The sequence below is a fragment of the Solanum verrucosum genome, unplaced genomic scaffold (genome assembly GCF_900185275.1).
Source record: "Solanum verrucosum unplaced genomic scaffold, falcon-dt-bn FXZP01000287.1, whole genome shotgun sequence".
NCBI classification, from domain to species: Eukaryota; Viridiplantae; Streptophyta; class Magnoliopsida; order Solanales; family Solanaceae; genus Solanum; species Solanum verrucosum.
The window spans coordinates 2,940,041-3,012,129 of record NW_026020292.1 but is presented as its reverse complement, the minus strand read 5'-3'; the positions used below and the strand labels follow the sequence as shown (position 1 = coordinate 3,012,129).

At 33.0% G+C, this 72,089-nt stretch overlaps 2 protein-coding genes across 2 annotated transcripts; one reads left to right on the top strand and one right to left on the bottom strand.

Annotated features, from left to right (window-relative positions):
* Positions 1-34,217: 34,217 nt before the first annotated feature.
* Positions 34,218-36,279, bottom strand: LOC125834602 (plant intracellular Ras-group-related LRR protein 4-like). Its single transcript, XM_049513739.1, has 3 exons — positions 35,613-36,279; positions 34,563-35,476; positions 34,218-34,455 (listed from the first exon to the last, which is right to left on the bottom strand). Exons 1-3 carry the CDS (start codon positions 36,256-36,258, stop codon positions 34,306-34,308), a joined length of 1,710 nt encoding a protein of 569 aa, XP_049369696.1. The 5' UTR covers positions 36,259-36,279; the 3' UTR covers positions 34,218-34,305.
* A 19,395-nt stretch (positions 36,280-55,674) lies between these two features.
* On the top strand, positions 55,675-65,650 carry LOC125834533 (uncharacterized). The gene is made up of 4 exons (XM_049513662.1): positions 55,675-56,405; positions 56,880-56,949; positions 57,052-57,325; positions 65,391-65,650. The coding sequence occupies exons 1-4, from the start codon at positions 55,675-55,677 to the stop codon at positions 65,648-65,650; spliced, it is 1,335 nt and encodes a 444-aa protein (XP_049369619.1).
* Positions 65,651-72,089: the final 6,439 nt, after the last annotated feature.

The following is a 72,089-nucleotide window of genomic DNA, read 5'->3' as shown; positions in this document are numbered from 1 at the left end:
CACCACTTAGCAGTGTGTGTTTCTTATGCCAATAAGTAACCGTTTAGACGCTTAGCTATGAAACTCAAATCTCAATAGTTTAATTAGGTATGAACTAAAAAATAAATAATAGTTTAGTTTTTTTTTATAGGCTTATCTCAAAATAAAATGACAAGAGTGAAAATTAGTGTTACAAATTTAATTAATATTGGGGTAGAGGGAGTGTATTAGGCGAAGGGATGGAGTAATTGTGTGTCCTTTTTTATGTACTTTGGGAAGTGAAGTGGCTGCTTTGTCAAATGAAGAGTCACATCCATAAATATTACTCCCTCTGTCCCAATTTATGTGACACATTTCGTTTTTTGAGAGTCAAACAGTTTAAGTTTGAACGAGAATTTGCTCGTGAAATCTTCAAATTTTTTAAAATGAAATTCATATATTTGTAAACTACATAAAAAAAAACTATAAGTCACAATAATTGATAATTCAAAATATTTAAAAGATATATGAAAAATTTACGGTCAAAGATAGACTTGTTTGAATCTCAAAATCCAAAATGTGTCACATAAATTGGGACAGAGGGAGTAGTACTATTCAACAGTTAAAGTTAATTGAGACGATGCTTGAAAGACTATGAGACTACTAGTAGTAGTATATATGTCTTACAATAAACATTGAAAGGAAAAGACAGTGTGATGGCGGAGCAACACCAGTCCCCAAAAGCCTAATATTCACCTCAGCAAACAGAGGCAGAGGTAGAAGCTGGAATTGATTGGATTAGTGCGTTGCCAGACTCTCATTTTCTTCAAATTATTTCTATGCTTCCCATGATCGATGCCTGCACAACAACTATTCTCTCTAAACGTTGGCAATGCCTCAGGACCTGTATCCATAACCTCAATTGTTATCGCTCAAAAACTAGTTGGTCTGATGAAAAGTTTATTTCATTAATGGACAATGCACTACCTCTTCTTACCTCATCTAACATTAAAAAGTTCACTCTACAGTTCATATCTGAACTTGCTCTATCAAATTATACTTCAAAACTTGACAAATGGATTCAAATTGCATTGAAGAAAAAAGTGGAGCATCTTGACATAGATGTATGGCATTCCAATAATATCTTTGGCTTTGTTAAGATCGTGCATTGGTATTTGATAAGTTAATACAACTAGGACTTGAGGATTTGTGAATGGTTAGCTAGCTTATAATTTCAGTTAGTTAGTTTGTTATTTTTTTCCTAGTTAGTTAGATTTACAACGTGTATAAATGTTGAGCTCAATGATAATTCAGTTTTCATTTGCACAAATTCAGTTACACCTCTGATTCTTCTCTCTCAAAGCTCAGAGCTCCTCCCATAGAGTTCTTGCTCAATATTCAACAGGAGATCAAGATTTTTACATGGTATCAGAGCTGAAGGATTCTACTTCCGCATTGAATCAATTTTCCTTTCTTCGATTCTCGATTTGCAATCTCGCAATTGATTTTCCCTTTCAATTCTCAATCTGTAATTTCGCGATCTGCGATCTCACCCTTCATCCCTCAAATTTTTTTGTGTTTCTTATTGTAATCACTCGTTGTTGATTTATGGAACTTGACACAGATCAGTCGACCTTGACTACTGAGACCCAACAAACACAGATTCAGCAGGATTTCAACAATACCTTGTATGTGCATCCTTCGGAGAGTGCTGGGTCGTCAATCACTCCAGTTGTTTTTTATGGAACAGGGTATCGTTCATGGCGCCGAGGCATTCTCAGAGCACTTTCTGTGAAAAACAAGACAGGTTTCATCAATGGCAAAATTGAGAAGCCAGATCTCGCTTCACCTATGTACTCTTAATGGGAACGTTGTGATAATATGGTAACCTCCTGGATCCTTAATTCTCTGTCGAAGGACTTAGCCGATAGCCTACAATATGCAAACAACGCAAAGAAATTGTGGAGGAATTAGAAGATAGATATGACCAGGCAAATGGTGCAAAGTTGTATCAGATTCAACAGAAACTTAACAATCTCACTCAAGGTAACCTTGATATCACAGGATATTATACTAACATCAAGAGGTTATGGGAAGAATTGACCTATTTGGATACCACCACACAATGTGTTGGGATATATACTATTAACCACGTGTTTAGATATAGTATTTATTATAGAATAATTATTTATTTATTTTTATAGATCATATATTCGTTTATGGTGCTTGTTTACTTATATAGTAGATGATTTAGTGTATAAAGTTTAAGCTTATACACAGAGGATTAAATCATCGGTTCTTATAAGTATAAAAAAAATTTGTTCACAATCTAAGATGAAAATTGGACATGCCATCGGTACGATTGTAGCACAAGATTATATGTAGTTTATCTTGATTATGGGAATGATATAGTTCCAACTTCTTGTGCTAGTGCATTTTGTATGTATTGAACGGGACCGAGTAGAGATAGTTGCTTTAGACTAACTGACAAAAGCAATTCTCTAAACTATTAAATGTACTTATATTCTTAATCCTGATACAACTATTATGATCTGTATATGTTAATCATCGTTTTGATTTATTAAAAGGTGAGATTCTAAGATGGGTCAATATTCTTGGTAGATTGGATGATGATAATATATATTGGTGAAATAATAAGTTAGTTAATGGAATCCATGTCTCGACATAGAGATTGATGATATGCCTTTTTGAGAAGCTTAAAAGTTTTCATCGTGTCAAACCTTGCAAGTGGATTTAAGAATCCGACACATGAAATAAGTTAAGCAATGCTCTAAAGGAAATTGATCATTGAATTAAGTTCCTCAGTAATATAATTTATTGATTGGTATCTGTAATCTTAACATGGGGAATTACATATGTGTCTAATGGGGAATTTCAAAATATAAATAGAGGAGTGCAATTACGAATTTCTAGTAGAATGATTTGTAATTTATTATGGTAAAAATAATTCAAATTTATTATTTAGAATTATTTTCATAATAGGAAGCCTCGGTAATTAATTCGGTGGTCCCTACCGTGCCCATATTTATCTAGAACTCAGAATTTATTGTAAAGGAAAAAAGGAGAAGTATGTGTCTTTCTCTATTCTAAGGAAAGGGAGAAGTATGTATCTTTCTATGTTCTAAGGCAAGGGAGAAGTAGATCACTTTTTCTATTCTAAGGAAAGGAAGAAGGACATGACTTTTTCTTTTCTAAGGAAAGGGAAATGTACATGTCTTTCTATTCTAAGGAAAGACATGGTATTCCTTTTCCTTGGACTAAGAAGAAATCTCTATAAATAGGGATTCTTCTAACCCTTGAAAAAAAAAATCCATAAAATACTTGTCCACCCAAGTATTGAGAGGGTTTGGAAGTGAACTTGGGATCACTGTAGAAGACCGTAGAACTGTGGTCTAGTTTGTGGACTAGCTTTGAATTTGCTTGAAGTTTCTAGCATGTCCACTAGCTTGTGGATTCACTTGAAGGTATCGGCTCACGCTTCAAGAGGTAATTCTGAAATTAAATTCAGAAAGTTTATATGCCCTAACATGATTTTACTTGTTCTAGTATAAACAATGTGTTGTCTATTATTCATGTAAGTTGTATGATTATGGTATGCTTCCGCTGTGCATATAGTTTTCAAACAATTGGTATCAAAGCCATACTTACATCTTTATAGATAACATAAAATATATGTATGTGCAAATGTATGTATGATTCATGGTTGGTAAATATATTTTTATCGCGAAAAAAAAATGAATCAGCTGAAACTTAAAGGTTTTTGATTCGTTGACTAAAGTGCATACGCTCTTAAATTTTGAGATGATCAAGAGGGCAAAATGTGTTGGCAACAATTTTTCACTTTCACGTGGGAATGGACAGCAATAGTAAACATTTGTCCTAATGATTATTTGAAGTCCTTTATTTTTTAAATTAATGGAACCCAAATTGAAAAATTTTCATCAGTTAAAAGAAAAGTTAAAGTTCAATGGATTTGTTTTATTTAATAAATGAAAGTACGAACTTCTGCACATGTGATTGATTTTTTTTTTCGGCGACTAGTTGCAATTTTTTTTGGTTTGTTTCTTATTAATCCATCAAATTTGCAAAGCCTGATAAGAAAGGGAATCATAGAGGTTGTTGATGAACAAATTATCATTGAACTGATTGTGAAGTTTTTTTTCAACTTAATAAATTTTGTTCTTGACTAATTGTTGACTCCAAACCTTGTTAAGTGGTGGTGGTAGTCACTCTTCAGGTCAATTGAATTTTTTTTTTTGTTCAATAATTATTTGAGCATGTTATTCATTACATATATATCAATTTGTATAAATTAAGAATTTTTTGGTTAATAAATAGTTATCACTTAAGCGATTTATTTATTTGAAATCGTTGAAAATTCTTTAGACTTTATACATGTGATAATATATTTTGTAATAGATGAATTGAGAATTATGATTAATAAATAGGATTCACTAAAATGATCTATGTATTTGAGTCATTAGAACATCCTCAATTCATCAAGTATAAATTATTCTAAGTGAATATTAGTGGTAAATATTTATTTACGTAAATGTTGATTTACCTTAAAATACTAGTAATGCTTAATTAATTCATGAGAAGAGATATCGAGGTTTTCAGTCAAAAGAGAGAAACATAATATCTTGGATTCTCAAGTATATTAATTTAGAGAATAATTTATTATAAGAAGGTATTGAGTGCCTCAGCCAAAGGAATGACACAACATATGTTTCAAGCTCATGAGATAATTATAAAAAGAGAATGGCAATTTGAATCATGTTATTTTAACTTTTAACTATGGTCTAAAATGACTGTTTTTCAAATTTGGTCATATTTTAGGTGGTCATGAATTTTCTGATCTCTGATTGACTTGAAATTTGATGGTTCCATCAAATATTATTTAGATGGGTTTTAGGTAGTTTGTCAGATTAAAATTTGATCTGAATATGATAAAGGCATATTGTTTTAATTCCTAAAGATACTTAAACATGAATTTGGTCATAGCTTTGGAAATATTTTTTATAGACTCCAATTGACCTGAAATTTGGTAAGTTCATTAGTGATGGATGTAACGACTCGGAAAATGATAGAGTGAAACTAGAGCCTCACATGTGAGTTTGGAGTCGAGAACTTAATGAAATGATTATATTTGAATTTGACCCAAAAGTTCTTAAAAATATGCTTCGGAAGTTACCGGAAACTTGTTTAGCTGTATATAAAAAGATCCGTTTTGTTTTTCGAAAATCTGACTTCATATTCTTGTTTAGGGGGTCAAATTGAGTGGGAAATGGGTCTAACCCAAATTTTAGAGCAACCGTATCACCGAAATTTCCAAGTGAAGCCTTTTTCGAGGGTCTACTTTGGAGGGTCATATCTCCTAGCACACAAATTATTTGGGTGGCCAATAATATATCCATGGAAAGCCCTTTGAGTTAGCTACCTAACTCACTTCGTTTCACCTCATTCGGAGTTCGGACGAAGAAGTTATGCTCATTTTCGTAAAGTCTGTCCGGCAGAAAATGCAAATTCCAGTAGCTGATTTTACTGTTCACCCGCCTAATTTTTTCTAAGTGTTGGACCATTTTTTTCAAAGGACTTATATTATTTCCTAGATACCATAATCCAATTCCCATCCCTAAAAACATTTCCCTCTCTACAATCCTCCATTTAAGAAGAAGAAGAAGTGGGAGCTAGGGCTTTGGATTCAAGGCTTTCTTCATCAATTTTCGTGGGAAATCATAACAAAGGTATGGTGGTCTTGATCCTTGTCTAATTTTCCATTCAAGGAGCCAAATCCAAAGTTATTTCAAAGTATGAAAAATCTAGGTTTTCACTCAATCTCATGGGTTCTTCCACCAAATGGTTTTAAAAGGTTTCTAATGGCACTTTATGGTTATATTGTTGTTGTATTGACGATTTAAGATGAAAATACTCCATGAACCCATGATTTCTCTCTATTCCTAGTTTATGCCTTTATGAAGTGGGTTGCTAGATAATGAATGTATATGAATCAAACTTGTTTAAAGGTCTTTAGATTATTGAAGTATGTCATTACCCATGCTTATTTTATGGTGTATTGTTGGTGTATTGGTATGTGAGGTTTATGGCCTTAAAGGCATAGTATGAGAAATTGGAGTGTTATCATGACATTATATGAATGAGAATTCAATGAAGATAATGTGATCATGTTATGAATGTAAAGGTGTTGTTGTAGGTTGTTCACTGGTTTGGTTGCATAATTACTACCCTAATTTCCATGCTCTTTGATTTCATTACATGCCTTCAAGGTGTTTGACAAAATGTCCAACTATGGAGAATTGATGAATTGATGCTTTAAAGTTTGAGTTATGAGATGTATGGAAATCCAGAGATGTGTTGATGACACTCATGAATGTTGATGATATAATGTGAAGGATTCTTCAATATAAAGTATACCTTGAATTGGTAGGGCTTATGCATCATTTTCTTGTATAAATGATTATATTGTTGATTGTTGAATCCTTGGATCGGTAGGCTTATGGCACCCTTCCACACATGCTTATAATGAACCTTGGATCGGTAGGCTAATGGCACCCTTCCATTAATGATAAGTAATGAACCTTGGATTCGGTAGGCCTATGGCACCTTTCCATAAAGGTTAATGATGAGACTTGAATCGGTAGGCCCATGGCACCCTTTCAAGAGGAGTTAATGAGTTTTCCTAAATGTACCTTGAATCGGTAGGCTTATGGCACCCTTTCATGTGTTAAATAATGTACCTTGAATCGGTAGGCTTATGGCACCCTTTCATGTGTGATGATGTCAAAGTAATGAACTATTCTATGGGAATGTAGGCTAAGCACCGAGCGGATTTGGTTAGATGAAAACTCCCCCGACAGTTAGGCATAAGTTTCAATGATCGTCTACCTTATCCCATAAACTATGTGCCCGCATAGGAAGCTAGTGGATCCATTAAGCTATATATATACCGGTCTTCCTTAGGCAAGTAGACCACCTCTTTTCGGTGTGGGGACTCATGACACCGGATTCCATGACAAGCTCTCATGGTCTATGTCGGTTAAACGCTTACTTCCCATCATGTGAGATTTCATTAAGGTTTCTTGACAGGTTCTACAAAGTGTAGGTAGTAGTATGGGATGCTACCTATACATTGCACGAGTAGGCTTGGAGAGGGTCATAGTGAGTTTCTCTAGATCCTAATGACTGTGACATGAATGTACCCTAAATGAGGTTATTAAAGAATGTTGGCTCTTAAATGCTTAATATGTTATGCATGTTATACTTGGGTTATATTACGAGTTATTTTCCCTTGTCATGTCTTAATTAATGATATACCTCTTATGTATGAATATTGTGCAAAGGTGAAAGAAAGGAATGATAAGTTACTTTATGTGACCTAAATGTGGTGCCTTAGTATGGATGGTGGTATGGGACGCCATCCATACATTGCACGAGGTATAGCATAAGGGTTTCTTGAGGTGAAGGTCCAAGGTAAAGGTTTTCATGTTGATATTGTTTAAAGGTGATATTATGACTTACTTGATGTTATGCTTGTCTTGTATGTCTTTTATGCTATTGTTCATGATATTTCAAAAAGGTGGCATAATGCATGGTTTCTAACTAAAATGTCCCTTTTTAAGCATGTCTTGCATGGTCATCATACTTAGTACATTTTGTGTACTAACCCATATTCTTCATACTTTTACTATAAGTGTAGGTTCCGGCAAGTGATCCCTCCTAGCTAGTTTGAAGTGTTGGATTGCTTTCCTCCAAGACTTGGTATGTCCTCATGGATTCGAGGATAAGACTTTTAAGTTCTTTTGTTCATGTAATAGACTTCTTTTGATTGTAAAGGGCCGTGTCCCTACTTATGTTTTGCGACTGTGTCTAAGATGGCCATGTGAGACTTAGACTTCCGCTGTGTGTTTTTAAAGTTGTTTTAAGAAGTTTAAATGTGTGGATGTAAATAAGTTTTTTTTTATTCCGCACTATTTTCATTATTGAATGCAATGAATGACTATGTGGCTCGTATAAGACCCCTTCGGGGTCGAGTACGCCTTGTTACGACTTGGGGGTGCTCCCGGGTCGTGACAATGGACTAGTAAGAAATACTCATTGCTATGTGGTTATAGTTTTGAGGCCCTTAAAATGGTTTTTAAGTCACTCTTTGGAATTAAAATGTGATAATATAATCCTTTATATCAGTTTTATTTATGTTAAATGTGGTACATGATTACACATGATGAGTTAACATGAATTGATATATGATAAGGATATGGATCTGATTATTTTTCTTAAATCGTTTCAATCTGAATTTGATCATAACTTTGGAGATTAATATTATTTTAAAACTCTAATTGATCTGAAATTCAGTAGATTCATCAGAAACAGTCAAATTAAAAATATTCATAGTTATGAAGTGATTTGGCAATTTGAGGTCGTTTAGATGAAGTTATTTTTTTTTATATATTTTTGTATCTTGAAGATTAATTTAAATGAAAATTACTCGACTATGATACAGAGGTGATAGAGTTTGTTCTCTATGGTCTTCATGACTAAATTTTAGTGAAGTATTAAGTTCATGTGTTGGCTTAGACCTTCCTCCATAACGGATGAAATTAATACAAGTCATTAAAATTTAATCTCTAATTTTGATTATCTGTGTTGACTCTCCTAAACTGAGTAATATTTGATTGGATCAATGGATCTACGGATAATGATATTCACTTGACTTAAAATAACATATACTCTCCATCTGAGCTAGCTTTTGTTCTAATTTTGTTGAAGTGAATATCTGACACCACATATGTATGTTGCATACGTAGTCATTTTTTCATCAAAATTTATTGTTCAAGATGCATTGATATCTATGAGGTGTGTTTTTGAATTTTAATATTCAATGTATACATGCTTTTCTTTTGGAACTTTAGAATTCCGTTCTTTATTCTTAATTCGTGTATCTATTTCACAAAATGATGATATATGATAAGGAATTACTGAGCGGGAAAATCTTAAATTCTACTTTGGCCAAACAATGTTTTCAACCAAATTGATCATAGTATTGGAATTCGAAAAAAAAAAGAACTCTGATTGATCTGGAATTTGGTAGATTCATAAGAACGACCTAGTAAGAAACTATTTTTTTTTTTATCGTTATATGAGTTTTTGATCATATTTGATTAAATAGTAGTGAAGTATTAATTTTATGTGTTGGCTTAGACTTTCCTCCCTATCGGATGAAATTGACATAAGTCACTATGTATTTAATCATCTAGTTTTGATAATCTGTATTAACTCTCCTAAACTGAGTAATATAGGATTGGATCAATGTAACTAGAGGATTTTCACTTGACTTAAACTAACAGTAGACTCTCCATCTGAGTTAGGTCTGTATAAGTTTATGGAATGAATAATCGATCATTGTACATGTGTATTGCATGAGTAGTTCTCCAATCCCATCGATTGGCTATTCAAGATGCATGGATATATATGTATAAATGAGCCCTAATTTTTGTTATTTAGGATTATTCGAAATATTATTATCTATTTAAAGTATTATACCTCATATTCTCAATAGACTTTACACACCCACTTAGTACTACTTAAGCTTTTCTTTTGGTAGAGATAAAGATATTAATTCAAAGAATGCATTGTACATGTACCTTATGTTAGAAGGAATTATTTTCAGTTTCTAACTAGATAAGAGATGAGTATTTAATATTTTTGGTTGTAACTCTCCTATCATTGAGTTTGATGAATATTTTATTTCTTGTGGTATATTGATGTGTGATTCTTTTATTAGTATTATTTCTCATGAATTGAATTATATTAATCTGTCTCATAAGGAAAAATATCTTTTAAATTGAATGAAACTTATCTGTACATTAGTGTCTAAGTCATTTATTCTGAATAGAATTTCGAGGTTGGTTAATGGATGAACATAACGGTTCATTGAAAGTGAAGGCACTACCAACATATGTGTCTTGTTTAGAAGGAAAAATGACTAAGAGACCTTTCCTCTTAGAAAAGGAAAAAGAGGTAGTGATAAGTTATAATTAATCTATTCTGATTTGTGTAATAAATGAGCATTTGGGCAAGCGGTGAATTTGAGTATTCTGAGTTTTCAAGAAGGTTACTCATGATATGGATATATTTTTTGATGTTTTGTAAGTCTAAATGTCTTGATAAACTCAAAATATTTAAGGCACATGAAAATAGCATCATGAAAAAATATATAAAGTCACTGCAATCTAATTGTAGTGACGTAAACCTCTCTGCAGAGCTCATAAGTCAATTATCTTATAGAATAATTGCATTTCAACTGTCTACACCAGACACTCTATAATAGATTGTTGTAGAAGAGAAAAGAAATAGACTCTTATGAAGATGATAAGATTAATTATTGATTTATTATTAGTTATTTTGTTTCTTTTGGGATAGGTTCTAATAACTACATATCACATTCTGAATTTAATTTCTTTCAAATCAGTACCTTGAACAACTATAGAACTAGTTGGATTTGACGTAAGTCTAATCTGTGACATGTTCAAATATAGGATTGTTCAGCACATGTGTTGAGTGGGAGAATAAGAAAATTGGAATTAAGAACAGAATGTGTGTGTTAATTAGATATCCTAAAGAATGAAAGAAGGTTTATTATAGTGTCCTAAAGAAAATAAGACAACTGTTAACACAACTGTCTGATTTCTAGAAAAGGATCATTTAGTAAACCATGTTCCTAGAACTAAACTAGTTTTACAGGAATTGAATAAAGAAATAACATATGAGTCAGTTGTAAATTCAAACACTCAAGAACATCTAACTGGTATGTCAGAATTGACGTTCCATTGCATTTACATAGTGGGAGAAACGTTATTAGACATAACAATACTACTACCTCAAGCAGTGAAAGTGATGTTGGACAAATTAAAGAACACAACATGAAAAGTAGTTAATATTTCATTACCAAAAGGTTTTGAGGAAAATATTAAGACTCAAGAACATGAAAGTGTGACTATTGTAGTAATACTTAGTCGTAGTGGGAGAATCATAACAAAGATTGATTGATTTTGTATATTTAAGAGGACTTTCATGATAAACCTCTGAAGATCTAATACAAAAACGATAAGTTACGACTCAGCATTACTAGACGAAGTTGCATAAAAAAATAACTTTGTAAGATCCTTTTGATAAGAAATATAAAAGGAATATTTGTGAAAGTTGTAAATGCATTGTTAACAGTCTAAGTGGGAGATTGTTAGGGCATATACTATTAATCATGTGTTTAAAAATAGTATTCTAATAATTTTCAAGATCAAATATCTCAGTGGGAGATTGTTAGGGTATATACTATTAACCATGCATTTAGATATAGTACATTATAACAATCGTGATGGTTAAAAGTCTAAGTGGGAGATTGTTGAGATATATACTATTAACCACGTGTTTAGATATAGTATTTATTATAGAATAATTATTTATTTATTTTAATAGATCATATATTCGTTTATGGTGCTTGTTTACTTAGATAGTAGATGATTTAGTGTATAAAGTTTAAGCTTATACACAGAGGATTAACTCATCAGTTCTTATAAGTATAAATTTTTTTTTGTTCACAATCTAAGATGAAAATTGGACATGCCATCGGTACGATTGTAGCACAAGATTATATGTAGTTTATCTTGATTATGGGAATGATATAGTTCCAACTTCTTGTGCTAGTGCATTTTGTATGTATTGAACGGGACCGAGTAAAGATAGTTGCTTTAGACTGACTGACAAAAGCAATTCTCTAAACTATTAAATGTACTTATATTCTTAATCCTTATATAACTATTATGATCTGTATATGTTAATCATCGTTTTGATTTATTAAAAGGTGAGATTCTAAGATGGGTCAATATTCTTGGTAGATTGGATGATGATAATATATATTGGTGAAATAATAAGTTAGTTGATGGAATCCATGTCTCGATATAGAGATTGATGATATGCCTTTTTGAGAATGTTAAAAGTTTCCATCATGTCAAACCTTGCAAGTGGATTTAAGAATCCGACACATGAAATAAGTTAAGCAATGCTCTAAAGGAAATTGATCATTGAATTAAGTTCGTCAGTAATTTAATTTATTGATTAGTATCTGTAATCTTAACATGGGGAATTACATATGTGTCTAATGGGGAATTTCAAAATATAAATAGAGGAGTGCAATTACGAATTTCTAGTAGAATGATTTGTAATTTATTATGGTAAAAATAATTCAAATTTATTATTTGGAATTATTTTCATAATAGGAAGCCTCGGTAATTAATTGTGTGGTCCCTACCATGCCCATATTTATCTAGAACTCAGAATTTATTGTAAAGGAAAAAAGGAGAAGTATGTGTCTTTCTCTATTCTAAGGAAAGGGAGAAGTATGTATCTTTCTATGTTCTAAGGCAAGGGAGAAGTATATCACTTTTTCTATTCTAAGGAAAGGAAGAAGGACATGACTTTTTCTTTTCTAAGGAAAGGGAGATGTACATGTCTTTCTATTCTAAGGAAAGACATGGTATTCCTTTTCCTTGGACTAAGAAGAAATCTCTATAAATAGGGATTCTTCTAACCCTTGAAAAAAATATTTTTTTCCAAAAAATACTTGTCCACCCAAGTATTGAGAGGGTTCAGAAGTGAACTTGGGATCACTGTAGAAGACCGTAGAACTGTGGTCTAGTTTGTGGACTAGCTTATGAATTTGCTTGAAGTTTCTAGCATGTCGACTAGCTTGTGGATTCACTTGAAGGTATCGGCTCACGCTTCAAGAGGTAATTCTGAAATTAAATTCAGAAAGTTTATATGCCCTAACATGATTGTACTTGTTCTAGTATAAACAATGTGTTGTCTATTATTCATGTAAGTTGTATGATTATGGTATGCTTCCGCTGTGCATATAGTTTTCCAACACAATGCACTTGTTCATGCACCTATGGGTGTAAGATTAAACTGCACAAGGCCGAACAAGATCGACGCCTTATTCAATTCTTAATGGGACTGAATGAAGTTTATACAGTCGTTCGAGGAAGCATTTTGATGATGAGTCCTCTACCTACCATGGCCCAGACCTTCTCCATTCTAGTTCAAGAGGAAAAGCAACGAGAAGTCAGGCCTAATGCTCGAGTTCATCTGGATTCCACTTCATTGAGTGTAACAGCAAGCAGCAGCTCAGGTTCCAGAGGACACTCCACTGCAGGAAACAACACCAACACTTTTAGAACTAACTATACTCCACATAGAGGAGGGGGCAAGGATGTGTATAGGTCAAACCCTGCCAACAATTCACCTTCTGGTTACTACACAGGTTCATCTAGTAACTCAGGTTCATCCAGTAACTCAGGATACTCTTTCAGAACATATCCACCAAATCACAACAAGGCACATCTGTTTTATGATTATTGTAAAAAGTCAGGCCATACTGAGGAGAAATGCTATAGACTGCATGGTTTTCCTCAGGATTTCAAGTTTACTAAGGGAAGAAACTCAGGATCAGCAACAAATGTTCATGGAAGTTCTACGAGCTCAATTGCTGAGAGGTGTGAGGGACAAGAGAACAATTTGACTCACAGCCTTACACAAGAATAGTACAATCAGCTGCTCAACTTGTTGGGAAACATTCATGTTCATGGAGAAGTCATAAGTAATGAACACAGAGACCCTGCAGGCAATCTTGCTAATGGACATGGAGCTGTGAACCTTGCAGGTATCTTAGCTTGCCATTCCTCTATAACTGAGCTTGGTAATTTGTCTTGTAAATATGCTACATTACCTGCTACCTCATGGATTATCGATTCAAGGGCCATAAACCACATGAACTATAATAAAACCTTACTTACTAGGATCAGACCTCTAGTTTACCCATTTCTAGTTACATTACCTAATGGATATAAAGTGAAGGTGATGAAAATTGGTGATGCCTATCTAAATCCAACTTTGACTCTATATCAAGTATTAGTTGTACCTAGCTTAAAATTCAATTTGATTTCTGTCCAGTGTTTAGCTTCGCAACTCAAAGTTGTTATTAGTTTTACCAATTCATCGTGTCTTATGCAGGGCCCTTCTCTGAAGAGCCCTATGGAGATTGGTAATGCAAAAGATGGCCTCTACTTCACTTGTTCAAGGTGTTCAAATTGCAGCACTTCATATGGTTGTTCATCATTTGTTTCAACTTCATCTTCCTCTACTTCACATCCTTTATCACATAAGCAATCTTCTGTTAATCCTTGTATTTCTTCTGTGAAAACCATTTTCCCTTGTACTCTTTTTGTAAGATCCTCTCATGGAAATAATAAAGACATTTGTTGGAACTATTAGCATCCTGTTACAAATTTGTGTCCTGCTAATTCTAACATGTCATGTATGTCTTATGGAAATGTGGATCATTTGTGGCATACAAGGCTAGGCCATGTGCCCTTTGGCAAAATGAGGGGTATCTCCACAATACCTTTTCCTTTTGCCCCAAAACTGCCCTTTACTTGTACTATTTGTCCAATGGCAAGACAAACAAGACTTTCTTTTCCCACCAAAACAACAATACAATCCACAAAAAAATTTGAACTGCTCCACATTGATCTATGGGGGCCATATCACACACCAACACATACAAATCAAAAATATTTCCTTACCATGGTTAATGATTTTAGCAGATGAACATCGACTCAATTGCTCAGCTATAAAAGCAATTCACTGCAAACTATTAAAGCATTGATCTGTCTGATAGAAAACCAATTCAAAACCACAGTAAAGTCAATTAGAACTGATAATGGCCTAGAGTTTACAAATAAAGAAACTTCTGATTTTCTCCAAAGTAAAGGAATTATTCATCAAAAAACTTGCCCCTATACACCACAACAGAATGGCATTGTAGAAAGAAAGCACAAGTATTTACTTGAGACTGCTAGAGCCTTGTTATACCACTCAAAACTCCCATTACAGTACTGGGGGAATGTGTTCTTACTGCAATATATTTGATCAATAGACTTCCTTCCACAACCCTGAAAAACAAAACACCTTTTGAGATATTGTACCACAAACAACCTACCTATTCACATCTCAGATCCTTTGGGTGTCTGTGTTTTCCAACCACCCTATAAACACAAGGAAAAATTTGAGCCAAGATCAACACCCCATATCTTTATTGGATATCCCTTCAACACAAAGGGTTACAAGGTCCTAGACTTGGAGTCAAAAAGGGTGCACATTTCTAGAGATGTTACATTTCATGAGAATGTTTTTCCTTTTGCTGATGTCTTTCCTGATCCTAGCTTTATTTCTGTCTTAAGGAAGCTAAGACATAATTCTACAATGTTAAACTCTACAACTAATGTTTTTGATGCTCCCATGATGGATAAGGATATCACCAAAGAAGTCACTAACACTTATGATCCTGTCACTCCACCTTTTGTGCTAGATAATGTTGTTGATAATAACACTCAAACTACCTTTATTTCACCCCTTGCAACACCAACAAACACACACACTGAACTAGCCCTTAGTCCAATACCTATAATGCCAACTGAAACATATAATGAACCAGCCCTTAGGATATCTACTAGAACCCACACTATTCCTAAATATCTAAGTGAATATACCTACAAACTACCACCATCACAGCCTTTTCTTTCAAGTTCAAGTCACACTTCACATATCAGTCATCACAATTCTCATTATGTTTCACTCACCTCCTTTTGTTTGGAGAGTCGGCAGTTAATGCAGCATGTTTCTCATGATATTGAACCATTCTCTTATGAGGAGGCATCTTTGATTCCTGAGTGGCAAGCAGCCATGACATTGGAATTTCAAGCCCTATATGCTAATAACACCTGGGACTTAGTACCATTGCCTACAGGAAAGAAAGCAGTAGGTTGCAGGTGGGTTTATAAGATAAAGCACAGAGCTGATGGAACAGTGGAGAAATTTAAAGCCAGATTGGTTGTCAAAGGCTATACACAGCAATCAGGGGTTGATTATAATGAAACCTTCTCACCTGTGGTGAAAATGACCACTGTCAGGACACTGATTGGTTTGGCTGTGAAGAAGGGCTGGGGTTTATATCAATTGGATGTTAATAATGCTTTTCTTCATGGTGATCTTCATGAAGAAGTCTATATGACACTTCCACAGGGTTTACTGGTTGATGATAAGAGGATGGTGTGTAAGTTGAAAAAGTCTCTATATGGACTAAAACAAGCAAGCAGACAGTGGTATGAAAAGTTGGCCACAACACTTTGTTCAAGAGGGTACTCACACTCTGTCAGTGATTATTCTCTTTTCCATAGGAAAGTTGGGATGTCTACAGTCTTTATAGCAATATATGTAGATGACATTATATTGACAGGAACAGATTTGGCAGAAATTGAGTCCTTAAAGGCACATCTACATGCTCAGTTCAAGATCAAAGATCTAGGAAAACTTCACTATTTTCTAGGCCTAGAAATTTTGTACAAGGATGATGGTGTTTTGATTTCTCAAAAAAAGTTTGCTGCAGATTTAATCAAGGATTTTGACTGTTTAAACTACAACACAACAGCATCACCACTTGATCCTTCTTTGAAGTTAAGCTCAAATGAAGGAACACTACTTACTGATCCAACTTACTACAGAAGACTGGTGGGAAAATTAAATTTTCTCACAATACAAGAATGGACATCACATATAGTGTCCAACACCTCAGCCAATTCCTACAAGCACCTAGAGAACCACATCTTAAAGCAGCCTTTCATGTGTTGAGATACTTGGAGAATGACCTGAGCCAAGGCATTTTCATGACTAAACATACAGACTGTACAATTACTGCCTATTGTGACTCAGACTGGGCAACATGTTCTGATTCTAGGAAGTCAGCAAGTGGATATATATTGTTTTTAGGGGACAGTCTTATTGGTTGGAAATCAAAGAAGCAAACAACAGTGTCATTATCATCAGCAGAAGCGGAATATAGAGCAGTAAGGAAGGTAGTTGGAGAATTACTTTGGTTGGAAAGATTATTGGGTGAGTTAACCGAGTCCTGCAGGTTGCCTATTTCAGTGTTCTGTGATAGCCAGGCAGCAATCCATATTGCAAAGAACCCAATATTCCATGAGCGCACCAAACACATTGAAGTTGATTGTCATTTTGTGAGGAACAAGTTGCAAGAAGGCCTTATTGCTCTCCATCATGTCTCTACTACAGAACAAATGGTTGATATTCTAACCAAAGCTTTGAGTGGACCTAGCCATTCCAACATTTTGCGCAAGTTGTCAGTCACTACATCACTGCCAACTTAAGGGGGGAGGGGGGGGGGGGTAATGTACAGTTACTAGCGGAAATGTATACTAATTTATAATTATCCCAGTTAGGTGTTGAGAGTCATACCTACCTATTACTTATTCAGGCAGTAAATACCTTGGGAGGCTAATATAACCTCCCTATAATCCTGCACTAAAAAAAACGGAGCTCGGCGTTGCAGCTAAACTAACGGAGGAAGGAGGAGGGGAAGGGTGGCGGACATCAAATGGATTAGAGTTTTCAAAAAACTAGAAGAGGAACAGCATGAGACACTTACCAGTTATTCGAATTGGCATTACTCTAACAGCGAAATGCCCCAGAAAGGTCTAGTTGTATGGGGTGGGGTGCTTGTGAAAAGCTGCTTTGGATATGAGTAATTCCTAAAAAAAGGCTTCCAATGTATCTCAGCCTTTCTGCAAGTTCCAATTTAGAAGGCTGAAATTGACCATTAGAAAACAAAACAATGGCCATTAAAAAGAATTCTCCTTTGAAGTTGATTTTAATGAGCATAAAACCAGGCGAAGAGTCTAATTACTGCTTTTTGTTTCACTTTATAGGGCATTCTGATTACAAGGATGGCTTGTTGGAGATGTATAGTTGGATGTATAGTAGAAGTGTCCTTCCTGGGACAGGAGGCGAGAGTATGTATGTTCACATTTATCAAGTAGCATTGATGGATTTCTCTGGCAATCACAAGGATCAAGGCGAACCGCTTGCTGTATTTCCTGCTCTTTAAGCAGTTACGCCTAATCTCGCATATCCAGCTTTGCCCATGCTGCTATCCGCCGCCGAAGCGCTCAAGGGATTCATGCTTGAATGTCGAGATCAGGGGACTCTATCCAATCCATGCGGCAAATCTGTTTGTGGTGGAAATGCTCATTCGCAATTACTACCACAAGAAAGTCGCCCCTATCTCTAAAGGGGCGGGGGGGGGGGGGGGGTGGTGTTAAGATTATGCATTGGTATTTGATAAGTTAATACAACTAGGACTTGAGGATTTGTGAATGGTTAGCTAGCTTATGATTTCAGTTAGTTAGTTTGTTATTTTTTTCCTAGTTAGTTAGATTTACAACGTGAATAAATGTACAGATTGAGCTCAATGATAATTCAGTTTTCATTTGCACAAATTCAGTTACAACTCTGATTCTTCTCTCTCAAAGCTCAAAGCTCCTCCCATGGAGTTCTTACTCAATATTCAACAGGAGATCATGATTTTTACAGGCTTTTATTTGGATAGTGATTCATATAGCTTGCCACAGAAACTTTGCAGCAGTTCATCACTTGTAAAACTAAATTGCAAGGATTGCAGAATACCAGAAGATCGTATACTCAATTGGACATCCCTAAAGAGTTTAACGCTATCATCTATGCTTCTCAGTGAGGAACACATTGAACAAATAACATCAAATTGTCGTCACCTGGAATCATTGAAGCTGTGTGGCTTTTGTGGTTTTCATCGTTTGTATTTAACCTCCCCAAAATGTAAGAGTCTCGAATTGATTGATCACATACATCATGTCTACTATATCAGATGTGATTGTTACTTTGAAATTGTTGCTCCATATGTCCAATATTTAAAGATTTCAGGGGATTTTAATGGTGTGGAAATTAGGCTTGGTGACCTCTCGTCTTTGATCCATGTTGATCTTACTTACCGTAGATTAGATGACATAATTGACAAAAGCATAGTGAAAGATCACTTTACAAGAGTAGCTTGTGCTAATGCGCTAATCATCTCATCCTTGCATATCGAGGTCAGTTTACTCTCCATGTCTTTTTATGCAACCATGAATATATAACTTAAAGAATTTCTTTAATTTAGAGGACACAAGATATTAAAACTAAGTGTTTCTGTTATGAATGGGCCTAGACCAGTATTGGCAAAGCAGTCCAACACCGGATTAAGTGGCTATGTGTGTGATCTGAGTTAATAAACAGAGACTTGTGAGAACAAAATAGGTTTATGTGAATTATGATTATACTTAGGCAAAGACTATGTTTCTCATCCCCAATTCTTTATGGTTACTGTTATTGTTTGTATTTTTCATATTGTAATTGCTCATTTCCGTATGAATCAAAGCTTATTAGTTTGTTCTCTCTATTGTTTATTGTTGAGTTGAGAAAATCACTACAACCATTTTAGTGATTGCTACAATTTCTCACTTTTAGGATATAAGGTAACTCACGGAGTATGTAAAAGCATATAGAATTAAAATAAGAGATTTTACACAATAGTTAAATACATACCATACTATATAGTAAATCACACACTAAATTGCACGAGAGTGAATGTAGAGAAGTGAGATAGTAGTATATATAGTTTAGTATGTTTTTAAGCCTTATAAATTGTTATTCTGATACTCAATATTCTTAAATGGATCTACTTCTATCTTCTGTATAGATGAATTCCATGTTGATGTTGCAAAAAGAAGGGGTTTCGTTACCCTTGTTGGAGTGCAAACGATTGACGTTAAATTCTTTGATGAACAAATATACCTTCCTTGGCATCATCAGACTCTTAAGTTCTACTCTTTGTCTAGAGAATTTGACAATACTTCCTATAGTGGTACGTATTCATGTTTATTTCAACTGATTTAATTCTTCGAGATACTTTTGTTTTGTTTTCACTCATTTTATTCTTTTTCTTCATGTGTCTGTTCCTTTTTGTTAGAGAGAATTGTGTTTGGTATAGTGTTAAGCTTTTATTCCTTGATTAATTATATCCTGTTTTGTGGTTCTTCTGTATCCTTAGGACTGCTATTTCATAAATTAATGGTGTGAAGACATGGATGTGTTGGAAGACAAGTACGAAAACATATCTGTAGGTTTGTTGCAGAATCTGAAAACCTTAAAGGTTATTTTGCAGTGGAGCCCCTTCATAGAGGATGACACAACAGAGCTAACTGAACTGATGAAATGCTTGCTTGAGCATGCAAAAAATCTGGAGAAACTGATTATAATTCGGGAGGACAGTGATTATTCAGAAAGTATTGATAGTTTGTTAGCTCTTCCCAGAGTTTCTAATTGTACTGTTGTTGTTTCCTTAGAATCGGTTGCTGGTGTTGAGTGCTGAGTAGAATTTTCTTATATTCATCTCATTTGTTTCCCAGAATATTTTGTTCAATTATTATGAATTTCTTTAGTAACATTTTAACGAGATACATTATTTATTAATGAATATTTATGGGTATGAATATATTTAATTGTGGATGTCCATTGTTACTCCACAACTTACCAGCAGTTTACGAGTATTCTTACTTTTCCATTCACTTTCCTTTTTATATGCATAATAAGAAACATAAATAAAAAGATAATATTACTAATTCGCTCCTTAAAAAACCTTTTGGGAATTATATAAATAAATGTGAACACTTTCAAAAAGAATTAATTGTAAGGGTAATTTAGAAAAAAATTAATTAATATTTTTTTAATTTGGTAAGGTGATCAAATAATATGTGATGACTATTTTTAGTAAGATAATAACTAATGTGAAACTGAGGGAGTACCAACTAACAAGTAGCTTTGCAAACATGTTATTACAACTAAACTTGTAAGTTACTTATGGTCTTATGATTAAAAAGTTATCATTGATGATTGTCTCATATTGCGTCAATGGTGTATGTGAGTTGCTTCAATGGTGGGAGGAGCGTGAAAATAATGGCGAAGAAAGAGTGAAAGATTACTTTTCTATTTTTGGTAAAACAAGTAAGAATCCTAAACAAACTTGTATAATTAATTTAATGTCCATGTTACCATATAATACTCTTTTTATTATTTTTATTTAAATATCAACAATATGTGAATATATTAAGAAGAAAAAAATAAGTATTTCTTAAAAAATGAGGTGACTATGTAATTTTCTTATCCATCATCGGTGGATAATAGTTAAACTCTAAATATAAACAAGAGGGAGTGTATACCAATAAATATGGCTATCATTTTAAATAGGCGGAATGACCTGAGAGACCCCTTGTATTTGGCTTTGTTTGTAAGTTGGATCCTTGTCCATACGACTTTGTCAATTGAATCCTTAAGCTTATTGAAACACAATATTTTAAACTCCTTTCTCATCCAATGTGTGTGCGTGTATTGCACTCATTTTACACATGAAATTTTATGTCACTTTTTAATGATACATTATTATTATTATTTCAATGACACATCAAAAATAAAATATTTAAAAATAAATAATAATTTTATTATTATTATTGCTTTGTTTTATAATTTTGAAATTTTTAAAATAAAAATATTGTATTCAATTGCTTTAGAAGGCAAACACTTGTCCAACTCAATTATTTTAATTTCACATAAGCTTGATCAATAAGGATTTAAAAAAATAGAGTTATATGGAGGAGCCAAGTAGAGAGTCATGGCATAAGTAAAAGCGAAGGGACGGAGTAATTGGGAATGGTTTTTCAATCAGTTATCTTTGTTTTGCTTTGGTGAGATATTTGAAGTTACTGCTAGAGACACGAAAAATCAAATAGGAGATGAAGTCTGTTTTGTCAAACGATCGAAGAGTCACATCGATAAATGTTACTATTCAACCGTTAAAGTTAAATTGAGACGATGCTTGAAATACTAACTGATTTCCAATGCACCAAGCGCAAGAACCTAGTAAGACTGTGAGACTACTAGTACTAGTTGCAATAAACTTTGAAAGGAAAAAAACAGTGAGATGGCGGAGCAACTCCAATCCCCAAAAACCCAATATGAGACAGAGGTAGAAGCTGGAATTGATTGGATAGTTAGTGCGTGCGTTGCCAGACTCTCTTATTCTTCAAATTCTTTCTAAAATCCCTATTACAGATGCCTGCACATCAACTATACTCTCTAAACGAACGTTGGCAATACCTCTGGACTGGTATCCATAACCTGAATTGATCCATGCTGATCTTACTTACAACTTCCATGGATCTGGTGAAGTAATTGACAAAAGCATAGTGAAAGATCATTTGTCAAGCTTAGCATGTGCTAAAGAGCTAAACATCCCATCCTTGTATATCGAGGTCAGTTTACACTCTAGCCTTTAATGCCTCTTTAGAGGTCAACCTACATTCTTTCTTTAATATATTTTTTTGGAAGTTTTCATGCTACAACAATTTGCATTTACTGATGTCAAGCAGTTGATACAACTCTGGCTTCGTAACTTACCGAAACATATAAACTCATGACCTTGTCAACATAAAATACCTTTGGTTGGATCTTGTTTCTTCTATCTAAGTAAAATTCCTATTAAGGTGTGTTTGATTTCAAATATTTAGCTCCTTTTTGGTTTTCCATCTGTATTGGGGTTCCCACCTCTGGGCCCAACTTATTCAAATTCACGCTACCAATAAAGCAACTTCTATTCCCCTACTCAAACTTGAGACTTATGGTTAAGGATGTAGTAGTGCTCAATACTCTGAAGCTATTGAAAAGTTCAAAGGCTCGTCCGAAGGATGACTATATTTGCAACATACTCTGTGGGGTATGGGGTTTCAAATTGCGACATTCTATGTGGGGTTGTTGGGTTTAAACCTTGTAAATTTGATATTGAGATACTCAATATACTTAGCTAAATCTACTTCTCTCTCCTGTTTAGATGATTTCCATGTTGATATTGCAAGAAGAAGAAGTTTCATTTCCGTTGTTAGAGTGCAAACGATTGACGATACATTCTTGGACTAACAAATATAACTTCCATGGCATCGACAGACTCTTAAGTTCAATTCCTTATCTAGAAAATTTGACAATACATCCTAAAAAGGTATGTATGCATGTTTTCAATTGTACTTTTATTTCGTTTTCACTTATTTTATTCTTTTCCTTCTTGTTTCTGTTCTATTTAGTTAGAGGGAATTATGTATGATATATGGTTCTGTTCTTTAGGTCGTTATACTGAACTTTTGAGTCCATTCTTATACCGAACTTGTTGTCTATCATACCGTGCAATGGATATGTGTGAGCTGCACTCAGGGCTGCTCTTTACAATAAGTACTTAAGTAGTTGGTTGTTAATATTACACGTCCATTGATCTCCTACAACTTCAACTGCAACAATATCCTAGTACGTTACATGCACCTAAATGCTTATCCTAGTTTCACGTGTTCCCTCAACGTATTTCTCATAAAAATGCTACTGAATCTTTTTATGAAAGACCTCATCTATCAATATTTATTTCTGAAAAGTGTTTCAGTTGCTTGTCTATTGTTTTCAGATTGTATTGTGGTTCTTTGTATCTTTATCACTGCACTTTCCAAAATTACTGGCCGTGTGAAGATATGGATGTGTTGAGAAACAAGTATGAAAACATATTTGAAGGTTCATTGCGGAATCTGAAAATCTTAAAGGTTATATTACAGTGGAGTCCCTTCATAGAGGTTGACACGACAGAGTTAACTGAACTGTTGAAGTGTTTGCTTTGAGCATGCGAAAAATCTGGAGAAACTCATTATAGTGCCAGCGCACGGGTATAGTTCAAAAGGTTTAGAGAATTTGTTAGCTTTTCCAAGAGTTTCTAATGCTACCGTTGTTATTGAGTACTGAGTAGAATTTGTTTATATTGATCTTGTTTCTTCACCCGAATATTTTGGTCAATTATTTTCAAACTATTTGCCAGCCATATTGTATCTAGTGGTGTTTCAGTCTTGAATGTGGAAGGTGTGTGTTCACTTAACTGTGTATGACCTAGTTATCTCCTATAACATATACATAGGATTCAATCCCATAGTAGGCCGCTTTTTGTTTATGCGCCATCCAATCGTGACATTCGTCTTTACTGAAATTTCCTGTGGCACCAGAATGCAGATCCGTCCCCGTTGGGTAGCTGATCCATCTTCAGCAGTGAACCCAGTTTCATTCTGACTTTTTCTAGTATTTTTCTTTGATAGAATTCTGTTGATAGTTGTGACAGTGTGATCCAAATAGCTGCATCTAATATCTCATGTAGTCACTCAAAGTCACACAACTTTCTTTTTCAATTATAAAGTCACTCAATTAAGAATTTTTTCATAGAAAATCACTCAACTAAGGTTCTTTAACCTTAAGCTAGCATTTGACCATAAATTTTCAAATATTTTTGGCAAATATTATTTGGGTGAGAATCTCACCTTATGTTTGGCCATAATATTTGGGAAACATATTTAACTTTTTTAATAAATATAATTTATACCTAAGTTATAAAAATTATCTAAATTAACCATAGGTTTGTATTACATAGCAAGATAGAAACGTCGATGTAACACGATTCATGACTTCCGCAACAAGTTAATTGGATCTTCGTTGCAGCAAATAACTAGTAGTGTCCATGACATTAGAGCAATGTGGTAGTTCAGAGTGAGTGCAACAAACATCACTCCATACATCGCGAAGTAGACAAAGCACGTGACTTTATTACCGTAAGCCGATTGTTCGTCATTTTCATCAACAACCATGTCATCACTTTTATATTTACTGAATATTTCATCATTGCTTTGGTGTTCATGTGAAAAATTATGTAATACAACACCAACAACTACTATACAGAGTGTTTTTGTAAAAGGTAAAAGTTTGGTGTAGAATTTGAATTTTAAAAGTTCCCAAATAATGAGATTTGGCCCAAATACTAGTTTTTTCTAGTATTTGGGAATTTGGGTTATTTGCCAAATAATGACAAATTATATGGACAAACACTATTTGCCAAATTTTCCCCCAAATTTTACTTGGGAAATCTATGGTCAAACGGGTCCTAAAGTCACTCAACTTCCTTTTTAACCTTAAAGTCACTCAAATATGAATATTTTACCTACAAAGTACTCAACTATGAATATTTTACACAAACAAGTGTGGGGTCGGATCCTACTTTGGAAGTCGGGTCTTAGATTGGGTGTCAGTGTTGGATCTTAGTTTGAAAGTTGGTTCTCGAGGCCAGGTTCTAAATCAATCGTTAGTGTCAAGTATCGAGGTCGGGTCCCGATTCGGAAGTCGAGCCCTAGATCAGAAGTCCTCATGTCCGATTTGGAAGTTGGGTCCTGGGTTGAGAGTCAGGAGTCGAGACTGAAGAGTTTGGGTTGGGTCCCGCTTCAAAAGTTGGGTCCCACATAGGGTATCAGAGTCGGGTCCTGCTTCGAAAGTCAGGTCCCGATTAGTTGCCGGGTTCCGGGTGAGGGAGTTAGATGTTGTGTCTCATGTCGAGTGTCGGGGTTGGATCCCCATCGATCATCGAGGTCGTCTCTGTATTCAGATGTTGAGGTTAGAGTTTTCATAGAAAACATTTTTCTACATCTAATTTTACTCCTCAATTATTGGTGTGGTGGTGAGTTAAAATATTTCTTTTTAAGTGTATTGTTTATCTTAAAAAATTTACGTTATTGTTTAAATTACAACCTTTAATTTTTAAAAAATCATAAGGGGTGTGTTATAAGTTAATATAAATCAAATAATAAGAAACATATTAGGCCCAATTACCTAAATAATATTTAGGGAAAATTACGTGTATAAGCAAATATATATTAGCTAGTTAATTAGTTAACGTAGATATAATTTGCCTTAATTACAATTCGCTATCTACTTTCAGCTATAATTATGCGGCTCAGCTTTTTTGTATTGTATAATTCGCACGTTTGTATAATTCGGAATTTGTATAACTTTTGTATAATTCGAAATTTGTATAATATAATTTATATAACTGTTTACACTTCTGATGTTTGTAATTGTATAAATTCGTTAATTCGAGATATTACAAAAATAACTAAACTATACAAATGTACCCGTGAATTATACAAACCTACGAATTATACAAATCCGCAAATTATACAAACGAGACAACTTAAATTGTAGCTACAATTCGTAAATATACAAATTATAGCTATGAAGCATAATTAAGTTTATTATAATGGCTATTTGCGAAAGTTTTCATAATATTTATATAAGAGAAAAGACATAAAGTAACACTTGAACTTGTCTCGAATTTTCAAAAAGACACATTAACTATGTGAGCGTCCTATTATCCCACTAGACAATCTTGAACTGATATTATTACATTATTTTTTGTCCACCTTACATAGAGAATGTGTGCAATCTCTCAAAGAGAGTGAGCAACCTAAAATAACTAATATAATTTTATTTTTACAAATATTTTATTATAAATATATTTTCTTATTATTTTATTTTTTTCCTTTTATTTTTCTCTTTCTTTCTTCTTTCTTCTTCAAAAATTTATTGTCATCTCCATCGAAGCTTCTCACTTTCAATGTCACCATTTTTACCACAACTTCACCTTCCTTTTTTTACTACTATTAGTTTTACTCTCTTTAATTTTAAAACTTTATCTAAATATTTTCTTATATTTCGAACAATTTGATAAACCCATTAGATTTCAAGATTATGAGGTATCATATGGTTTTTTTATCCGATTTCAATCAAGTTCTTTCACTTTTCGGGGAATTCATTGATTCTTTTAAAATTATCATTTCTAATTATGAAGTTATATGAAAAAGAGTAATTGATGATGCCTTCAAAATTTTAAATTTTCTTAGAAAAATAATTGGTGGGGGGGGGGGATGAGGGTGGGAGGCGAAGAAAAAGAAAAAAAAATGGAAGGATAGATCAACTTGAAATTGAGGTTGGAAGATGAAGCGAAATTTAATATGAAATCAAAATTAAAATAAATAAAAAATTATAAGAGAGAGAGATAAAGAAAAAAACTTAAAATAAAATTAACACGTGTCATATAATGATTGATGTGTGAACACACTTGCTTCTTAAAATTTGGGACTGATCGAAAAATGATATAATAATATCAATTCATAATTGTTTAGTGGTGTAATAGAACGGTTGCAAAGTTAAGGTGTCTTTTTGAAATTTCAGGACTTCAGTGGTGACTTTATGTCTTTTCTCTTTATATAACATTAATTACAAATTTTAAAAGTACAAATTTCACTTTTATTAGAAATAGTTATATTCTTACTCGAAATAGTAAAAAAAAATGCATCCTTCTTTTTATTTTTCTCTCTCTTCCCCTTCTCTTTTCTTCCGCATTTTCTCTCTCTCCTTCTTCTATTTTCTTCCGTCGGTTTTTCTCTGTCTCCTCCTCTTTTTTCCCCTCATTTTCTCTCTCTCTCTTTCATTTTTAAATTTCAATTATTTTAATATTTAACGATGTTTGGTGAAGTCTGACTTTTTTTAAGATACAAAAATATGAAGATTTTTTTTTTGACATCATTCATAAAAGAAATAAATATAAATTATAATTGTAATATATTTTGAATTCAATACATTATACAATTATAGGTCTTATATAACTAATATAGTTTTAATATAATGATATATCTTAACATCGTTAATAAGAGAAAAAAAATAAAAATAAGTATAATACATTTTGAATTCAATGTATAATATATATTATAGTCATGTTTCAATGCACATGGTAAATATATAACTAAAATATTTTTACTATAAATGTATTATAAGTATTATATGTGAATTTCAAATATTAATTACAATTTAAATTAATTTACTTGTTAGAAATGTATTATATTTGTTGAAATAAGAATAATCGAATTAATAACAATGCATAATATTGAATTCGAATTATATTACAAATATCGTTTATATTAAATACACTTTTAATACAATTGTAATACAACTTTTCAAAGATACACCTTTTCTTCTCTGTTGATTCAACACCACCAAACCACTATTGGATTATCAGTAGCTTATGTTGTCAATCCCAGAACAAATCACCACACAGTCCACCCACAATCATCAAACTTCATTTTCTCTATTTTTTCAGTTCAAACACCACCACCATATATATCTGAATGCTAGAGAGAGTTTTTCGATCAGATTTAAACGTTGATTTTCATTTTGGCTCACCGGAGCAACTAACATCATTGGAGTTATGTTCAAATTTAACAACACCACAATTTTTATGTTCTACACTTCTACTTATAGCAACGAACATAATAATTACAATCTTCTTTGGTTCTAGTAGTTATAAATTGAAAAATAAAATAAAATTAATGTAAAAGAAAAAGGAGAATAGAGACTGGACATTGTCGATTTTTATGGAGCTCGCTAGAGTTTCTAATTATTGGTTGAAATTTGGTGATTTTTCAATTTGATTATTGTGTTGTCTGTTGTTGTTTGGTCTATTTGATAGTGGTTAGTGGTACGTAGGTGAGAACGAAAAATGAGAGTTGGGGTGGTTGTTATTGGTTGTTTTCTTCACCACAAACTTAACCACTATAAAACCAAAATTTAACATCTATATATAATGTAATTTTTCGACGAAGGTATGTCACTTGACACTCCTTAATTAAGGGTGGGTCCGTCCTTGATTAATTGGAGGAGAATGAGAGAGATGAAGGGAACAATAGGTGATTTCAAGGTAAATTCGGCTATAGTTTCTAATTAAAAAAAAACACCAAAAAAAGAGTAATAACTAATCTAAAAGAATCCAAAAAAATAGTAATCACAATTCCTCGAGCAAATTACCTACTTCAGGTGGAGCCTTGCCTGGATGAATCAATCCTCAAATAAATATTCCTAGCTCTAGTGGTCCAAAAAGTAATTACATTTACCTTTCTTATTGTACATGTATATATGTATACTTCTTTAGATTGCTTTTCCCCTTAACTAGCACACATATTCAGAAGTTGGGATCAGCCCTATTGACAAGCAGAGGCGGAGTCACTATTAGGACTTTGGGATTCTAAATTTCTTTCATCTTCCTTATCATTGAGTTGTATATATGGTCTATGGAAAAATTGTTAGGTTCCAAACCCATTAATCCCCACCTAGCTCCGCCCCCATTGACAAGGTACCTCATATCAGGGGCGACTCTATGCTTTGGAAAATAAGGCCTTTGCCTTAGGCTCCTAAATTTCGGGGGGGGCAAATTTTTGTCAAGAATAAATTATGTGTTAAAATTATTATTTATGATAAAAATTATAATTTTTTAAGGGTAAAAAACTTAAATATACAATTTAAGCACCTAAATAACCTCTATATAACAATAGTTTGACTTTACACCAATATAGCAATAGAAGTTTTACAAAATAAAACAAATAAAAATAAATTAACAAAAAGGTAAAAGAAAAATAAGCAACGCATCATTCAATATTAAATAAGATATTAATTCCTTAGTTTACTCCAATTCAGTTACCTTCCACAAATATTCATTACTTAATATTTCTCTCTCATATCTCACAACAACGTATTGTAACCAAAAACAAAATCTTTATCTCCTGTTTAAGGTCGCTTCAATGGTTGAAAGCAAAAACGTGTCCATTTTAATTCAGCACGACAAATATGAGATATCACCGGTATGTATCATTTTTTTTAAATTACTTTCGGTTTATTTTTGTAAGATTATATAGTTTAATTTTTCAAAAGAAAAGAGCAACTGTTTCAGTGGATGAAAAATCTCTTTTTAAGGCTTTTTTGATGTGGTTAATCATGAAAACTTTATTATTTGTAAATTGTTTTGATGAATCATTCATGGAACTAATGTTATTTGTATAATTATTAAAGCGAACATTTCGTATGGTTTGTAGATTATGGTATTATGAATTGTAGAATTGCAAATATAATCAAAACCAAGATTAACACCTAATATAACTCGAATTCTATAAATTTACCACTGTTTAATGACAATATTAATATGGAAATCAATGTTAAATAGTAGTGTACTCACTTTTTAATTAATTTGGTTATCCAAAATAATTTGATAAAATTCTTGGTAAGATCATGGTGTAATATTGGTTTAAAATATGTATTATTATTTATCATATTAAATTATACACCATAATGTACACCATTCCAGTACACTATAATTAATGTGTAAATTTTAAAAAATAGATATTATATGATGGTATTATGCATTTAGTTGATTGTTTAATTAAATTTATTATATAAATAAATTAGTTACTTTTGGTTAGTTTGTGGTGTAAATATTTGGTGTATATCATACATTATATATTAGATTGAAATGTACACCAAATTGTCACCATAATGTATACCTTAATCATATAATCATGGTATTATGCACCGTTGGATTGTAACATATAATCATGTTCAACTTTATCAATCTTCATAAATCAATGTTATATATATATAGTTGGTTACAAGTTGGTGTTCGAATTTCATTATAAGAATAATGAAGTGGACACCAATTTTTAACCATATTATACACCATTTCGTATATAACTTTTTTTTGGTGATGTAAAAAAAATATGATTGTGTATTTCAAATTTGATTGTTATAACGGTTGTTTAGTAGGTTCTTTAATTTTTTTTAAAATGTATTGCATGAAGGTATGTGGATTTCAAGATTGAAGGAGTGATATGTGATGTAAATACCATTTTTAAAATAAAAAAAAAAAAACCAAAACTTGTACCAAATATCCATTTGAGGATTATCATTGCTGAGTTAATTTTTTATTTTTATTTTTATAACACTTTTTTTTCATAATCTAATTGAATGTTATTAGCGGATTTGAATTTTATTGATTGTTTATTAAACATTTTTTCCAGAATCATATTTAATCATATGATGTAATTAGTTCTATTATTTATGTTGGTTTTCCTTGTGATATTAAATGTCATTTGAAAAAAAAAAAAGGCACGAAATATCAACTAAATTTGTATATTATATGGGATAGAATTTAATAATTGTTGGTATATTATATGGAACAATTTTGATATGGGGCAGAATTCAATAATTGTTGGTATATTATATAGTATAAATGTTAGTATTATTATATGGTACATTTTTTATATTATAAATTTTTAATTTTATTCGTAAATAGTGTCATATAGTTTTAATTTAATTTCAAGCTCTATACCACAATGTATACCGTTTTAAAGAATCAAATTATATACTAGTAAAATTGTCTTTACAAATAAAAAAATATATATTGAAATCATATTGTACATCAATTGACACCATAATAAGATTTCATATTTTCCTTTTTTACAATATTACCTAAAAGAATTCTATTATTGGTATAAAAATTAGTATGCATAAATAATTATTGTGGTATGCAAATGGTTATTATTAGGGTATGCAAATGGTTTTTTTATTACTTTGCATACATTGGTACTTATATAATGGAACTTAAATTGATTTTTTTTTTTATAAAAGAATTGAAACGAAAATGGAGAGAGAAGAACAAATTCAAGAGTAATTGTATCAAATAAGGAATGTGTTAAATGGTAGAAATTCTATAATTAGGCAATAAATTCTCCCCCAAAAAATCAGCACTAGAATTGAAAAAATCAACCAAAAAGATGAGGGAAAGAAACGTGCATCCTAAAAAATAGGATCTTTAAGTAAAAAAAATCATATTCAACTATAATTGTATTGAGAATTCCAAAGTAAACACGATATGTCAAAAATTGTAATGTACACCAAATTGTCACCATAATGTATACAATATTAAAAAACTTATATCCAAAAAAACACGTTTATGTCATTCCATATCCTAACTTCCAATATATATATATATATATATATATATATATATATATACCAAGAAAAACAACATGTTTATACTATTCTATTTCATAATTTTACCACCATATATATCAATTTTGCACTTAAATAATATCACGAAAAACAAGAGGTTTATACCATTCTATATCATATATTTTTTTTTATCATTATATTATTCTAAAAGTAAAAAAAAAAAAACGTAATTGAAGAGAAAGAAAAAATATTTTTAGAAGTGTAATTGTATTTTAAGTAAGAAAGAGAAACAAAAAAGGCAAAAATAATGTAACCAATTATAGTTGTGATTGAAAATAAAAAAAGTAAAAATAATAAATTATGAAACACATAAAATCAGCCCACTAAGCTAAAGAATAGGTAAAAAAATCGTATAAAGATATGTATATTTATTAAGTTGTCAGGTTTGTAATTAAAATGATAATGTTGTAAATAAAAAGAGTAAATTAACATTATGTAAATTAAAGTCTTAAATTGAATATTCTAGTAATTTTTCCTTTTTTAAAAAAAAATATTATTTTATCCACTTTAACATCTTTTGTATTTTGTTAAAAATAAGAATTAATAGTGAAAAGTGTTGAACAAAGTGAATTACAAATTCTTTTTTATTTCTTTTTAAATTTTAGTTTCAAGCATTACTATAAGCATATTAAAATGAGGTATACCAAGTCATCAACTTCTTGAGTCAATTTTATAGTTCTAACTTTTATCTTTATTTAATATTTATCAACCTATTACTTATAGCATTATGTTAACAATCCATATAATAATTGCCTCACTTAAATGATGTTTTTCAATGTTGAGTTGATAAAATCTTACATAAGACTAGTAAACAATATTAAGTACTAATAATTTTCATCTAAATAGTGTAAAATAAATAAATTATGAATAAATATGTATGTGAAGTATATTTATGTTTTAGGCCACAAATTGAAATTTCAATTCTAGGCCCCCAATTACGTTAAGTCACCCCTGCTTCATATTGTGACAAAAGTTGGTAGAATTGGCGTTTGGTATTCTATTGATACTTTCTATATCTGTATAATATTATCTTCACACGAAAATATTATCCCTACATAGAAATATATTTGTCATGTCAAAATCATTTAGTGGTGTCTTAGCAGTTCACCATCTCTCTGGTATACTGTTAACATGGGATTTGTCGATCGAGAGCGTTACATATTTATTATTATTATTATTTTATGTTAAATTTTTGGTTGCTTGCAGGGCCTTTTAATAGTTATGAATCCAAAATTTTGTACAAGGCCTTTGGCACAAATTGAAAAAACCAAAACAAATGAAAATTAAGGTAGAATCTAGAAGATCCGACCCAACAATTATCAGCTTCTTTGACTATATATATATTTTTTTTTTGTCCATCCATCACATTTCGTCTTTATGGCAGTTGCCTGTTGCTGGCCTAGCACCAGGCTAATGTTCGGTAGGTTCTACGTGATCATTGATATCATTAGATTATATGTTATTTATATAACTATATAATTTAGTATGATATTATATTGTTATTGAATATCAAAAAATTTAAAATGTATACCATATACCATACAAGTACCATAATACCAAAATCACAGTATTAAAAATTTAAATATAAATAATAATTTGGTATATACCATACCATGTCTACCTCTACCCGTCACTGCTTTTTTTGGTAAAGGGGTTGTGTCCCATGGCTCTCGTGTTTGTTTAGTTGCTTTATATGTCTCTCTGAAAAAGTCGATGGTAAAAAGTTAAAATTTTTGGATTAGTTTAATCTCTTTGTTTAAGCATTATAGCAAGTTGTTAACCAATATAATGACATTTGTCTAACAAATTTGCCAGCCTTTTTAAACAGTTGAGTAATCTTGAGGACCACATGAACAATAATTTAGGATTTAATATTAGAAAACTCCTCCTGATTCGATTATAACACTTGTGAAGATAATGACGATAACAACAGAGTTTCAATCTGAAGTCAACTCATAATAATTCATTAACATTGCGGTGTGATATCAATTTTTACAACTGATTTTAGAACATACATGATAAAATTACAAGCAAATATTACAAAGAGGATGATAAATAGAACCAACTGGTAAAAAGAAACATGTGGTAACAAGAAATTACTGGTAATTCTGTTGGCAGAGTTGGAATTGAAGAGAATGGCAGAGCTCACTTCCAGCACAATCACAGCTCAATTTCACTGAACGAGGGATAACAAAAGCATGTGAGCCATTCCCTTACAACCCAACATTTTATTATTGTAATTAATGCAGCAAACATGTCTCGTGCACCATATACATTTATTAACTCACAAAATCAAAGGACAAGAATTGAGGATAATTAATAAACAACAAATGTGTAAGAGCTAAGAACTATCCAACCAGTCTGCTGGATCAGTGCCATGAATACTGGATCACCAGCTGGATACTGGATACTACCTCCAGTTTCCCCTTAATAAAAGATTTCTTGTTTTCTTTCGCCAACAGACTAATAGCTGGAAGCAGAGGTAGTAAAGAGAACAAACTTACCAGATAAATATAAGGTCAAGAGTTTTTAAGTGTGTCACGCTTGGACGGCATAGTCTATACCATTGCGCTTACGTTTGTTGGATCTTGAAAAGCAGCATATCTGAGCCCATGATTTCTTCTGCTTAACTGGCTGTGGCTTCGCATCCCTCTTTTCAACAAGATCAGCCATATGCTGCACAACAGCCTGATGAGCAAAATAAACGTTCATGAGTCATCTATCAAAACTAAAACAAACAATTAAAAATTCAGAGAGCATAATGATAGTATAGTAAAAATAAAACTCAAACACACCTGTGCTCCCATCTCGATAATGTTTCCTGGTGGCACTTCAAGTGGATTTCCTTCTGTCTTTAGTACACGCAAATGCGAAAGCATCCTAAATGAATCTGGTAGAATTCGTATCTGGTTGTTACTCATATCCAGCTCCTCAAGCATCTCAAGGTTTCCTATGGATCTAGGGAGTGATTGCAGGTCCGCAAAGTTGTTGCTAATGTTCAGTTTTACGAGTGTAGTGGCAAAGCACAAGCTCTCAGGCACTGACTCAAGCTCATTGAAACTAACATTGAGCTCTTTCAAACTTGTTAAGGATGCCATAGTTGTAGGCAATTGCCTGATGTTATTGTACCGCACGGATAGAATCTCCAAAGAACCCATTCGCCCCAAGGCTTCAGGAAGAGCTTTAAGACGGTTATAGTCAGCACGGAGCTCTTTCAGCGAAGTACATTGACCAATAGTGTGAGGAAGTTCCTCTAGGTCATTAGTCTCAACGATCAGTTTTTTGAGACTGACAAGGGATCCCACTGCCTCGGGGAGTACAGATAGCATGTTAGAGCTTAGATCGACTTCCTCAAGGTGAGTTAACCTCGCTAAAGTCAAAGGCAACGTCTTCAGGTTATTGCCATTTAGATCAAGATAGACCAAGTTAAGCAAATCTCCTATTGAATCAGGAAGTTCAACAATTCTATTTCCATGCAAATCTAGTTTTTGCAACGATGAAAGATCCCCGATGGTAGTTGGCAGCACAGCAATTCGATTCTCAGACAAATCCAAAGTCACCAAATTTGATAGCTTCCCAAGTGAATCTGGAATCCATTCTAATTGGTCTGACAGTTTTCTTCGAAGAATTAGCTCCTTGGTTCCTTTTTTGGCTGAAACTTCTATCAAACTAGCAAGCTTTATCAAGCTCATTTTTTCATCATTTTGACCTACAGATAAATGGCTTCTCCATTAAACTAATAATTTTCATATTATAGGAAACAAATTTTATCCAATTAAGCTAACAAAGTATAAAAAAACACATTGGTCACAAACAATATGTTACAGGAAATAGATTAAACTTACCAGTACTACGCTTCAAAGTGGTATCGACAATCTGGGGAGCAGAAGAAGCGTTCCCAGATCGAAGCCCAACACCGATTCCATCCATTTGAAACGCAGTTGTCGGCTTCTTCAAGTAACTGTCGTCTCTTGTAACAAGTTCAGACACTTTAACAGGCTCTTTCTCACTATAAAAGCTCGACGAAGACATAGTCGTAGTAGTTGCCGGAGAATTGAAACTGCTACCGTTGAAGGAAGATGAATTCGCCACAGACAAATTGCTGGAATACCTTGAAGAAGCTGAAGAAGTATTATTAGCTTGAGGATTAGATGACAAGCATTTCGAAGCTCTTTGAATCAATTCATCGAACAGGTAATGAACATTTTCGAGATCTAACAATTTTAATGCCTCTCTCTTCTGTTCTTTACTCTGAAAATAAACTAAATTCCTCTGCATCTCTTGCAATATTTTGAATACCTCTTCTGGTACATCTTTTCTTTTGTTTTGCCGCGCAATTGTCTCTAACTTCATTTGTTCCTCCTTCTCCATATTCATAATTAAAACTTTTGCTGCTTCCACTTCATCTATCCCTGGCCTTATTGGTAGAGATTTGTTAAGCCTCATCATCTCTTCCACAATCTCGTCAACAGACATTGCGGAGGATCCCATTTCACCCCCAATTTCGTCGGAAAAAAAAAACACACACACACAGCTACACACAGAAACCACCCACAGTATCCAGATTTGAATACACTTTTTTTGGGGGTTAGTTTCCAAGAGTCCTAGATAAAAAAAACGAAAAATATTGAGAAAGCCATAATTGAGTTCTTCTTCTGTACAACTTCTAGAAGCGCCAATCAATATTGACAAGAATACAAACGTTAATCCAATCAAATCAAATCAAAATAATAGTAGTTAAGAACAAAACTTTACTTGTTTTTCGTGTTTTATACAGTGAAAAACGAGTGTTTATGGAAACAGGGCAGCATAAAAAAAAAGATGAGAAAAGCAAACCCCACTTAGGACTCAGGAACAGAACTCAGTTATACTATTCACTGACATTTTTTCTTTAACAAGAAACTGGAGCTATAAGAAGAAGAGTTGTGTGAGAGAGAAAATGGAGAGTTTTTGGTTTGATGGAAAATCCAACCATAACCATCGAAGGGGTTACAATTTATTTATACAAAAAAAAAAGTCTCCACAGCTGTTACCTGTTGTTGCTAGAAATGGTAGGTTGGTGTATTATTAGCACTTGCCAGTGTGAGGAATGAATTTATCATAACATAATAAATCCTTTGTTTATATATAATATATAAAATTGTAAATCGCAATTCTTAATATTTATGAAAGTTTACGTAATTTGAATTTTAATAAAATAAAAAATGCAATAGCATAAATTGGGATGATAAATTCATAGAAAAGAAGCAAACAGTGGACTTGATTATGACTTATCGGTTATTAACGACTGTGTCGATCAGTTTGTTTTTATATTTTGATTTTTGGTCCACCATCTAAATGCCAACAACGGAAGAATATTTTTATATATATATGGCATCAAATATTATTATTTTTATTCTATATTAGTTGATCATCAATTAAATATTTTCTGTATTACTCTCGCAATTAATTTTTAGAAAGTATTTATATTTATTTATAAAATTTTCAAGATATTTTGTAAAAGATGAATTGGTAAATTATTTTTTAATTTTGATTTCTTAATATTTTGTAAAAAAACAATCAATTAATATAGGATGGAGGAGTATTATTTTGATAGTTAAAGTTACTAGTATTTTCAATACCGACAAACATTTGAGTGGTATTTAAGTGAAATAATTATTTTCTTACTCATAAATTTTCAACTTCACAAAAAAATATTACCAAGTGATGTTTTATGGAATTAATTTTAGAGAAGTGCTAAATGACCAGAAAATATGGCTAGAATTTGGTCAGAAAATTAAAAAAAAAATTATAATCATTTTTTTATTTTAAATAAACTGATCTTTTTTCCATCTTTTTAGTTAAAATGTATTTAAGTTAAAAGGGTAAAAATATTTAAAAAGTTAAAATAACATAGAAAAAATATCATTCTGACCAAATTTTCTGGCCAAAAAGAATTGATCATGTAATTTATTCACTATAAATAGAAAAAGGTCTGATATTATCTTTTATGGGGAAAAGGATCTCAATTATCATTTTGTTTAATACTACTTTTTAATTGTGTAGTAGATATATGTCACGTGTACAAAATAAATATAAGAGGGTAAAAGTTTTACCTGCTACTTTTATAAAGATTTTTTATTTATTAATTAATTTATTCTTACACTAAATGAATTTTTTGAAATTTAAGTTAAAGTATCTTTAACCTAAATCGTTTTGTTAGTGATTCTTCAAGAATTCTTTTATTTATTTGAACATTGTATTTGTTTCCCTCTTTATTTCTTTATAAATATAGATTTTAGTTGTTGTGTTCTTATTTGAAGTTGTGAATGAAATCAATTTTCAAAATTTGAATATTTCACAATTTTTATTTATGCTTACTTTTTAGAATAATTTAAAATGTTAATTAAAATATAAATAAAACTGAAAGAGTATTATAATACATATAAATATTTTGAATTTGATATTATTTAGTATAAAAATATTATTTTTAAAGAAATAACAAGAAAAATGAGCTTGTATATGTGGTGGCATTTATTTATCATACCAATGAAAAGTAATGAAGATTGGAGGGGATTCTTTTCCCTTTTATTGGATAGAAGTAATTAAACTTTACCAAAAAAAAAAAAACACTCCTAATAAAGACACGTAATTTTACCCACCATAACAATAAAAGCACAAACAACTTTTTTCGAAATTAAACCAACTGAAGTTATCACTAATTCTAACAATAAATACTTCTTTTTAAAAATTTCGACCGAACATTATCCACGCTTATTTAATTGTTTTAAATTTGTATTTGTTTGTAAGGGAGATTATACTTTATACATTGATAAATTACAAAAAAAAATGAAATTATTTGAATCTTAAAATAGTGAGAGTATTAAAATGGGACATGTAGTAATTTGGTCTATTTTTTCTTATTTTCGGATAAATCATTAAGAAGAAGAATATTGTTGATCTCTCTCTCTCTCTCTCTCTCTCTATATATATATATATATATAAACTCTCACCAACAAAGTGATAATTTAGATAGCTATTTTAATTGTTGGAAAGTATTTTTGAGCAAAAAACGTAATGATAAAAATATTTTTGAACAAAAAACATAATGAAGAATCAAACTGATTCATTTTAAATAGTTCAAGATATATTTGACATTTTTCAATAAATAAATAAAAACTCGACATACACATATTTTTGACCAAGTCTAAGATCCTTATCAGAATCACAGGATCTTCAAGTTTACAATAAAGAATCACGAAATGATTCAAAGTCTCTTTCAATATTCATGGGTTCATAACTACCAAAGGCACTTTAAAATGCATATATTTCATGACACATTCTCTACCCATAATACTCACCACATATATAGATATATAGCAAATTACTTTCCACATCTTTTTGTATTTTAAATATTAAATTAGATAGAATTGTTTACTTCTAAATCAGTGGCTTAGAGTAGTGATTGATTGAATTTGTTAATAAGGTTTAAAGACACGCAACTTATATAATGACCAAGTAATAGGAATGTTATTGCTAAATAAGTGATGAATGAAAGCAATAAACAATAAAATAACTACCAACAAGGGTTGTGGTGGAGTGGTAAGTACTCATCAATCCTTAACTAAGAGGTCTCAGATTCGAGCCCCCTTAGGTACGAAGTCGCCTTTGTTAGGGACCGCTTTACCCCCAACGTGGGACTTCCTGGAGATGAAAGTGACTAATATTATTAGTAAACTTGAGAGCTCTAGTTACAAAATAATAATCAATGTGAAATCAAATTGTGATGGGATACAAATGAGAAGACTGGGTATTTAAAACAAAACAAAAAAACAAAAAAATAACTAATGAGATGAAAGTGACTAATATTATTAGTAAACCGGAGAGCTCTAGTTACAAAATAATAATCAATGTGTAATCAAATTGTGATGGGATACAAATGAGAAGACTGGGTATTTAAAACTATTATGGATTAAAAATGGTTTAACGAATATTTTATTTTTATTCTTAAAGACGCAACAATAAGCTACGATTGAAAATTCATTTTCACGTGTAGTAAATCAGAAAAAAGATCTTCATTTTCAACCCATCTTAGACATGTCTTCAACCTCGCTAACTATTTGTACTTTAATTGATACTATTTTTTGGGATCGAAATAATAACATGACATCATGTGAAAACTAACGATTACGAATTTTGGTGGTGATAAATTGAACGATAAAGAAACTATACTAAAAGAACAAGATATTTAACATAATTTGGTCAAGTGGTCTACATACGGAAAAAACTAATATAGAAAGCATAAAACCTATTAGAAGATTAATTTTCCCCTAAACAATACTCAATTCACTACAAGTAGGAGTATATCACAAGAGTGTAATTATTTGGGAAAAGGGTCTAAAAATTATTCTAACTTTGGTCGAAATTGTTGTTACGATACCAAACTTTGGAAAGGACCTTTTACCCCTGTACTATTTAATAGTGTGTTTTAAAGGTATATATGTGTCTGCGTGGACATCATAAATATTGCATCATTTTAAATAGTAATGTGTCCACGTGAGCGCACATATATACCTTCAAAATACACTATTAAATAGTGCATGGGGTAAAAGGTCCTCCATAAAGTTTGGTATCATAACAGCAATTTCGACCAAAGTTGAAGTATTTTTCAGACTCTTTTCCCAATATGCCAGGACGAATATGTCCACTCCCAGCCCACCCCTCTTTATTAAACCCTGCATGGAAATTAATTACTCAAAACAAGTCCTAAAATTTTTTTTGGAAAATTGTGCAACTATTAATTCAAATTAAATGTTATAGCTATAGTTTCATTTAATTCCAATATGCAGCAAACTTCTTGCCATTCGCCTCTCTCCCCTTTCTCTGGAATCTCGCTCGTCATTTCCCTCTTTTTCAGTCATCTCTCCCTCGCATCTCTCACTTTATACAAACATAAATGTATAATTTGTGTTTGTGTTTGTATAAAAAGAGAGAAACCGTATATACAAATACAAATACATATCTCTCTATTCTATACACTTATAATTATACAAATGCAAATCTTCTCCTGCACAGTTATATTTTGCCTTTCTCTCTCGGTTTATACAAATACAAATTATACAAAATACAATGTATAATTTGTATTTGTATAAAAGTGAGAGAGAGATTTGATATACAAATACAAATATTTTAACTCGATTCAACTGTATACGAATTCAAATTTAATGCAGATTTACAAACACAATCATTGATACATATACATAGTAGTTACATATATATAATTATCTAACCGATATACATATACAATTCACCTCTCTCCACTCTCTGTCCTTTCTCGCTCGTCTCTCTTCTCTCTCTCCCAATCTCGCTCACCACTCTAGCCTAACACAGAGAACATATACATATTGAAATACAATTTGCATGGACACAGACGAATTAGCATCTAAATCTGCTATTTGTAAAAACCAGATGTTCCATAGCAAACATAATTTGGCTGTGAAGGGCAAATAACAAAACTGTAGATATAGAGCGCTAATATATATGATTTTTATCTTTGTTATTCCTAAAATTTACTCATTTTTTAACACCAGTAATAAATTAAACATTTCTTCTTCCCCTGTCTATTTTTATTCGTCCACTATATCCAAAAAACAGACATTCATTTTTACTTACTCAATTTCAAAAATTAAGAAATAATTTATCACTTAGTTCTTAATTTATCCTTATTATTAATATAGATTTTTTTTAAAATATTAAATTTATTATATTGAAAAAATTATCATTTTATTTATTACTTCTTTAAAAAGGTATCAAATTAATACATTACAAGTTGAAATGACGGAGGGAGTAGAAAAAAGTATGAACTATGATTATTTATTCAGAAATAAACTAGTAGGTGACAAGTATTTGAGTTTTGACACCCATAATAATAATAGTATCATTATTTTTTAAGGAAAATAAAATACTTTTTCACAAAAATATATTATTATTGTTTTATGGCAAAGGGAAACCAACAGCCGCTATCCTTTGGGTGCGCACATGATAAAATTTCTGCTCGGTCGCTCCTATGCAATAGCTCGCAAACTACATAGGAGAAGTAACTCACACTTGGCATGTCTGGTGCGACTAGCTCGACCCAAACAACAAAGCCCTTACTTTCGCTGGCAAGGGGTTTCGAACTTAAGACCTCCAACATGGAAGTCCCAAGTCCAAACCACTGGGCCACCCCGAAGGATTTTCACGAAAATGTTTTGTTATAAAGGATAGTGTAACACTAGTCATAGAAGTTGTAAGTAACTCCTATGAATTAAAATTTATGGCTCTACTTTGATTTTAATTTAATATATAAGAATAATTGAGTTTACAATTAAATATTTATTGATATTTAGTAGGGTTTTAATGAGGAATTTTTTTAAAAAAAGAAGCTAACATCAGAGACATAATTAGACTCCTTAGCTAATGTTTCTCTAATTATGATCCATAACTACATGTAAGAAGGAGGAGAGAAATGAGCAAAATTGAGAGAGGGGAGGAGAGAGAGAGAGGATAGAGGTGAGAGAGATACAATTGATTTGTATATCTGATCGATAGTTATATCACGAATACAATTGATTTGTATATAAAAAAAAAACTAGTTACTAGAACGAACTGAGATAGGCGAGTGAGATTTGACAGAGAGCTACAATTGTTTTGTGTATATGATCGATAACTGTATCATGGATACAATTGTTTTGTATCAATGAAGACAATTGTCAAAGAATATTGCATCTAATTCAATTATATATATCAAGTATATTAATGAATAAAATTTGTATCCAAATGTTTGCATCAACAAATATAATTGTATCATTGTTTTAATTATTCGGAATAAATTGTATTTGTCTTCATGTGTGTTTGTGTTACGTTCCATTTTTATTTGTATCATTGCCTATTACCACTTGTTTCGTATCACTGACTGTAAACATTTGTATTTGTATTCATATGTTGCTTTATGTATTGTATTTATGTGTTACCAGTTTGTATTTGTATCATTGATTATTATCATTTGTATTGTATCATTGTTACCATTTGTATTTGTATTGCAAAGAAAGAGGGGGAGTAAGAAGCTAGAGAGAACAAAGAGAGAGAGGAGAGAGGTGATTGAGAGTGCAGACAGAGAGGAAGAGAAGAGACCAAAATTTGCTATAAAACTCTAATTATAGCTTGAATCATAATTCTTTTAAACTATGATTGTGTATAACAGATACATGTTACATGTTTGTCTTCTTAATTACGTATTGGAAAAATCACCCACACATCTATTTAAGGAGTAATATTACAAGTTTTAGATCTACTTTAAAATATTACTACTTATAACATTTTAATTGCAAGTTATAACAGATCATTTTTTATTTATAATTCAATTAATTCCACTTCATTAAATAATTATTTTTTTATAATTTTATTTTAATTAATAGGTGAGATAAATAAAATTAATAAGAGAGAATCAATGGTAATTATCTATTACACTTTTTTAGTGATTTTTTTTTACCTTTCACACATAATATTACATCTTTTTAGGGATTCTTTTACTCTTCACGTTCAATCTTTACTCAAATGGTAGATCTTTCTCTCTCACCATCATCATTCTTTTTCTTTGTACATCCAAAAGAAGAAACAATAAATCTTTCTCTCTCATCATCTTCATTCTTCTTCTTTGTACACTCAAAAGAAGGACAAATCTTCTAAACAATACAAAGAATCAAGAGTTTAGGTTGACAAAAAAACATGTTGAAGAATCAAAAACATCAGCATACACTTAGAAAGGTCCGTTCGTTAGAAGGGGTTTCTAATGTTGAAATTGAGGCTTCATCTTTTAACATCTTGACTCAAACGCCGCCGATCAACGGGAATGCGAATCCGACGAACAAGTGTGTTACCACTCCCAAGAAGAAACAAACCCCAGTAAAGTTGTATATGATCAGATTGGGTATATTTTTTACATGAAATTAACATACTATGTAGTTGGTATGATTTTTTTGTATTAATATGTTTGTGTATTGGCATGAAGTTTGTATAAATCTGGTATGACTTTTTCACAGTTGTATTTAAATTATTTTTCGATTGAAGTTGGTGAAATGGGGATAAACATTAATATGAAATTTATATGTATTTCTATCTTTTTATGATTTTTTCTTCAATGTTGTTTCAGTGATTGTGGTATGTACACATGTCTATTTGCTGAATATATTAGCAATGGAGTTTTTGATATGGATCCCATTGATATCAATGCAAAGTATCATCGCCAAAGATACGCCACAATCCTATGATAGTATGGAAGAAGCAGGAATGTTGATGGCGAAATTAGTGAGAGTGAAGTAACTAGACTATTGCTAGCAAATTTGGTGGACCCCGAGAGCAAAAGAACATGCTTCGAATACTATCAATTATCCTACACCAAGACCACGGAAAACATATTTGAGATAGTTGATTGTAGCTTAGACTTTTAATTATTACATGTTTTTAAATTTTTAGATGATGTATATTTGTTTTTGCTTTTTTACAACAATATATACTATGCACTATTTTACATTATTAAATTTATTCTTCCCAGATTTATATCAGTTGGATATCAACTTCATACATTTTTATTTTTAGCCTTTTGTCTTAAATTTTCAAGTCAGCTACCAAGTGTATACAAATTGGATATCAATATTAGCCAGATTTATATTGGATTTTTAGTTTTGAAAAACACATCACAAATATCGTTATAATTAAAATATTTTGATATTACTTTTATAGGACAACTGTATACATGATTACGCTTAAGTTTTCAAGATGGATATTAATTGGATACAATATTAACTAGTTTTAGGTTGGCTAATTTGGTTGAAATCTCAATTACATCTTAGTTTTTTTATTTTTTCAACTGGATACCAGTTGGATACCAAATAGATACCAATTGGATACAACAATAACTAGTTTTATGTTAGCTAATTTGGTTGATATCTCAACTACGTCTTTTTTTTTTTCTATTTTCCAATGGGATATCAGTTGGATACCAATTAGAAATTACATTAACTAGTCTTAAGTTGGCTGATTCGTTTGAAATCTCAATTATTATTATTTTTAAAAATTTCAGTGGGACATCAGTTTGATACCAAGTGTATACCAATTGGATACAATATTAACTAATTTTAGGTTGGCTAATTCGGTTGAAATATCAATTATATGTTTTTTCAATCAGTGGGACTTCAGTTGGATACCAAATGGATACCATTTTCATACTTAAATTTGACTTAATATTAACATCTATCTGAAGTTGCAATGTTATCGCATTTACTAGACCACTATACAGACTGGAAGATTCAAAGATAATCCTCTCCATTTGAAAATCAACATATTTCCATGTTTCATTAAAAGAAATAACAGTCAGTCTTACATAATACAAAGGAATAATAAATATGTTGTATTTATATTCACTTTTCATACCAAGATAATACAAATTTCATCCACAACTTCATTCTTCTCACACAAATTTATACACAATCGTCATTATTTATTCATACCAATATCATTCCAAATAGTCTACCAGAATTCATACCATAAAACACATTTCATAAAAAAATAACAGTTTGTCGTACATAATACAAAGGAATAATAAATATGTTGTATTTATATTCAAATTTCATACCAACCTAATACAAATTTTATCCACAACTTCATTATTATCACACAAATTTATAGACACTCATCATTACAAGGAACCCCAATTACCAACAAAAAAATTTGTTCGTAAATTGATCAAATTGGTTGGCAAATTGAGTTACCAACCAAATGCCAACTTATATTAATCCGTTGCTAAAAGGCTCGTCGGTAAATATTATCCACCGATTTTAATTTGTTTGTAAACTTACGTACCAACCAAAAATCAGTTGGTAAACACCCAAAGATGTTGTTACAAAATTTTGAAAGGCCCTGAAATTTCAGTTGGTAAATTCACCAACTAATTTTTAGTTAGTATATCGTTAGTACCTTTACTAACGAATTGAAAAGAAGTTAGTAAATTTTTTTCTTCATTTTTCGATTCCGTTGGTAATAGGTTGGTAATTATAGTAACAAATGTCTGATAGTAAACTTTTCAAAATACATTGGTAATTGGTTGGCAATTTTAGTAGCAGAAAATTTATGTTGGTATTTTTACCAATAAATTTTAAATACTTTTTTTTGGTTTCACATCCGGTGTACCTTTTTTTTTGGTTTCCCATGCGGTGTCCGATTCCCACATTGGAGCCCGACTAAATCCGAATTCACGCCTGGAAGTCCCACATTGGGGGGTAAAGCGCTCCCTAACAAAGGTGACTCCGTACCCAAGGGTATCCAAACCAAACCTCTTGGTTAAGGATGAAGGAGTACTTACCACTCCACCACAACCCTTGTTGGTAATAAATTTTAAATACATTAGTATGATTATTTATTTTTCAAATAAATTTACTAATTGAGTGTTAGTTTGTTGGTAATATATCATTCAAGTTCATTGTTAGGTTAGTAATTGATTGACAATATGTTCAAAATATTATTAACTGAATGATTATTCAATAGTAAAATATTTATTAATTTATTACATTTAAAAATCTAAGTGCATGAATATAAATCCAAAATATTAATATCAATTTTATAAATCATATTTGACTGAAACAATGCAAAATCTATGATAACAAGTTAAATTAATCTCAATATGACACATATCATTATATCAAAAAAATTAATTTGAGCACGTTTACCAAAAATATTGACCAAATCTAAAATTTGGCCAAAACTTAAAAGTTAAAATGCCTAACAACACAAATTGAAAATGGAAGCCTCAAAACCTGAACCAACCATCCTATTAGATATAAAAATGACCTTTTGAAGCTAATCGCGTTGACGGAATTCTTATCAGAGCACGTTTATGAAAAATGTTAAGCAAAGTCAAATTTTGGCCAAAACTTAAAAGTTAAAACGCCTAACGGTACAAACTGAATATGAAAACCTCAAAATCCAAACCAACCATCCTATATGACGAAAAATGACATTCCAGAGCTAATCGCGTTGACGAAATTCAAATTTGAGCATGTTTCCCAAAAAAATTGACCTAATTCAAATTTTAGCCAAAAGTTAAAAGTCAAAACGCTTAACGACACAAACTGAAAATAAAAGTCTCAAAAACCCGAACCAACCATCCTATGAGACCAAAATTGAACTTATATGGCTAACCGTGGTGACAAAATTTTAATTCGAGCACGATTACCAAAAACATTGACTAAAGTGAAATTTTCTTAAAAATTAAAATGCCTAACGGCACAAACTAAAAACGAAAGCCTCAAACCCGAACCCTCTATCTTATTACATCAAAAATGACCTTTTGCATCTAACTGCACTGACAAAATTCTCGTCTGAGCACGTTTATCAAATATATTGATCGAAGTTAATTTTGACCAAAAATTATAAGTTAAAACACCTAACGGCACACACTAAAAATGAAAGCCTCAAAATCCGAACCAACCATCCTATTAGATAAAAAATGACCTCTGGATTTAATTACGCTGACGAAATTCTCATCTGAGCACGTTCACAAAAATATTGACCAAAGTCAAATTTTGGCCAAAACATAAGATTTAAAACACCTAACGGCACAAGCAAAAAACAGAAGCCTCAAAACTTGAACCAACCTTCCTGTTAGATAAAAAATGATTAATATGTTGGTAAATTTTACCAATGGATTAATGATCGGTTGGTATATTACCAACTATTTTAATGATGTTAGTAATTTACTAACTACAATCTTTATTCGTCGGCAAAATTTCCAACTAATTGGATATTGGTTGGCAAGTTTACCAACAAATTACATTTCATTACTAATTTACCAACACATTTATATTTGGTTGGTAAATTTAGCAACACAATCTTGCCATTGGTAAATGTTTGGTTAATAATTCTTCGGTAATATGTTAATAAATTATATAAATAATTTTTTTGTCATATTTACCAACTGATATAAACTTCGTTGGTAATATTACCAACAAAAGGTGTGCGTTAGTAATATTTCACTTGGTAATCCATTGATAAAAATGTTGCTAAATTTGGCGTCATTTTTTCCCGCCGTATTTACCAACTAAAATACTTAGTAAGATTTGGTTGGTAATCTGTTAGAATTTCGTTGTTAAGTTTTAAAATATAGTTCAGTTAGAAATATGTTGGTAATTTGTTAGTAGAATACTAACCAACTTAAGTTGTTAGTAAAATCTGTTGGCAATTTGGATTTTTTTTGTAGTGAGCTTATTCATACCTATATCATTCCAAACAGTCTATCATAATTCATGCTATAAAACACATTCATACATTTATTTTGTTACACATATTTCATATATTTATAACGATAACATCATCACTATTTCATACACTGTCACGAAACAATATAATCAAATCATTCAAATATAAATGCAAAATCGCCACATCCATGGTGTTTACAATATACAAATTACCAAAACCAGTTTACAAAAAACTCATAACATCATTTATTCAATTTTCACAGCTAGAAATTATTTTGCAATATGAAACAAACGAAGGTTCATACAAAAAAAAATGACAATTTAAATCTATTATACACAACCAAAATCCAAAAATTTCATTTTCAGTTTCATTATTCTTAATTTTTTTTTACTGAAGTTGGAATAAAAATACAAATAATAAATCGCGATGAATACTAACCAGAAGGATCTCATCTACCACCATGTTTTATTAATATCAATAAGAATCCATCCATTACCACCAAAATAAAGATTTTTGAATCAAGAATATTTTGGAATTAGTCGTGAATGACGACAATCACAGAAAAAAATTTCGAGGGACTGAGAAACGTTTGAATAAAAAAAGAAAATATGATTTTTGAATTAATTTTAACTGATTGAGTAAAAAAAGGAAAACAAATTGGCAGAAAAAAATTAGAGGGAGAGAGAAACGTATGAAAAAAAATAAAATATGATTTTTGATTTAATTATAACTAATTGAGTTAAAAAAGGAAGCCAAATATTCCTATTTTGTTTTGAATCCCCTAAATTTATGGCATTATTAATTATCCTTAATGTTATCCGTTTTTTTTATGATATTTAAAAAAAAACGTTTTTTAGTATTATTTTAAAAATCTTTTTTTTAATAAAATGTTATAACCTGAAATTTTTTATTGTTACAACTTGAAAGTTTTATTCTACTGCTATAACTTGAAAATATTAGTCTAATAAATGTCATTTATAAAATTTTCACTTATGTATTTTCCCCTTTTATATATATATCCTTTGATTAAAAGCTACTTGATTTCCGTGAATCCGCACATTTATATTTTTCTCGAATGAGGAAAATATACTCCCCCCATTCCAAAATTATTGCCGCTTTAACAAAAAAAATAATCTTAAACTAAGTATCACTTTAGAAATTCAAGACAACAATTATTTTTAACTATACCCTTGTATTAATGAACTACGTCTTCTTGATAGTACTCAATTCTCAAGAAACATCTAAGAAGTATGATTAACTTAGTAAACTATACCTTCTATTTATTTTTTAATGAGCCTGAAATGAGCTAAAATAACATATAAAGATGAAAAATTAGCAGTTTAGGATGAAATTAAGCAAATCAAAATGGTCAAAATTATCAAATAAGCGAATTATTGTCCGTCCAACTATATGATTTTATTCAGCCTTTCAAGAATTAATTTTTTTTTATAAGCAAAACCACATACCATCTAAAACTAAAAAAAAGGGAAGAATAAACAAAGAGGGTATTCTCGTCATTTTAGCACGACTTAACTTTTACAATTGTACGTATCAAATGTGGGTAAGAAAAATTTATCGGGTCGGGTCCTCTTGGGGAGCAGATTATTAATGAAGTGGGCCAGAGTGACCACGTTTAACAGATGGACACGTGTAAGGAATTTAGTTGGTTGTCCAACTATATCCAGCTTGGCACTCACGCCGTAACCTGTTTTTGGGGCTTCACTTTTTTTGAGGTGTCAAATATTTGTATTCGTTGAATTTATTATGCAAATTTAATTTGTATTCACGAATATAATTTAGGTGTATATAAAGATTAAATGACAAAAAAATACAGGGGATTACATTCGTTCGCTCTTATTTCACTTATATTCATTTGCTCTTACTTTGTCAATTGTTATCAATTTGTATCACTAGTATGCATTCTCTTTAATAGTTGTTTCAACACATGCAAACTTGATGGATATAATCATGATATGTTGCATGCGTTCACTTAATTTTGCTTGAAACATTATAAGACAAAATACAAAAATATACGAGTGTATATAGAGATACAAACGATAAATACATTGCACAATCAAGACAAAAATATAGTGATTGCCGATATATATATATATAAAGAGAGAGAGAGAGAGAGGAGAGTGGCAAAAGAGATTAGGGAGAGGTGAGAAAAATTAAGGAGAGAGATGAGAGATTAATATTTTTTTTAAAATAAAATAAATAAATAAATAAATAAATATATATATATAAATATATAGTAAATACAATGTATATGTTTGTTATACCATGTAAAGTTTTCCTTTTTTTTCTTTTATATTTAGTTGGGCTGGCTGCTCTAATTGGGCCCGGTCGCTATGTTTGTTGTGGACATATACATGAGAGATGCAGGGCAGTATTTGCCTACCAATTGTATTGCCATCTGTAATATTAGTGGTTTATATATGCATTTAAGGTTATACTATTGCCTATTGGTAATGCCGTCAAAATGGGCTTAGCCCATGGGGTTGGAACAACCCAATCCGTTATGGAGATAGCGTTGGGATAGAAAATTTTAAGCCTATTTAAAACTAGTGCTTATAAGCTCAATCCAAATAAGTCCTTGGCCCTTGAGGCTTGATCGGAGCCGGGTCGGGGTCAACCCATGGGTCAAAACTATTTATTTAAGGGTAACTTACATAAATCTTACTAGTGTATGGGTTAATTATTTAGATGCATGCTATGTTGTAATATTACAAATCTTACCAGATTTTGGTACATCCAGATACATGTATCTCAGGATACACAGACTCAAAATTAGGTATAATTTGTTCTAAATATACTCTATCCAAGTGAATTTGCATGTATCTAGGATACAAAGACAAATTTCGTGTCCTCGCCTCTCTCCTATGTCGCTCGCCACTCTGTTATCTCACTCGCATATTTGGAATGCATCACACCAGATATATGTATCTCGCATATTGTATCCTAGATACATGTTAATCACACTAATTTTCTTTGCTAGTGTTATTAAAACAACACCATTGTTTGCCATAATTGATTTGAAAATCTTCTCATTTTCTTAATGTCATAAAATATTAAGTTGGAAAAAAAGAAGAAGAAGGGCTAGCCCGCCCCAGCCCGTGACCCTTCTAGGGTCGGGTTGGGTTGAACATTTTCAAGCCCCCCCCAAATGAAGGGTCTGCCTGTCCTAGCCCATCACATTTCTTAACCCGCGAGGCTTGAACCGGATGGGACTGGACTAAACCTTTTTGACAACTCCACCTATTGGTATGTCCTTGATCTTATAAAAGTGACTCAAATTTGCTCTTCTTATGTTAACCCTATTCTAACTAATAATATAACATGTCAACTTATTACACTAAGTATTTGTCTTTCATCGCTACTCAAAATCATTGACACTTTCACTATATAATATGTACCATCCATTTCTAGGTGACTTTTGAAATATATAAAGAACATGACTCCCTTACTCAATGGAGGTGGAATTATGTAGAATTTTTAATAATTTGCAAATGGTGATTGATATTAGATAGATTTGAAGTTGACGTTTTATTTGGACATGCAAAATACATTTTCTTATGAACATAACTTTTTTTTTTTATAATTTGTGAAAACTATGAAATTTTTCCTAGCATGGTGTACAATCTTACCATATGAGCAAATCATCGTTAATAAACAAGATATGAGAATATCTTAAGGCGTCGAATAAGTAAATCACATATCTCTATATATGTTCCTTTTATAAATAAATATTTGTAATTACACATCATTACAAACTTTCAAATACACATAATTTTATAGAAATTCACATGTCCAATGAATCAACAATATTAGTAGCAAACTACTCTTGGATACAATTCTCTCACAATGTACGTACAATCACTCCATGTCGAACATGATTTTATTTTATTTTTGAAAACTTTAAAATTGTGGATCTTTTTTTTTTTTTTTTGTAAAGTATAAACTTATAAGTGTAAGTTTTATATTTTAAAAGTTGAAATAATTATCAATAACAACATACCCATTGGAGGCCACAAGTGGAGTATAAGAAGGATAGTGTGTACGTAAACCTTATGCATATCTTGGGAGGTAGAAAAACTATTTGTGATAGAACTCCGACTCAAAAAAATAACAAGGTTAAAGAAATCAAGAAAAAAAAAACATCACAAGGCACATGACAAGAATTGGTGGTGGAGCCAGGAATTTCACGAAGAGGATCCAAAAATTAAACAACAAAAGCTCTTTTTAAAAAGGGGAAAAAATTATTGCAAGTGAGATTTGAACACGCAAGCATCAACTCATTAAAGATGTCTAAACACACATTCAAGACATTTGAAACCACTAGGCTATAACAACTTATTATGTCAAGGGTGTCCAAAATATGTTATTTAATTATTTTGTGTATCATTTATTTGTATATGCGGTATTTTTTTCCGATAAAGGGTGTCCAATTATACATGTGTCTACGCCCCTGACAAGAATACAAAAAAAGAAGTAACAATAACTACAACAAAATAGTACGATAATGAATTACAAGGGACAACACATTGAAATAAAAATCAAATGAACAATGACCTACTAGTATGAATGATAAGCGGGACTATCCTCAACTATCTACTAATCTTCTACCCATTCGTATCCTCCATAATCTCCTATCTAAGATTATCTCCTTGATAAGCTAGAGTTGTGTTATATATTGGAGAAATTAAAATTTCACATCCTACTTTTTGGAGAATTTGAGATTCTAAGTAGGGATGGCAATGGGGCGGTGTAGGGCGGGGGCGGTGCGGGTTGAGCTTAACCCGCAAAATTTTTAATCCGCCCTGCCCCGCATAACAACTCTTTTCATTTTCAACCCGCCCCACCCCGCCCCGCATAATTGTTTTAATATTTTCTTTTTCTAGGTATGTTTGATACTAAAAATAAAATTCATAAAAATAAATTCATTTTTTCATTAAGTTGTATTAATTTAATAGGATAGTGACTTAAAATTTTATTTTTTAGAGGTCAATTGGGAAACATGTAAGAAATTGTATTATTTTTTATTGAACCATTTTCATTTATTATCTTGAATAATTTAGTAGCTTTAATGAAATTATGTTAATAACTCTTATAACATGTAAAAAGTTAAAATTAGGTTTGAACCCACATAAAATCACATATATCCGCAATCCGCCCCGCCCCACATTAATTTTTAAAAAATCCACTTCAACCCCCCCCCCCCCCACACACACAACCTTAAACCCGCCCCGCCACACATAGCCTTAAACCCACTCTGCTCCGCATCTACCCCGCCTCATTGCCATCCCTAATTCTAAGTTATGATTTGAAGTTGAAATTTCATAAAATAATAGTGATTTTTTTTAATTTTTTTTAAAAAAAACTTGAAATTAGACTTCCATATCCTATGCCAGGAGGATTTGCTTGGTGACAAAGAATGCTCTAAGCAAGGGTGAATCTATGTATTGTTAGAAAAATGATTCTAATATCTCAAACAGAAGCATTTTATTTTCTATTATATTTAATGGAGAATATTATTTATGTCATAAATATTTCCTCTCCATAAATATTACTCTACTAATGGCACTAATTCTCTATTTCCATTATGTATAAGGGTGGGGTTGTCACGACACCCGAATGCCTTGGTTGAAATTTTGAGTATATATGTATAATACACTATTTAATAGATTAAATTACTCACAAATTTAATTAAATAATCAATTCTTTTAGAGAACTTCTTAACTTATTTCATATGTAAAATTCATAAACTCCTGGTCGGGGGTTTGCCCATAAAAACATATGATCTTCTCACAAAAGGCGTATCATCAATCTTTATATCGTACGAGACTGATTTTTCAAAAAACTTCCCAAGGCCTCTCCCCCAAATCATTCACCTCCCTCAATGCTGTCTCTTCCTATATCCGTGTTCTGTGCTCTATGCTCTATCACACATCTCTCCACAAGGTTAGGAAATTTCATTCACTAGCTTCTTTAGAAATAAAGAATGATGATCTACGTTACAATTTCTTTAGAAAGAAAGGTGTGTTTCCTGGAGTATGAATCATTGTTGGTGGTCTTATTGGATCTCTAGTTATACAATTTAAGTATCATATTTTTAAACAAAATTCAAAAAGTCGTTAGAAAAGTCCAATTGAACCTGTTTAGATTGACTTATTTTAAGTGTCTTTTAGATCAAAATAGTTTTTAAGCACTTTGAAAGTGTTTGGGTAAATTAAAAAAGTGTTTATAAGCTAAAATGGTAAAAATAAGTTAAAAGTCATAAGTTAAAATTTCTAACTTATGACTTACAAATCAAAAACCAAAAGTTAATCCAAACAATCTATTAAATGAAACAAAATTTGAAAAAACTGAATCGAACAGAATTAGGTATTGGGTAGATACTTCTCGATCCATAGTAAAAAAACTAAGAGCATGTTTGATTTATAAGTCAAGAGTCGTAAGTTAGAAGTCATAACTTTTGACTTATTTTTATAAAATTGAAATAGTGTAATATACATCTACGTGGGACATGAAGTATTTGACTATTTGTCTACTTAAGAGCAAAAAAGTTATTTTTACAACATTTTTTTTCAATAAAAATATGTGTTCCTATTTTTTTATTTTTCCCTTTAACCTTTTCCTCCTGTTTCTTTTCTTCTTCCTCTATCATATTTCTTTTTGTAATTTTTGCCTTCAAACTTTACCTTTTTATTTTCTTTTTCCTTCTTAAAACGATCAAGAAAGTTAAGCAAAGTATTTCGCAACACCAAAAGTTAATCGCGTTTAAATATATGTTTGAAATACTTTGAGAGACTAATGAGGCCTATATCAATGTTTAGGGGTGGGTGAGAGTAATAATAATGGAGTAGTTCAATTATTAGATGGACGAATTAAGTCAAGAATTAACAATCAATTATTTTTCTGAGCTTTTATTTTTTGAGTAATAGTAACGAATTTATTAGCTGAATGAAGCAAGTAGACTATCCCTCTTGGCTCTACAAGCAAGTACAAATTTATTAGCTGGATTTTTCATTATTCAGTAACAATTGTTTAATTTATAATGAAAATATCAATTATTGGCGGTTGATTTAATGTCAAGGAACCGGAGTTTATTATCCCTTACAAACGGTGAAGGGAGTATTATTATTTTCAAACCCAAATATTATAAGGGGTTAATTAATTATAATACGTAGTAAGACACTAGAAAGTAGTAACATTTAAGCAAGAGATCTCTTTAACCAAAGAACGTAGCGTTAATAGTGCATGTATAGCAAAAAGATCATGACAACATGTAGTATGCTTTTCTATTCCTATATATATGCACTATACAACCTATTTTATTTTTATTTTTTAAAAATTAAATGGACTATACAACCTATTTATTTCCTAATAAATAAATGTTACCATAATGGGAAAATTGCAATACTCCATTTTGGAAACGGAAAGCGCTAGTTACAACTAATAAGGAAAGCCTATTTCATATGAAATTATTAGGTTAATCCAATCCATATCATAGTTGGTCAAGGATTTATTACTCCCTAATTCCTATAAATCAATTAACAATGAAGCACCCAACATAATTTCAAAGAATACAAGTGTGCACAAAGTGTTCTCATAGAGTGTTCATAATAATCTTTTAATATGAGTCATCGTAGTTACTTGTTTGGTTATTGTTGCGATGCTAACCAACTTTCTGAAAAACAATCTTCTCATGATCCATCTTCTTCTAATTTACCCCTTTTAAACATTAGCTCTTCTTTGCGCATTCGACACGATATTTGGTATTCAAATAATTTAGAACAAGAACCACAACTTTACCGTACAGGAGTAAGAGAGGAAACAATATTGAAACATGTCTTTCTCACCTCTTCAGTTATCTTGTCCTACGACAATTTTCACTTTGCAATTTCACAACTATTTGGGAATTGGAAATTAGAGTTTCAAGATATGCGTGACTCTCTAGTGGGAAATATAATGAGTCAGGTGCGTAATATTGCTGAGTCTAACAAGGGTCATCGCGGAGTGTTGGAGTTATCTGTGGATGTAAAATTGATATCCCGTGATGTTATTGAGGAAAGGATTTCGTTTCCGGGAGAAGATTTATCATCAGAATATGGTATGGTGCCAGCTAGTGAGTCATCTATGCAATCGTTATTAAAGAAGATGGAGATTGATGAAGAAAATACCAAAGGCGACGAATGTATGGTGTGTCTAGAAGAGCTTGTGAAGAAGGAAGGAGATCATGATGATATAGTTAGCATGCCTTGTTCTCATATGTTTCATGGAGAGTGTATCACCAAGTGGTTAGAGACGAGCCATTATTGCCCTATTTGTCGCTTTGAGATGCCCATGGAGGAAGACAATAAATTTTAGTACCTTTTATCATAGTGTGTTGTGCCCATGGAAGAACACTTACTAAGTAGTTGTAGCAAATTTTGTTTTGAGATAAACAGATATATGGATAGCTGTAGAAAACAATATTTGACATGATAACTTAACAATATTTGATAATATAGATGCATGAATGAGTAATTAATTTGGTGTGAATGATTGATCATGATTTTGTTTCATTAGTATATATATGATTCCATCTGCTGCTCTAGAAAAAAACAAATGGCTTCCAAGTGAATCAGTGATTGCAACTGATGAGAATATAAAGTATAGAGTCCATTAGTTAGTTGTGTACAGTAAAGTTAGTTATGCACAGTAAAGTTAGCTAGTGTCAAGTTGTTAGTTAGCTAATTTCCAGTTGTATTCAGTTAGTGATTGTATATATAGAGTCACATTGTAATGTTTACTCTCGAATTCACATTCAATACAAACACAAGTTTTTTCTCTCAATTCAGTTACTCTCTAGTCGAGTTGATCTCCATTAACAGAGGAATGAAGTTAATCAATGGTGTTAGTTTTATCATGGTATCAGAGCGCGGTTGATTGATCATAGTTCTTCTTTTCAAAACCGTTTTGTAAGTTTCTCCTCTACATTTGCAGAAACTCTTTTGTGTTGCTTTCGATTAGCTGTTTGAGGGTTTGTGTTGTGAATTCTCTGTTTCTGTCAATTTTGATTTCCTGACTGAGGAATTGTGTAGTGAATTCTCTGTTTCTATCAACTTTTTGATTTCGTGTTTGGGGATTAGCTTTTCTGGTTGTTTTCGTGTTGAATTTCCTCACAAATACTCGAACACCATGGTTGATACCCAAACTGATCTTCAAACTGATTCCGCTTCTAGTTCGACTACAGTTCGATTGGACTTTGCTAGTCCTTTTTACCTACATCCCTCAAAGAGTGCAGGTACTGGTAATAGATCTTGGTGAAGGGTTGTTCTCAGAGTTCTCTCAGTTAAGAGCATGACATGATTTATTAACGGAACAATTGTGAGACCTGCTCCTACTGACCCTAATTTCATGCAATGGGAGAAATGTGATGACATGGTCACATCTTGGATCTTAAATTCCTTGTCCCCAAAATTGCGCGATAGCTTGCAGTACGTAAATAATACCAAGAAAGTTCACATATCTAGAGATGTCACCTTCCATGAAAAGATTTTTCCTTTTGTTATTGTCCCTGATGGTTCTTGTTTCAATTATATTTTACAAATGATTATTCATACCACTAACATGCTTGTATGCCTGGTAAAATAAACACCTTTGCTAATGATGAAAGGCTGGACAATTTACACTATGAAGTTATTGATAATCAAGTAATCAATAGTACCAATATATATAAAACACCACATGTTGATCTACATGAACCTGCAACACAAAGTATTTTGCCTGATCCAAATGCCTCTATGATGAATGATACTTTATCAACACCTATACCACTAGGACCTAGAAGAACAACCAGGACCATACACACTCCTAGTTACCTAAAGGAGTACAACTACACCCTACCTAAGTTACACTCCCTTACTTCTTTTATGTCTCACCATAACCATGTATGTTTCACTAGTCTTTGTTCTGATAGTCAACAGTTAGTCACAATCATTTCACATGAATGTGAGCCTAATTCTTTTGAAGAGGCAATACTGCACCCTGCCTGGCAGCAAGCCATGACACATGAGTTTGAAGCCTTGTATGCTAATAATACTTGGGAGATGGTTAGGTTACCTGATGGGAAGAAAGATATTAGATGCAAGTGGGTGTGAAAAATAAAGCGTAAGGCTGATGGAAGTGTAGAGAGGTTCAAGGCCAGGTTGGTAGTCAAAAGTTATACACAACAAGTTGGGGTAGATTACACTGAAACTTTTTCATATGTGGTAAAAATGACTACTGTTAGAACATTGATTTCTTTGGCTGTTAAGAAAGGTTGGAATTTGTATCAACTAGATGTCAATAATGCATTCTTACTGTCACGACCCGAGCCTACACCCTAGACGTGGCCAACACTCGAAGACCATTGCTGGTCCCCAAGCGAACCCTCATCCTGACTGACTACAAGCGGAAAACTGATTCAAGCATACAAAACTTAAAAACTGAAATAAAAGTTCATAAGACTTAAATACAAACTTTAAGCCCAAAGAAAACTATGTATAATAAAATATATACAACTCGCCATAAAAAGGCAACTTTAGTCTTTAAAACATTTAACAAAATAAATAAAGACTTCTAAAACTCTACTGTCTATCTATGAAGCCTCTAAATGACAATGATGGAAGTCTGGACAATACCCACGACCTCCTAACAACTGAAAGTAAATGGAATCCTCCGGAAGCAATGAGGCTCACCATAGCTAACTCGAACTCTCGGATGTATCAACGAAGCTCTTGTTGATGATCCTGAATACCTGTGTCTGCATCATGAGAAGATGCAGGCCAAATGGCTCAGTACGTGGAATGTACGAGCATGTAAGAGGAATTCTAAAACATAAACATAAGCTTGAAACTTGATAGAAATGAAACATACTTACCTCTTCTCAAACTTACTCAACTCAAGGAATACTCAAGGGTACTTAAAACTACTCAAACTTACTCAACTCAGAAGTACTCAAGGATAAGATACTCAACTCCGAGATTAGATACTCAACTCAAGGATATGATATTCGACTCAAAGATATGATATTCGACTCTGGATACTCAACTTTGAATACTCAACTAAATATGACTGAACTCATTTCAATATAAAACAATTTAAAACAAGTGCAATATAAAGAAACAAATTGTTTAAAACATGCTGTCAAATTTGTGTGTATGCAAGGATACAACATAACTCTGAAATGTATATAAAAATACAATAAACTGATGTATATAAAAATACAATAACTTATGTGGGAGTTTCTCTAACCGACAACCATCACATAAGAGCTATAGTGATGATACAACGATCTACCTCACGCTGCCAGCGCATCCTATAGCCGGCCAAAGGTATAGGACCTGAACTACTAATGGATCCACTAGTCTATGTGAAAAGGGTTCATCTAAAAAGTATGACCCTTTTCTACCCATGATGGCTACATGGTTTATTAGGGCTGTGAGTTGTGTGAACTCTCCCCCATATCGGTGCTCAATACTACTCCCAAAAATATACTAGCTCATATGTTTTAAAAACATACTTCTTTCTGCTGCTTTGAGATAATTGCTCAAAGGCTATCTTGGAAATCTCAGTTTCCCTACTTGCTTCATTTAGAAAGCTATTACTCTTTTATGAAAACTAGCCTGAAGGCCCTTTGGAAATCTCAGTTTCCGTTCTTATTTAAATGTGAAAACATTTATAAACTCTTTGGGAATACTTAGTCCTCATATACTTTTGAAGAAAAAGACTTCAAACTTTACTCTTTACTCTTTACTGAACTCAAAACTTAAGTTTTAAAACAAAGTTAAAACGTTTGTAAAAGACTTCTTAAAATATGGTTCATACCGAATTATGGACATGAACTGCTCAATGCAAGGTTTTCAATAACCATAGATAGAACTCAAATACTTGGAACTCAAGAACTTCAATGATACTACTCATTTAAAGAATGCTCAACTCAGAGGGTTCATGCAGAATTATAAGCATGAACTACTTAGCTGAAGGATTCAAAGATACTTCTCATCTCAAGATTGTTCGACTTATAGTGTTCATGCGGGATTATGGGCATGAAATATTCAACTCAAGGACTCAAAGATACTTCTAAAAAGGTATTAAGAACTCAACACTTAAAGGCTTAAAACTTGAAGATACCACTTCTCTGAAAGATGCTCAACATACGAAGTTCATGCGGAATTATGGGCATGAAACAAATTCCACTCGATGGTCTAAATAACAATATAAAACTCATGTATGTGACTCTTCTCATTCTCTGACTTACTTCCTCAAAACTTAGTTCAAATCGATAGTTGATCTCAAAGGATTCACAATTGAACTCAAAGGCTTTCTTGAACTCTACTCTTAACTCTCTCTTGAATTTGAATTATGAATTCAAGAGTTATGATTCATGATATGAAGGATCTCAATAACAATATAGCTATTCGATAATTAGGAATATAACTTTTAAAAGAAACGTGAATTCAAGAACTCAAAATCAACTTATCTCAAGAATACTCAAATCTAGGGAAAGTATCCTAGATTACTTTTTTTCTGATATGAAAGTAGATGTAGGGCGTGAGGACGAACTAGTCCAACACTATGATAGCCTTACATACCTAGAAGAACAAGATTCTTGAAGAATCTTGAAGAAGAACTTGATTAGAAGCCTTGAAACCCTAGCTTGAAGGTAAACAATCAAGAAAACCTTTCTTGAGATTCGTGAATTAGTTTTCTTGAAATCTCTATGGCCAAGAATTATGATTTTCATTAGTGAAGATGAAAATCTGATTGTTTTGAGCTTTTTAATTAGTCAAGAAATTCTTTGATGGTTTTCTTGGAGGTAAAAAGACAAAAACGATTATTTTCAATATTTTCCCGTCGGCTAATTCGTAACAGCACTGTATAGGTTACTAAAATAGTCATAACATTTTACTCAGATATTGGATTGACGTGAAACTGGTGGGGTTGGATAGTAGATTCAATTACCTTTAATTGGATAGGTTATGGCTCACGTAACTCTTAATATTCTAAGAGATATGGTCGTTTAAAGTTGACCCAAACAGAATCTTACATTAAAACTTAATGAAACTTCAAGAACACTTATCAAGAACTCATCAAGAACTCTAATCTTTAAATTTCAAGAACGAAATTACGCTGAATAAATCATGATTGGCGTGTGGGTGAAAGAACCCAACACTATGGAAGCTTACATACCTCTTAGGGATTAAACCCATGGCAAAAATCCGCAACAAGATGCAAGAATCTCGACGAACGCTTTCATCCTTTCTCTTTTCTCCTCTTTTCTCTTCTTCTTGAACTCTCAACTAAAACCCTAGGCGTATTTTAAGATTATAAAATTGAACCTAATAGGATTAGACCCTTAAAATATTACTAAAAACAAATTAAATCTGATTGGGTAAGGAAAGACCAAAGTACCCCTTACTATTTCCGGTTTAGTTCCTTAACTAGACAGCCTAACTTCAAAGGGCCATATCTCACTCATCCAAACTCAAAACTGATCAAACTTGGTGGCGTTGGAAAGATAATTCAAAGCCCTTTCCTACGGTATCTGGTACCACACCTAAATCATTATGAACTAAGAGTTATGGTCGTTTGAAGTCGACCCAAAACTCATACTTAAGCATAACTTGCAAAATTTCAGATTTTGCTATTTCCAATTTAGTTCTCTTTCGAACTCAAGGTTCTACATCTAGTGAACTTAACACTTAAGAAATTTTAATTCCTCGGTAAAATTCTACTCACAACGAAGGATGGTTCAAGTCTTAGTTCAAAAAATTTTCTGGGGTGTTACACTTACATGATGATTTACATCAGGAAGTATACATGGTACCTCCATAAGGCCTTGCAACAGGTTGTGATTACATGGTGTGCAGACTGATGAGTCCACAAATTGGACTCATTTAGGGCTTTGTTTTAATGGAAATAGTGTCCTTGAATGCTTGTTTTACCTCAATACCTGATTAAAATGCTGAAGTTTCAGGTATTTGAAGTTTTAGTGGAAGCATGGACACTTAGGCACAAAACGGAGCAAATAGGGCTGAAAAGAACAAGAAATGGAATCCTATGGATCGCCGAGTTTAACTTGGCGAGTCACCGAAATGACATAAGCCGCCCTTCGTTCCAGTACGCGAAGCCTTGAAGGAAATGGATCAAAAGACGAAGAAAGGAGCAGTCGGCGGGTCGCCGATCAGTTCTACGAAGCAGTACTGTACCGCCCAATGATCCAGAATGCAAGGATGCTAAAGGCAAGACACTGAATGCGATGAGCTGACCAAAGGGCAGATCGCTGAGTTCATCAGCGATCTTGACTAATGTCGCCGAACAATCCTCCGCAGCACAATCTGTGAAAACTATAAATACTATTTAGAGTTGTAGTCTTAAGAGTTTGGAAGTGTGGAACAATTATTATTATTATTTTCACTTTAGATTATTACTTTAGCTAATATTTTTTTCTCTCAAGTTTGGAGAGGGTTTTGTGGAGACTTGAAGAAAGAAGTTCTTCTTCCCCAAGTTGGAAGTGGGTCTTCTCTATTCACTTCCCTTTGCTTAATTTAAGGTTTAATTTCTTATACCCAGTTGATTTCTTTATCATGTTAGGTATAATTTCTTACTTCTTGATGTGTGGCTAAAAACCCCCATTCTTGGGGTGTGATTTAGCAAATATGGGTTGATATTCTTGTTGGGTGTTGCTTGCTGATAGGTTAGATGTATGTTAATTGTGATTTCACCTAGTGGTTGTGGTTTAATCTAAACGGTTTGTAGTTGCAAATACAAAGCCACCCATGTGTTTTCGGCTTGCCTTAGAGGGAGGTCGCGAAACCAAAACCAGTAGACTGGTGGCCTAAGAAGTGGGTCGACATGAGGTTCGGCCCGAGAGGGTGAGCCCTAGTCCCATATCCTAACACTCAGCTCGAAAGAGTGAGTGGGGTAAGGCGTAGGCTGGTCTTCATGCGGCAAATGGGTGTCCGAGAGGAACGCATTTGAAACGGGGTAAGTTGCCCGAGAGGGAACTTATTTCCATTTAAAGCTTAGCCTAGTCACTATTATCTTGCAAATTTTCTATTGAAAGCATGTACCCAACGATTTATCTCAACTTGTATTGCGGTCACATTCCAATAACCTTTCCCCATACTTGATTTTCTTGTTTATTTTGCCGTTTTAGCATTTGTTACAAAAACCCTATTTGATATTTGACACTATGTGTCCCCCCCTTTAATTTACTATGTCTTTTATTGCAAATGTATTTAGCTACGACTAATTCGAATGAAATTCTAATTGGCTATTAATTCTCAAAACCGCTCCCTTAGGACACGACCCCAACCCTCGGTTGAGTTACTATATTATCGACGATCGTAGACACTCATACCGTAGGTTAGTGTCGTTGGTCACGATAAGCATCAATCGGGGAGTAGTGTTATTTGAAAATTTATAGTCTAATAGAATTGTTGTTCTTGTTAGTAGTAGTTTACTCACCTAATTTTTAGTTTTGTTTAGTTGGTTGCGTGTTGAGGCAGGACAATGAGTATACATGATGGAGAATGTGGACCAATAGAGCCTATTTCAGCAGAGGTGATGAGGCTCAGGGATCACATCCTAAATTTCAAGCATCTCGAAGGAGAACCCTTTCATGAGTCATGGCTGGGGTTTAAAACACTATTGATACACTGCCCAACTCATGAAATGCCCGATTTAATCCTACTGGAATGCTTCTACAGGGGTCTAAGTTTCGAAAACAGAGAAATAATGAACCAACTCATGCCAAGTGGACGAAATACCCCTATGAGACTGCAACCAAATTCCTTGACCCTAAAGCTAAAACCAACAAGGATGGAGAGAAGGACCATCAATTGACCATTTTGTTTGACCCAAAAGGTCGAAGAACTGGAGTTGATGTCCAAAGGAAAGAGCAAACATCCATCATCTACGGATCAAGGAAGATGCATAGACATTGAAAACAGACGTATCAACGATACGTTGTTAACCATCCTCCAAAAGCTGAATGAGCAAGACAAAGTACTAGAGGAAATTAGAGAAAATGTCGAAATGTTGAATCAGATGAGTGGCTCTCATTCTAGGTCTATACAGCTAATCAAAACTCTCTTGAATCTTGCACTACCTCAGCTTCATCTGTATAAGCAAGTGGGATCACCTAGCTACACTATGTGTAACACCAAAAAACCGATTTGAGCATCTACCTGCGTCGTGCCACGACGTTAACTAAGGCATTGTTTGGGAGGCAACCTAAAACCTATACGAGCTTTAGTTTTATTCTAGAAATAATGGTGTATTAATTTTGCAAGAGAAAAACGTGGAGAATGAATGAAAAATGTGGATTGGTAATTGATAGTCCCATTCGGCGAAGTAGCCGAACTTTTCGGCGATTTCGATTTAGATTGATGGCAAACTCAAGATCCAAGCTACAGTCTGTAACAATCGACGGCGAAGGCAAATCTCTTGGCGAAACGCTGAATCATTCAGCGGTACAAACTAATATCGCCGAATGAGCAACAACTGGATAGTTTTTAAAGACCAATAGTCTCAAAGAAATGGAAATATGTTCATTTTCCACTAAATTTCCCCTGTCGAAAAAAAACCGCACCTAGTAAGTGATTTTTATTATCTCTACACTCTTGGTATTTTAGTTGTCGATTAGTGCTAAAGCATGGGATTACATTGCTTCCTAGCATTTCAACACAGTTCAAGCAGCATAAAAGGTTGGTTTCTCCCAACTCCCGAAACTACTAAAAGTTTGTTCTCTTATTAATTTAAAATTGGTTGGGTTGACATGTGCTAGGCCTCTCTCTGATAAGCGTCTAAATGCCAGATTCGATCTGAGAATCATGCCCACTTGATCTCGATTTTTGAAATCCCTATTTGCCTGTGCGTGAAATGATTTGAGCTTTGGGTGAATGAATGTCATGGGTCTTAATTTAATTTCACTTTTGCAACTGTTAAATTGTATTTTGGGAATTGCTAGGTCGAATTTGAATTGAAGGAAGGCACGTTAGGTTGTTTAGCGAACTGGGTATGGTTCGTCAAACAACTAGGCAGCTCGCCTAAAGTGACTTCGATCGCCCTCTGTCTGCATTCCGGAATCTTTATTGCACTGTAACTTTCAGCGACCGAACCTTTAATCGCTAATAGTACTCGGCGACTCGCACTTTCTCATCACCGACTAGTGAAAGCTATTAGGGAAAAATCGGAGGCGAGCTCGACCTGACTCGCCAAAGATATTTGGCGATTCGCCGACAAAGTCAGCGCATCTGTCTGCCACTAAAGGTTTGCACCACTGATTTACTTATTTCCAACTTACTCCTTATTGACTGCAGATATGGCCAGACCCAAAGTTACAAGAAGCAACAAGCCAACTCAAAGAAAGAAAAAAGGGATAACAATCAACGATGATGCAGCTGCATCCAAAAGCAATGTTGCGAAACCTTTCAGTGCGAGCAAAAGAGGCAAAGGCAAGGACAAAATAGTTGAGCTATCAGATGCAAGTTCTGATAGCATGGGTTTTTACACCAATGACCCAACAACATATGATAGTGAGAGTATGAGTTCAGATGAAGACGAACTGATAGAGGCATAGAGGAATGAGCTACGATCCAAACAGCTTAATGACCCATCATGGATCAGAAATCCTTGATCCACTGCTCAGACTCCTCTAGCTCCAGAACAAGCAATAATACTGGCACCTCCAGTACAATCCCCTCGCCTAGATCATTGAATAGATTTAAGTCTGATGGACTAAGAACAATCATTGAAGAAAAACGAATGTCTATAGATGGGCTGATTGATAGGTATCCTGAGATAATGGAGTGCCTAAAATATCACAAATTTCAAGTTTTCACAAAATCACGTGGTTCTTATATGCCATACTGGGTCAGAGAGTTTCATAGTGCATACAGTGCATTGGTACCTCAGCGGAAGACACTAGTTGCGTCTTTCAAAGCAATTAACTATGTAGTTGTCAGAGGAAGGAAAGTAGCTTGTGACAGTGAGGCTATCAATATAGCCTTGGGTGTGTCCACTAAGATTAATGATAACTGTCAGCACTTGATCAGAACGAAGCAGCTGGATGCGATGAAATAGTGGTTGGTCCCGCTAATCTCAGATAATAATGCTTCTAATTGGCTAGCAGAAGGAATCCCAATCGAAAAGAAAGATCTGAACGTAGCTGCAAGATACTGGTTCAAATTTATCAGCAACTCTATTATGCCATCACAGAATGAATCAATTCTTCTCCTCACTAAAGCAACATGTCTTGGGTGCATCATAGAGAAAACAAGGATAAATCTGGGAACAATTATTGCGTCTGAAATCTATATGCGCACCAAGCAAAGCCAGACATCTCTACCTTTTTCGATATTAATTATCGCATTGTGCAGAAATAACCGAGTACCTCTGGATGTCGAGAAGGATGTAGAAGTGATGCCCACAACCTCGACCAATATCCGAAAGATCGAAGCCAAATATCTTAAGGATCAAGATGAAAAGAAGCAGATTGAAGTGGCGACCACTAGATCTATACCTACAGAAGCGCTTTTGCTCACTCCAACTCTTGGACCTTCAGGTATATCCATTACCACTGCTACTTCCACTGGCACTTCAGGTTCCTCTGTTGCTATTTCCAGGTCCCCACTCACCCATGCTTCCCTACTTTGGATGGGATAAATGGCCCTTTCTGCTGATCGTTGGGTCGTTTGTTTAGAAGCAGTTGTTCCAAGCATGATCCAGACGACCCTAACTGATGTTGTGACACCCCTGAACACTACCATCGAAGCCTTACCAGCCAGGATAACTGTGTGTGAGCACAAGCAAGGGTCCATTATTGAGATAAGATTTTTAAAAGCTGTCATTGTTGAGCTGTGAGAAGATGTGAATCACTTGAAGGCCATTGATGTGTCCATGGTCTTTGGGACAATGGAAATTCTAGCCATGCTTGAGAGGCCTCAGATTACTACTGGATATGGGGATAAATTGAAAAAGACAGAAAATTTGGGAGCGAAAGCAGAGACTGATGAAGAGATGTTCGAGGGAGCTACATCAAACGACATAGCAGAGACTAAAGAAATCATGATAGATGCTAATGTGCAGGCTTCCTTGGCCAAAGCTCCGGCTGCGGGATTCAGTGGTGCGGGTCCTTCTGAAGGTTACCCTCAGCTTTGAAACCCAGATAGATGCGCCCAGCCAGGATCACCTCTTTATCTCCCTCTTTGTCTTTCGTTACTCTACCTTTCAGATTCGTTGTTATTTCCATTTGAGACAAATGCTTTTATTTGTGGTAGGGTGAGGCCCACCTTTGTGTGTTATTTGGATATTTGGGTTGTCTGTTTTTAATTATTATTTTAAATTACTGCTTTTTTGTGGATGTTTGAGCTCATGGCTCCTGTTGTTTCACTTGCAAAATAATTTTGATCTCTTTCGAATTCTTTTTGCAAAGTGGTTGTTCTTTTGCAAAAACAATTTGAGTCTCGGTTTCGATCAATACTGATGACTTTAATAGTGCTCCCAATTGAATAAACATGAATGTACGGCTACGATGAGGCCAAATGAAATTGCATAGACAATATGTAAACTCTTTGCATCTCGTTGTGATTAGCCATTTATCAAATTGATTATCTTATGATGACCGTTGCACACTAGCGAGTGTGTCTAGTCTTGTTTGATTGAAGTATCGATTCCTTGTGTGATTAGCTTACTTTGAACCATGAATGAATAAACCTAGAATTTTCCCCATTAGTGTGATTGATTTAGAAAGGTGTACTCTTGAGATGATCATAGGCAATTTTAAAGAGTGTGAGCCAATTTGACATATACTTGTTTTTGTGACCTACATGTGAGCGTGTGAAACTCTTTTGAATACACCTTACCTTTCTTTGGAAGAACCTTGATAAACCCTAGATTTTTTCATCCACCATCAGATGTGTTTAGTGAATAGTCAACTTAGGCCAAAAGTCTAAGTTAGGGGTGTGGTGAAAAGGAAAAAGAAAAGTCAAGAAGTGCAAGAAAGCCTCCTACACCTATTGTATTGCAACACAAAATGGAAACCCTCCATATAAAAAAAAAGAAAAAGAAAGAGAATAAAAGTGTAAAAGAAACTGGGTTTCCAAGCAATACATGGAGAACGAATAATATGATGACTTATGAGCACTAGAAGAAGAATTGAGGAAGGAAGGGAAGATGATGTCTTGAGAACATCACATCTCACGAGGAAAAAGTCACTAAGCCTAAATGATCATACCTTTGCACTCAGCCCCATTACAAGCCTTAGAAAGACCTTTTTGATCTTGAATAAGCTGGATCGAAAGCCAATTGGAAAATAAGGGAAAAACTAAGGGTGAAAACATGCATTGTGTTCCTCTTTTTTAGTGTGAGCGTTGTATCTGATTCCTGATTTTAAATTGACTCATGTATGTGTGTGAATATGGAATCATTCTTTGTGCGAGTACATTTAGATACTTTTGTTGATCTTGAACTTGCACAAGTAGCAAGTATTGCGAGCATGAGAATCTTTGGTGATGGTGTGTCATAATTTGAATCTTTGAGTACACAATTGATCCTTGCATAAGTAAATTGAATATTGTTGTGTGCATTCATGATTTAGTCTTGTGTAACACTATTTGAGGCACCCTTTTTGAACGGCTGAACATGAGTTTTCTTGAGGACAAGCAAAAACTTAAGTTGGGGGTGTTGATTAGTCCACAAATTGGACTCATTTAGGGTTTTGTTTTAATGGAAATAGTGTCCTTGAATGCTTGTTTTACCTTAATACCTGATTAAAATGCTGAAGTTTTAGGTATTTGAAGTTTTAGTGGAAGCATGGACACTTAGGCGCAAAACGGAGCAAATAGGCTGAAAAGAACAAGAAATGGAATCCTGCGGATCGCCGAGTTTAACTTGGCGAGTCATCAAAACGACATAAGCCGCCCTTCGTTCCAGTACGCGATGTCTTGAAGGAAGTGGACCAAAAGGCGAGAAAAGGAGCAGTCGGCGTTTCGCCGATCAGTTCCGTGAAGCAGTACTGTACCGCCCAATGATCCAGAATGCAAGGATGCTAAAGGCAAGACACTGAAGGCGATGAGCTGAGCAAAGGGCGGATCACTGAGTTCATCGGCGTTCTCAACTAATGTCGCCGAACAATCCTCCGCAGCCCAATCTGTGAAAACTATAAATACTATTTAGGGTTGTAGTCTTAAGAGTTAGGAAGTGTGGAACAATTATTATTATTATTTTCACTTTACAATATACTTTCGCTAATATTTTTTTCTCTCAAGTTTGGAGAAGGTTTTGTGGAGACTTGAAGAAAAGAGTTCTGCTTCCCCAAGTTGGAAGTGGGTTTTCTCTATTCACTTCCCTTTGCTTAATTTAAGGTTTAATTTCTTATACCCAGTTGATTTCTTTATCATGTTAGGTATAATTTCTTACTTCTTGATGTGTGGCTAAAACCCCCATTCTTGGGGTGTGATTTAGCAAATATGGGTTGATATTTTTGTTGGGTGTTGCTTGCTGATAGGTTAGATGTATGTTAATTGTGATTTCACCTAGTGGTTGTGGTTTAATCTAAAGGGTTTGTAGTTGCAAATACAAAGTCACCCATGTGTTTTCAGCTTGCCCGAGAAGGAGGTCGCGAATCAAAACCACTAGATTGATGGCCTAAGGAGTGGGTCGACATGAGGTTCAGCCCGAGAGGGTGAGCCCTAGTCCCATATCCTAACACTCAGCTCGAGAGAGTGAGTGGGGTAAGGCGTAGGCTGGTCTTCATGCGGCAAATGGGTGTCCAAGAGGAACGCATTTGACACGTGGTAAGTTCGCCGAGAGGGAACTTATTTCCATTTAAAGCTTAGCCTAGTCACTATTATCTTGCAAATTTCCTATTGAAAGCATGTACCTAACGATTTATCTCAACTTGTATTGTGGTAACATTCCAAGAACCATTCCCCATACTTGATTTTCTTGTTTATTTTACTGTTTTAGCACTTGTTACAAAAACCTCATTTGATATTTGACACTTTCGTGTCACCCCCTTCAATTTACTATGTCTTTTATCTCAAATGTATTTAGCTACGACTAATTCGAATGAAATTTTAATCAACTATTAATTCTCAAAACCGCTCCCTTGGGACACGATCCTAACCCTCGGTTGGGTTACTATATTATCGACGATCGTATACACCCATACCGTAGGTTAGTGTCGTTGGTCACGATAAGCATCATAGATTGAAAAAAATCCTTGTATGGCTTAAAACAGGCCAGAAGGCAATGGTATGAGATGTTGGAAAATAGTCTTTGTTCAAGAAGGTATCAACACTCAGATAGTGACTATTCATTGTTATATAAAAGGAAGGGGTGCTCCTTGGTGTTTGTTTCCATATATTTGGATGATATAATCATGACTGGTACTGATGCAACTGAGATTAATTTCTTAAAATGCTTCCTGAATGACCAGTTCAAGATAAAAAAATTGGGTAAACTTCACTACTTTTTAGGCCTAGAAATCGTGTACAGGCATGATGGTGTTCTAATTTCTCAGAGGAACTTCACTTCTGATCTCCTGAAGGATTTTGATGTGTTGAGTTACAAGGCTACTACATCACCACTTGACTGCACTGAGAAGTTAACAGCCACAGATGATAAACTCTTAACTGATCCCACTCAATATAGGAAGTTGGTTGGGAAGCTCAATGTTCTAACTAATACTAGAATGGACATGTATAGTGTGCAACATTTGAGCCAATTCATGCAATCACCTAGGGAACCACATTTGAAAGCAGCCTACTATGTACTCCGATATTTGAAACAGGATCTAACAATGGAGATTTTCATTTCAAACAAGCCTGATCTCACTATCAGTGCCTATTGTGACTCTGATTGGGCTGCTTGCCCTGACTCAATGAAGTTTGTTAGTGGATACCTAGTATTTATGGGAGACAGTCCTATCAACTAAAAGTCTAAGAAGCAAGCAACAGTGTCCCTATCATCTGCTGAAGCTGAATATAGAGCAGTGAGACAAGTTGTGGGAGAGCTATTGTGGCTTGAAAGATTACTGGGTGAATTGACTGTACAATGCTCTTTGCCTATACATGTCCATTGTGACAGTCAAGCAGCAATCCATATTGTCAAGAATCCAGTTTTTCATGAGAGGACAAAACACATCGAAATTGATTGTCATTTTGTTATGACTAAGCTTCAGCAAGGATTAATCACATTCCATCATATACCCACTGATTCACAGTTGGCAGACATCTTCACCAAGGTCTTGACTGGGGTTAAACATACTACTCTATTACACAAGTTGTCTGTAATTATATCACCTCCAACTTAAAGAGGGTGGGGTGATGAGAATATAAAGTATAAAGTCCATTAGTTAGTTGTGTATAGTAAAGTTAGTTATGCATAGTAAAGTTAGTTATGCATAGTAAAGTTAGTTAGTGTCAAGTTGTTAGTTAGTTAATTTCCAGTTGTATTCTTTCTAGTGATTGTATATATAGAGTCACATTGTAATGTTTACTCTCTAGTTCACATTCAATACAAACACAAGTTTTCTCTCTCAATACAGTTACTCTCTAGTCGAGTTGATCTCCATTAACAGAGGAATGAAGCTAATAAATGGTGTTAGTTTTATCAGCAACGTTTGTTTAATTTAAGAAATAATCATATCTAGGTGAGATTGCAATTAGCACAATGTTGCTCACATAAGGAAGTTAATACCTGCATTTAACATTATAACTGAATGGAACTTCTTAACAGAATCCTAACTAATTGATCGACTCACTCAATGGTTGCTAAAATAAAATTTACAGTATTAGGCACATCTAGTCACAATCCAAAATTCGGCACCAATAGGTAAGCTAACCATTTAACAATCAATTCCATAGGTAGAACATACAACATACCCAGTGAAATCCTACTAGGTGTGGTCTGGGAAGGGTAGAGTGTACGCAGACCTTACCACTACCTCGTGGAGGTAGAGAGGCTGTTTCCGGGTCCATAGGTAGAACATGGGAAATTTAAATACTTATTCAAAA

Coding starts and splice junctions, on each gene's coding strand:
- LOC125834602 (XM_049513739.1), bottom strand. CDS start 36,258: ATGGGATCCTCCGCAATGTCTGTTGACGAGATTGTGGAAGAGATGATG. Junction 35,477..35,612: donor CACTTTGAAGCGTAGTACTG/GTAAGTTTAATC, acceptor ATTTATCTGTAG/GTCAAAATGATGAAAAAATG. Junction 34,456..34,562: donor TTATCGAGATGGGAGCACAG/GTGTGTTTGAGT, acceptor TTTGCTCATCAG/GCTGTTGTGCAGCATATGGC.
- LOC125834533 (XM_049513662.1), top strand. CDS start 55,675: ATGAGTCATCGTAGTTACTTGTTTGGTTATTGTTGCGATGCTAACCAA. Junction 56,950..57,051: donor ATGGTGTTAGTTTTATCATG/GTATCAGAGCGC, acceptor GCTTTCGATTAG/CTGTTTGAGGGTTTGTGTTG. Junction 57,326..65,390: donor ACATCCCTCAAAGAGTGCAG/GTACTGGTAATA, acceptor TATTGACTGCAG/ATATGGCCAGACCCAAAGTT.